Source organism: Cyprinodon tularosa, unplaced genomic scaffold (genome assembly GCF_016077235.1).
Source record: "Cyprinodon tularosa strain WSP-4 unplaced genomic scaffold, ASM1607723v1 ctg607, whole genome shotgun sequence".
In the NCBI taxonomy this organism is placed as follows: Eukaryota; Metazoa; Chordata; class Actinopteri; order Cyprinodontiformes; family Cyprinodontidae; genus Cyprinodon; species Cyprinodon tularosa.
Genome location: NW_024039349.1, coordinates 137,864 through 209,924, shown reverse-complemented (window position 1 = coordinate 209,924; position 72,061 = coordinate 137,864). Strand labels below are relative to the sequence as shown.

The 72,061-nt window shown below is 37.3% G+C and overlaps 2 protein-coding genes across 6 annotated transcripts; both read left to right on the top strand.

The window, feature by feature from the left end:
* The first annotated feature begins 5,528 nt into the window (after positions 1-5,528).
* On the top strand, positions 5,529-31,259 carry slc44a2 (solute carrier family 44 member 2). Of its 3 annotated transcripts, none has more exons than XM_038307274.1 (22): positions 5,529-5,724; positions 17,507-17,555; positions 17,635-17,708; positions 18,514-18,598; positions 20,142-20,226; positions 20,328-20,447; positions 20,558-20,618; positions 20,714-20,840; positions 21,728-21,811; positions 22,041-22,153; positions 22,237-22,368; positions 22,447-22,546; positions 22,720-22,812; positions 22,919-23,003; positions 23,139-23,401; positions 23,619-23,713; positions 24,421-24,524; positions 24,616-24,689; positions 24,782-24,852; positions 24,940-25,028; positions 26,373-26,457; positions 26,655-28,365. In XM_038307274.1, the coding sequence occupies exons 1-22, from the start codon at positions 5,688-5,690 to the stop codon at positions 27,140-27,142; spliced, it is 2,514 nt and encodes an 837-aa protein (XP_038163202.1). In that variant the 5' UTR covers positions 5,529-5,687; the 3' UTR covers positions 27,143-28,365. The 3 variants fall into 3 exon arrangements, with proteins under 3 accessions (XP_038163202.1, XP_038163204.1, XP_038163203.1); XM_038307276.1 differs by lacking the exon at positions 26,655-28,365 and adding an exon at positions 30,491-31,259 and having other exon boundaries at positions 5,530-5,724; XM_038307275.1 differs by lacking the exon at positions 5,529-5,724 and adding an exon at positions 11,676-11,900.
* Positions 31,260-43,065: 11,806 nt separating this feature from the next.
* rgl3a (ral guanine nucleotide dissociation stimulator-like 3a) lies at positions 43,066-69,758 on the top strand. Of its 3 annotated transcripts, XM_038307303.1 has the most exons (19): positions 43,068-43,190; positions 43,401-43,584; positions 44,693-44,763; positions 44,852-45,017; positions 56,681-56,970; positions 58,914-58,958; positions 59,073-59,242; positions 60,107-60,255; positions 60,341-60,652; positions 60,744-60,847; positions 60,958-61,042; positions 64,383-64,469; positions 64,562-64,594; positions 64,994-65,115; positions 65,208-65,303; positions 65,392-65,503; positions 65,599-65,859; positions 67,787-67,901; positions 68,191-69,758. In XM_038307303.1, exons 4-19 carry the CDS (start codon positions 44,904-44,906, stop codon positions 68,343-68,345), a joined length of 2,250 nt encoding a protein of 749 aa, XP_038163231.1. In that variant the 5' UTR covers positions 43,068-43,190; positions 43,401-43,584; positions 44,693-44,763; positions 44,852-44,903; the 3' UTR covers positions 68,346-69,758. The 3 variants fall into 3 exon arrangements, with proteins under 3 accessions (XP_038163230.1, XP_038163231.1, XP_038163233.1); XM_038307302.1 differs by having other exon boundaries at positions 43,066-43,190; positions 44,693-45,017; XM_038307305.1 differs by lacking the exons at positions 43,068-43,190; positions 43,401-43,584; positions 44,693-44,763; positions 44,852-45,017 and adding an exon at positions 54,957-55,199.
* Positions 69,759-72,061: the final 2,303 nt, after the last annotated feature.

Sequence of the window (72,061 nt, the reverse complement as noted above, 5' to 3'; positions counted from 1 at the left end):
AATTAGGTGACTTTTTATGTGCCCGAGGGGTCCCTGGTGATGATATTTGATTACAGTTTTTTCTGATTGCTTAAGCACATTTTTTGTAACTATTGGCTATTTTTGCAAAACTCTACACACAAATAAGAAAACCTTTCACCCAATTATCAAAACATTGCAGTTATCTTACAAAAGCGAACACAGCTAGATTAACTCTTCACACCTTTGTAAAAATGGTGTTTTCATATCAAACATTAAACACAAGCCATCATCTACAAAGCACACAATGTGCCAACTACACACTGATGGTATGAATACAAAACACATCTGGCTTTCTCTTTCTCTGTGTACAGATGTCAATTTGAGGTCATACTTTTGTCATAGTGTCATGTAAACATACAAGGATCCAAATTTCAAGTATTGCTGTTTATTCACACTCATCAAAACCAAGACAAAGTCAGAACACAAAATAGTCATTTCACAAAAAAAAAAAAAAAAAAACAATCAGCCTACATCATGTCGACTTTCTGGGCCACAAAATTTCGTCCACATCGCATGCGACATCCTCCAGTCCAAGTCACCGGGGAAATTATCTCCTTGAATGCCATATCCAGGCCTGACATGATGCCTTTTCAATATCTCCACATGCCTCCTCCATTGCCTGTAAAAGGGCTACCTGTTGATGAGGATGACGGTCATACACTTTCCAGCGCCAGACAGAGAAGAACTCCTCAATGGGATTTAAGAATGGAGAGTATGGAGGGAGGTTGAGTGCCATGAAGAATGGGTGGTCTGTAAACCAGTTGCGGACCAAAGCAGCCCTATGGAAACTAACATTGTCCCATATGATGACATATCGGGTATGCTCTGGTCTCTGAATAGTGATCATGTCATGTAAGGTGTCCAGGAATGCAATAATGTGTGCAGTGTTGTATGGGCCTATGGTTGCATGATGGTGAACAACCCCATTTTGGTTTATAGCTGCACACATGGTTATGTTACCACCACGTTGTCCTGGGACATTGATGATGGCATGGTGTCCAATAATTTTCCTGCCGGGTCTCCTGGTTTTACTGAGGTTAAAACCGGCTTCATCTACAAAAAGTAGCTCATGTCCCATGGCATCTGCTTCTAGTTCCATCACTCTCTGGACAAGACAAAACAAATGCATCAAATCAGGCCAATGCACAGCACTACAGTATGCACTTCCAAATTCAGAACCAATGACACTATAGCTTACCTGCACATAGTCATATCGCAGTTGCTTTACATGTTCTGTGTTTCTCTCGAAAGGAACTCTGTAAATTTGCTTCATTCTTATTCTGTGGCGTGCAAGTACACGACTTAGTGAAGAAATGCTTATTGCCTATTTTGAAAGATGGTGTCACTATCAATTACAGTTTTTTCTGAATGCTTAAGCGCTAATTCTTGTATTCTTGTAGCACAATTTCTAAAACTATTAATACGTATAGCAAAACCACTCACTGAGTTTGCAAAACTAAAAGCACAAACACTGCATTGCACTCAGTTTGCAATTTTGTACCACACATTTTGCAAAACTGTAGGCACAATTCACTGCACAACACTTTATTACCAAATTTCCAACACACTCCTAGTAAAATTATACACATGTATGGCTATCATTAACACTATTTTGCCAACTGTCTGGCACACTTTCACATGTGAAAACTGTTTTAGATAATTAGTTCACTTTGCAATCAGCCTAAGCACTATAAATAATAATAATTGATAATGACACCATCTTTCAAAATAGGCAATACGCATTTCTTCATGAAGTCGAGTACTTGCACGCCACAGAATAAGAATGAAACAAATTTACAGAGTTCCATCGGAGAGAAACACAGAACATGTAAAGCAACTGCGATATGACTATGTGCAGGTAAGCTATAGTGTCATTGGTTCTGAATTTGGAAGTGCATACTGTAGTGCTGTGCATGGGCCTGATGTGATGCATTTGTTTTGTCTTGTCCAGAGAGTGATGGAACTAGAAGCAGATGCAATGGGACATGAGCTACTTTTTGTAGATGAAGCGGGTTTTAACCTCAGTAAAACCAGGAGACGTGACAGGAACATTATTGGTCATAACCAATACATAACATAACCATGTGTGCAGCTATAAGCCAAAATGTTGTTGTTCACCATCATACAACCATAGGCCCATACAACACTGCACACGTTATCTCATTCCTGGACACCTTACATGACATGCTCACTGTTCAGAGACCAGAGCATACCCGATATGTCATCATATGGGACAATGTTAATTTCCATAGGGCTGCTTTGGTCTGCAACTGGTTTACAGACCACCCATTCTTCATGCAACCTATTCTCATTATGAGTGCGTATGAAATCGTACGAAAAGTTATGCACCGTAATTTCGTACGTTTTGGACGGTTTTTTTTGTCACATGCGCATCTGACGCACCATTCACAAATATAGAATATAAATTACAATTAGCCCTAACCCTGACCCTAACCCTAAGATATAAAACAGCAAGCAACGTAGTTAGAGACATGAATAAGTGCTGATTGCACTGTTTTTCCCAGTTTTCCGTCCGTCCGCGGATCTGATTTTTTTCTGTCTGCCAGCGCATGCGCACTGATGTGGTTTTTTGAGGATAAACATCCAAAACGTACAAAATAGTGTGCATAACTTTTCGTATGATTTCATACGCACTGATAATGAGAATATGTTGCTTCATGGCACTCAACCTGCCTCCATACTCTCCATTCTTAAATCCCATTGAGGAGTTCTTCTCTGCCTGGCGCTGGAAAGTGTATGACCGTCATCCTCATCAACAGGTAGCCCTTTTACAGGCAATGGAGGAGGCATGTTGAGATATTGACCAGGCATCATGTCAGGCCTGCATACAGCATTCAAGGAGATATTTTCCCCGGTGCCTTGGACTGGAGGATGTCATGCGATGTGGACGGAATTTTGTGGCCGGACCCAGAAAGACGACATGATGTAGGCTGACTGTTTTTTTGTTTTTTGTAAAATTACTATTTTGTGTTCTGAATTTGTCTTGGTTTTGATGAGTGTGAATAAACAGCAATACTTGAAATTTGGATCCTTGTATGTTTACATGACACTATGACAAAAGTATGACCTCAAATTGACATCTGTACACAGAGAAAGGGAAAGCCAGATGTGTTTTGTATTCATACCATCAGTGTGTAGTTGGCACATTGTGTGCTTAGTAGATGATGGCTTGTGTTTACTGTTTGATACGAAAACACCATTTTTACAAAGGTGTGAAGAGTTAATATAGCTGTGTTCGCTTTTGCAAGAGAACTGCAATGTTTTGATAATTGGGTGAAAGGTTTTCTTATTTGTGTGTAGAGTTTTGCAAAAATAGCCAATAGTTACAAAAAATGTGCTTAAGCAATCAGAAAAAACTGTATTATTATTTATAGTGCTTAGGCTGATTGCAAAGTGAACTAATTATCTAAAACAGTTTTCACATGTGAAAGTGTGCCAGACAGTTGAAAAAATAGTGTTAATGATAGCCATACATGTGTATAATTTTGCTAGGAGTGTGTTGGAAATTTGGTAATAGAGTGTTGTGCAGTGAATGGTGCCTACAGTTTTGCAAAATGTGTGTTACAAAATTGCAAACTTAGTGCAATGCAGTGTTTGTGCTTTTAGTTTCACAAACTCAGTGAGTGGTTTTGCTATACGTATTAATAGTTTTAGAAATTGTGCTACAAGAATCACGATTAGCGCTTAAGCATTCAGAAAAGACTGTAATGGAAGAGCAGAAGGTGATTGACACAATAGAGCTAGTTTAGTCTTTAAAACAGACATGGCTATGGCTTGATGCTAACAATGTTTGATAGCTGTCAGAATTCAGTCAGAATTCTGAGGTTAAAGTCAGAATTGTGAGATTAATGTCAGAATTGTGAGATTAATGTCAGAATTCTGAGGTTAATGTCAGAATTGTGAGATTAATGTCAGAATTGTGAGATTAATCTCAGAATTCTGAGGTTAAAGTCAGAATTCTGAGATTAATGTCAGAATTGTGAGATTAATCTCAGAATTCTGAGGTTAAAGTCAGAATTCTGAGATTAATGTCAGAATTCTGAGGTTAAATTCAGAATTCTGAGATTAAGGTCAGAATTGTGAGATTAATGTCAGAATTGTGAGATTAATCTCAGAATTCTGAGGTTAATGTCAGAATTCTGAGATTAAGGTCAGAATTGTGAGATTAATGTCAGAATTGTGAGATTAATCTCAGAATTCTGAGGTTAAAGTCAGAATTCTGAGATTAATGTCAGAATTCTGAGGTTAAAGTCAGAATTCTGAGATTAATGTCAGAATTCTGAGATTAATCTCAGAATTCTGAGATTAATGTCGGAATTCTGAGGTTAAAGTCAGAATTCTGAGATTAAGGTCAGAATTGTGAGATTAATGTCAGAATTGTGAGATTAATGTCGGAATTCTGAGGTTAAAGTCAGAATTCTGAGATTAATGTCAGAATTCTGAGGTTAAAGTCAGAATTCTGAGATTAATGTCGGAATTGTGAGATTAATCTCAGAATTCTGAGGTTAATGTCAGAATTCTGAGATTAATGTCAGAATTCTGAGATTAATGTCAGAATTCTGAGATTAATGTCGGAATTCTGAGGTTAAAGTCAGAATTCTGAGATTAATGTCAGAATTCTGAGGTTAAAGTCAGAATTCTGAGATTAATGTCAGAATTCTGAGATTAATGTCGGAATTCTGAGGTTAAAGTCAGAATTCTGAGATTAAGGTCAGAATTGTGAGATTAATGTCAGAGTTGTGAGATTAATCTCAGAATTCTGAGGTTAATGTCAGAATTCTGAGATTAATGTCAGAATTCTGAGATTAATGTCGGAATTCTGAGGTTAAAGTCAGAATTCTGAGATTAATGTCAGAATTCTGAGGTTAAAGTCAGAATTCTGAGATTAATGTCGGAATTCTGAGATTAATCTCAGAATTCTGAGGTTAATGTCAGAATTCTGAGATTAATGTCAGAATTCTGAGATTAATGTCGGAATTCTGAGGTTAAAGTCAGAATTCTGAGATTAAGGTCAGAATTGTGAGAAAAAAATCAGAATTCTGAGATTAAGGTCAGAATTCTGACTTGTTTTTCATATTATACTAAGATAAAATTTAAAAATCAGTTTGTTTTTATATTTCAGTGGCCCTCTTCCGTATTTAATTGATTTACTTATGTGAAAAAAAAAAGAAAAAAAAAAACTTAAAATAATTAAGTAACTTCATTGCGGAGTGGAGCTTTTGAATTTAAAGATAATTGACGAAAAAAAATAGTTTCATACAACGTGTTAGATAAATACTTTAATAAATGATATTTAACATGAAACATTTTGTAATTCAGTATTACTAAAGCTAAACACATAAATAGTTTTATATTTAACATTCCACAGCAGAAAGAACCAAAGGTGGAGTTTCCTCGCTCAGCGACACTCCGATTGGCTGGACAAGCTTTCAGTTACCAAACACCGCTTTCTGATTGGCTGTGTCTGCTTTCCGTTATTTGTGGAATGTGACGGGAATCCGTGGTGTTTTGGGATGGCCTCTCCCTCTCTCCCTGTAGCAGCGGCAGACGATCAATCCTTTATGCTTTTTCTTTCCAGCACATTTCCATGGTAACTGTGCTGTCTGAGATCAGATCATCTGCGAGTAGACGGACCGAGCACCAGAATGGAGCTGGAGGAGAAAAACCCAGAATCTAAATACGGTAAGAGCAGCAACGGTTGATCTATGACAGCTTTCATTGCCTCCAAGAAAACGGAAACAATGACTGCAGTGGATTGATGGTGTGGATCTGGGTGTGTAGCTGATCGGGAGACACCCTTTGCACCATTAGACACTAAAATATGTTTTTATATATGAAGTTATCATTGAAGAATAACACTTAATGCTGTAAAAAGGTTGTTTATTTATTATTTGGTCCCAATCTTCACAACCTACTAGATAAACATTAAACTCCACCTTTTGTTAATTATTGTCTTGCTTCACTGGACTGTTAATAATCATTAAATTCAATTTGAAAGTGTGAATTAATATATTATTATTAATATATAAATATCTCCTGAGCTTGAAAAATAAATGTGTGTGTGTGTGTACTACACACACACACACATACACACACACCCACATCCATTACATCCATACTATGGATTAGCATATGTTCATTTCTTTCTCAGATTCCCACATTTCCCACAAAAACCAAACAACAAATAACCCCAAGAAGTGTGCTTAAAAAAAATAGAATCATTATTTTCCCATGTTTTGAGAAACCCACCCTCTACCAGACAATTGTATGACTCACTGCTTTATTTCTTATTTATTTTCCAAAGCTTCTGCCCACGGAGACCCGTCCTGGTCTTCTTGTGTCGGAGCTGGTTTCTTGCTCATACAGTCTGAGTCATAAGATTTTAATAACCAGCCTTCTTGCTGCAAAAACCCCAAGTCAAGAGTTACAACATCAGATGATAGTCATGGAAAGCCACAATCCCGTTTCACTGGGAACACAACCCCACTGCTGTCTTTCTGCTAAATTCCACACAGAGATTTGAATATTTGAGGAACTATACTTTGTTTTGGTATTAATTAATTTTTTGCTTCATTATGGCTGAAAATGGTGAAAAGACTTTAACTCACCAATAGACACAGGGCTGGATAATGGCGTCAAAAACCCACAACATTCCTACAGTTTAAACACTTTCTGCAATCATCAGCAGAAAGTTATTACTACATTTAGTGCTTGTTTTCTTTATATTTCAGCCTATGTCAACAAATCTACATAAAATATTGCATCAGTGTATGAAGATGTTGCACTATTTTATCAGCAGTGGTAATGATTGTTTTTTCTATTTTAAAGAAAGCAATCCAGAGACAGTTTCTTATGTGTTTTATGGTATTGGTATTTTTACTCATGAGATAATCTTATCTCTATCTGTACCTACTCTAACATATTTAAAATGTGAAACAGGCACTCCTAAATTATTGCACACATTTTTAAAAGTTCATTGTAGTAATTGATTCTTTAGATGAGGCTGAGTGGAACTTTTTAAACTGGAAAATTAAACATACTACAATTTTTACATGCTAAAGATTTAACTTACCGGTAGTTCTTTTTTAACCATGTATTTTAACCCGTGGGCTGCAACATAATCCCCTGTTTCTAAGTTGGTGCTCATGTTTGAAGACAGGCTGCAGCCTGCACTATCTGGACTATGTTCAGCCTTGTCTGCTCGACACACACAGCAGACGCAAGTCAGGAGACTTCCAGTCAATATTAGTTCTGCCAATGTCTCCATATTGACACGACCACACTGCGTGGATTCCTTTTACTGAGAATATTGAGACATTTTCCTAAATGCTTCTGCGCTGGCGATTTGGATGTTTCAGATAAATGAGACAACCTGTTCTTTTTAAATTGATCCAGTCATTCATAAGTTGGAAGCATAAATTGTTAACTGGAGCATTTTTTCTGTTTCGAGGAGACTTTCTGGAGAATCTGTAATTCTTGTACAAATCTATGTAGGGAACTATCCTGAATGATTGAAAATAGTATAAAAAAAAAGGAAAATCTGTAAAGAATAAGATCATCAAAATGGAAATGTATCCCCTCCCTCCTATTCACGAACGCACAGTAGCCGAGAATCCATTAAGGCGGGCAGGAAAAGGTTCATCTGATAACCCCTCAGAGCCCATTATGGGCACACATCAGCCATGACATCATCACAGCCTGTAACAATAACACACACACATACAGTGGGATTACTCCAACCCTAACATTCACACCCCTTATGAATTATTTCAAGATTCTTTCCAATACTGACCACAGCTAAATGCCAGTTCATTCAGTGCCAGCGTTAGTCGCATAAACCTGCACAAAGATTGACGTTGTGCCTAAAGATAATAGGCTGCTTTCAAGAACGAACAAATCATCTGCATGCACTAAATTAAAATCAGTAAAACTACTGCCGTGTTTATTTTGAAACATCTATGAGCCCATCTCAGCTTGTAGATATTTGGCAGAACATCAGGTTTGAAATCTGTTTGTGTGGTTTCCAGCACAATCAGAGATCTATCTTCCTGTGTAAAAGAGCTGCCTCATCTTCAGCTCTAAGAGCTTTGTCTTTCAAATTCATTAAGCTCTTCATATGAAAGGATGATTGAAAGGTAGCCTTCGATCCTAATTCCTATCAGCTTACAGAGGGAGAGATTTCATGCCTACTGTAAAAGGCAATAAATATGTTTAAGACTATGAAAAAACAAAGGCTTAGTTACAGCAGGTGGTAACTGCACCTTATTTTTGATGAAACATTTCTATTTATATTCTTTCTTTTAAAGCAAAGAAGTCAAAAATGCTGTTCTATTTTTTATTTACTTTTAAAACATTCAAATTTTGATTCTTTTACAAATAATAAAGTTGATTCAACCTGCCAAATTAAGGATATTATGGCAATGAATTACAATGTTGGGTCAGTATAAGTCACATATGATAGCCTTAATAAAAATATTTTACCTGCTAATGATTTGACAAACTTTATTGTCATTTTGCATGCACAGTGTATACAAAACAAAATATCATTTTAAACAGCTTTCTAACAGTGAATGAGCAGCAGCTTAGCAGTGAAAATGAAAATACAAATGAAATTTCTATTTAGAAAGCGCAGCAGTGATCAGAATGTAAACAGTGTAGGGGAGACATGCTGCAAAAGGTCCTTGATGTGGAAAATAAATAGATATGGTGCAAAATGCAGTAGAAACATTGAGTGAGTTCTATTTTGAAGATTCACCATGCAGTACAAATATGATGTGTACAAGTTCAACAGTCTTATGGCAGGGGGGGAAACACTGTTCCAGAACCTGCTGGTCCTGCATTGAATGCTGCAAAGCCTCTTCCCAGAGGGCAGCAGGGAGAACAGTCCATGGTAGGGCTGTGAGGGGTCACTGATGATGTTATGGGCTCAGGACACGCAGCGCTGGGATGAAATGTCTTTTATGGAGCCCCATATTTTTTACTTAAAGTCGCAGCAATTCAAATCCTAAAACCTGTTTAAACCATGCAGCAGTCCCTTAAAGGACCCGGACATTCATTTAGATCAGCCTGAAGGAAAAACTGCACAACACCTTCAGTCCAACCGGTGGCAGTAACTAAAACAAACTGCTGCTTTTATCCTTTCCTCCCAGTCCTGCATAGATTTGCTATACCACTGTTTACTCTTTCCGCAGTTATTATTTTGGCTAATAATAACAGTTTTACAGTATTGCAGTTATAACTTTGAACTGGCTCTCCAAGCAGGTTTAAATAATTATGTAACATTTAATCTTTTTATTTACCATCCTCTGGCCTGAGTTGTTGCTTCATGATTCATTTATTAATAACTACTAAAAACGGATCAGCCTTATTGTTTTTTTTTTTTATAATAACAATAATCAGTTAAATCTCTTATTACTTATCTACATCTCGAACAGAAACACTTTTTTGTCAATTTTTACGTTTTGTATTGCAGATTTCACATTGACAGTTTTGCTGCTTCGCTATCAGGGCACTAGCTGCAGAATCCCCTAAAAAAAAAAAAAAACAGCTTTTTATTTGTTATTTTGGGATGCAGTTCAGAGAGGACCAATCTTTTGCTATTTAAAGTATAGTCCATATCTTACATAGTCTTTTTGAGTCTGCTTTTGTTAATGACTGTACAGTTTTTTTTGCATTGTTTCTTTTTATTCTTTATTTATTTTTTAAATATTTAATTTTTATTTTCTTTTTCATCCGAGCAATTGGTATGCCGAGGACAAAAAGCAACAGAAGTTATTGCAGTCAAATATAACTGAACCTTTTTTAGCCTTTTATATTTCCACACAAAACATTGAAAATGACTAGGAAGAAGATAAACATACTGAAAACCATCCATAACTGAAATCCACTATGTCTGTCAACATGCTTCATTTGCATTTGAATTTGCTGCTGGTAAATGAAGGGCATCTGGTTGGTCTAATAAAGAATAGATCCTTTTTATTAACTAGATGATGTTTACCTAAACAACCAAACTCATGAACACGTGCCTAATTAGCATTTCATAACACGTTACACATATTTAATTTTTTTTAACCCACGTTTCAGAATTGAATAGCAGTGTTTGATTTGAGTACACAAGTAGAAAGCCTTTGTGTGTCCTGACAGAATTTTTTTTTCAAATCATCAGTAATCAACATTACCTGGCTGATAAAAGTCATTCTAACCACTTAAACCAGCTAAGCTTTTCTTAGAGTTAGGTTGTTAAACTTTTAATGGTATTTAAAGAAATGTCTGTGATTTTTAGGCTCAATTGATTGCCATAAATGACCTTAAAATGTCCCTTACAATAATTCATTTAGATTTTAAATTCTGTTCTAATTTTACAAGCATTGTTTTTCTAACTGAATGTAAGGTTCGGGAGCGGCCATGTTAGAAATCAGACATTGATCTGATATTAAAGGCAGGAGCTAAAGATTAGGAAAATGGCTTGAAAGCCCTCCAACTTCAAAGAATTGGAACCTAAAGGTAATTTCTCCAAATTCTAACGGTGCAAATCTACAGCTAAACAAAAATGTAAAGATTTGATCATTGGGAATATTTTTGTAAATTAAAATATTTATTTAAATCTTGATAAAAACAGAATAATAGTTGTTTTTAAATTCAAAGATGATAGTTTTTCCACACTATTATATTATCTTTTGAGAAATAAGTTGCTTATTTCCTATCAGGAACAAACTTCTTGATTATGTTGCAGATGTTTACATATCTATTTTTGATCCGGTATAATGTATGCTGTACATAATTATTATTATTACATCTGTTTTGTACGTTGAAGTTGGTGAATTTCTTTATTTGCATGCAGGCAACATCCCAAACAACAGTCATAGCATAGATTTTGTTTTGTTGCATTACTACTAAAATCACAATCTTGAGCCCCAAAACTAAAGCTCCATATGTCCACATTATATGAGCTTCTATTTTGAAAATGTTCCAACTTGCATTTGTTGTTGTGATGAAAAATCATTTTGATGTAGATTTTTCTACTTTTCCTTTTGAAAAATGATCCATGGAGTAAATAATCCAGCAGCGCAGAAAATACTTTTTCTTCTGAATTTACTGTTATAATCAGAAATAAGATTAATAAAAGCTTATATAGATCTGCCTTTCCAAAACCATGTGACAGATGGAATCAATAGTTATTGTTTTGTTTTCCAGTCACACGATGGTGGAGGCGGTCATGTGCACCAGTGAATGTGTAGGATGGCCTTATCTCAGATGTGCTGTTCTCTGTGTAACAATAATGCTTTAGAAACAAAATTACTGCCTCAGAAATGCAGAAAAAAAGTTTAAAATTTTTTTAATGGAGCCTTAAAGTCTGCTGTAAAAGGAATGAATACTGCTTAAGGACACTAATTAAACGGAGAACAGTAAGCTGAGGAGACACCAAGAAGAGGGCGCTTCATCTAAAGCTGCTTTTCTTTAAATTGTTTCATTTGGAGTAAGTTATGGAGGGAGAGGATGTTTACATAACGAGTACTTCTCCTCCTATGTCAGCAAACCTGTCTTGATGATTCAGTAAAACAAAAAGATAAAAACTAACAATCTGTCCTATCTTCAAAACACCAATGTCAGGCAACTTCTGTTGCAAATTGCCTTCAAAGCTTCAAAGTGAGAGACTTGAGGGAAGCAGTCAAACAGTTGGTAAAGTCAGAGCAGTAAAAGAAGGAAGTGAAAAGGTCTGAGGACACAGAGCCGGTAAAGGAAGGAGACAACAACAAGCTGCTGCTAAAAAAACATCGTTGCTGAGGAGGGTCGATCGACTCTCTGTAAGACAAACTGGGAGATAAACCACAACAGAATGACCATGTATGAGAGAGCAGGTACGGTTTCTCTTCTGGACTCGTTTCAATAACATTTGAGGTTCTATTAAGAGAACCGAGAATTATTAGAAATTAGTCTTTTAGTTTCAGTCAGTTTTTATACTCTTTTTTTTTCTGTGGTCACATTTTGCCTTTGAGTAGTGAAATATCTGAGCTGCGTCTGCAGCATATGGGCAGGAAACTTTTTGGCATCCTGTGTCGCTCTCTGTTCTGGTGTAGAAGCACTTTTTTTGTGGTTCTAAGGCCGTTATATGGTGGATAGTTTACTTTGCCTCCTGCTGCTTATATTACACATGTAACAGTAACTTGTAGTTTAAATGTTGCTGGGTTATTGTTCGATTCTTACAATAATGGGACGGAATGTTTAACATGTCAAAGGGACAGCAGAAAATCTTACTGGTTTGTCAGTTTCTCTGTCGAGCTGGTTTCCTGTTAGTGGGGCTGAAGGGTGTCGTTTCTGGGCTGGTTCTGGTTCACGTTTTTCTGAAAATGACGGCTGCACTGTGATCTGAGGTCAGCGTGGGCTCGGCTGAAGTTTCTTCCCTCTGCCTCGTCTGAAGTGTTTCCATGGCGGCTGGTGATGCCCACGGGGAGCCATCCACCGTCACTGGGGAGCCATTTTGTGGGTTGTGAGGAATGACGGTCAGGCAGAAGAATCCTTTTGTTCTGAGGAGGTCTTTGTCAAAAGCAGGCCTGACTCTTTTTAACTCGTATGTGCTTTATGTGCAGCATATATTAAATGCACCACTGTAAACCTGCACAAGTTGTGATGAATATAGAGCTTGCAGCTCTACAACCTTGATTGTTTTTTAATAGATCAATCATTTCTTTAAGGTTTGTGTGGCCAAATCCTGTTTTCTGTGGATTCTCATTTTATTTTTAAGGACTACAATGATAGCACATCTAGAGAAGCAATACAGTGATTTTTGTTTCCTAGCAGCCAACATCTAGAGCAATAGCTTACTTTATAGAGGTAGCAGATTTTATTCCAATTAATACAAAAGTTTGTTGTTTTTTTTGTCCAAAATCATGTTTCTAACCAGGGCTTCTTGATCTCAAAAATGATCATGCAGTGGTAATATCAATAAATATTGTAATCAGATATGCACAATATGTACAATTACACTACACGCTCAGCATAATATAAATGTTTCATTTAGGATATTCTGGTTGCAACATTTATTTAATTAGAATAATTTAAGTGCCATGCATTTATAGTCATGATTAAAGTGATATGATCAACCAGTTAGTCTCTAACCGTTCTCTGTGGGCATTTTATTTATATTTGAAGATGTTTGAACTCTTTGCACAAAGTTGTGGGTGAACTGCAGTAAACTGTGGGTTCTTATTCTGTAACATTATCACAGTTACATATTTTATTTATATTCTTCAGCAGTGATGGCAGTGAAATTTCCTCTGCGCTCCTAATCATCTGTTGTTATAATGCTTCAAACTATCTTTGGCCCGTTTATTATCTATACTTCAATAGCTTTGACAGGTGTTGGCTTTGGTGGGGGAGGATTGTGTGGCTGCTGTGGGCTTCTTGGTGGTATCACTTTTGCAAGAACCTCTTGGTAGAGTGCAGCCAGGTGGTAGGATTTAATGAATAGCTTTTGTGTTTTCTCTATTGAGGGAGCTTTGGGTTGATGCAGTGGACGTTTTGGGAGATGATGGGGTCAGCTCACTCAGCTCCTTATATTTGTCATTGTCAATTTGTTGGTTGCAGCAAAAGAGCAAAAGTAAAACAGATCAGAAGGGTAAGCATACACTGGGAGCTCGTCTGCCTGGCTGTGTGTTTCCTGGAAGGGGCCGCCTTTTGCAGCTTCTTTTTTTGTCTCTGCTTCTCTCTCCTTGAACCCCAGTCGGCCTCGGCAGATGGCCGCTCACACTGAGCCTGGTTCTGCTGGAGGTTGCTTCCTGTTAAAAGGGAGTTTTTCCTCTCCACTGTCGCTACAAGCCTGCTTAGTGTGAGGGATTGCATTCGAGTAAATGAGTCGATGTAATCAACTGGTTTTACTTAGATAGAAAACTTTGAATCAATTTGACTGTATGATCTAGTTAACTGTAAAGTGCCTTGAGATGACATGTGTTGTGAATTGGTGCTATATAAATAAACTGAATTAAATTAAAGATGTAGGTGTTATATCGCCAGGCCTGGAAACATCTGATTTTAAAAGATGTTCTTAACCACAAAGAGATAATTTATAGAAGTGTGTACTCTGTGCTTTCTGTGTTAGTCCACTTCAAAGGTGTTGTATATTTTGTGTACAGCTACCCAGGGTGTTCATTACAAATGTTTCTTTGGCTTTACATATTGTCTGAACAATAATGGTTGGAGAAAAACTGGGGGTTTGGGGGAATACTGACTATAGTACTTTATATCCAAATACATCAGAGTGGTAGGTTTGTTTTGGTCATTGCATTTCCTGTCTTCCTTTTAAAAATAAGAAAAATAAAGGCCGCTAGAGACTAGAAATAAGCTTTTTGAAAAAGATAAAATGATGGCTCAAATATATGAATTCATTAAATATACTAGATGTTCTTTGGTAGGTTGGATTACTACCACTCAGATTTTACATCCAAAGGACAAAGAAAGAAGCTTAGAAGTTTGAAGCTTCTCACATGAACTGGTAATTTTTCATCTGTAAAGATAAATCATGTCAAAAGAAAGAGACTAAACAGGCTATTATGAAAAGGTACGTTTTTCAACTCATCCCCTTTCCAGAGCGTTACATCTGTCAACACCTTTATTTGAGAAATGCACCTTATGACCACTGTACCCAATGCCCTAGGGAACTTTTAGTGATGGTGGTGGTGATGGTGGGGGGGTTGACCTGTGACCATGAAGTAGATTAACAGCAGTGAGACAAGTTATGACAACACTGATCTCTATTTATTCACTGGATAGCTGATAGGCCGCTGGTAGTACACGTTGCTGTGAAGTCAGCATTGAACAATGATGATGTTCTCATTTTCAGAGGGGCTTAAGACTTCATCATTTTGACACACACTTGCTGTTTCATAGCATCAGTAGATTACTGTAATTTATGGTAAAAAAAAAAAGGCATATCACATTGAATATTCAGTATGAAGTCTATGAAGTCTATAAATCATGTAAAAAACATATTATACAAATCCATCACAACTAACTTGTTATGACTTGTAATGGAGGTTAGTGGCAGACAGCCTTTTTAAAACCCAGAGCGACAGAGCTATTCATAGCCGTAGTTCTGGGTGATGCCACAGTGATATTAAAGCCATCTCCAACGCTGTCATGTTGGTTTGTAGTTTTTTTTACCCACGTGCAGAATCACACGGAGAACCGGTGAGCTTTAATGTTTTATTTACAAAAAGCAACAAGAAGCTGGAAACAGAGAACTGCAGGAAGTGAGTCGAACTTTATAGTTGGTCTGAGGAGAGAAAGCAGACTGATCAGGAAGGAGTTGGTTTTTCTGATAATAATCAGTTTTATGTACTATATATTTGAGAAAATTGATATTTTATACCCATTGAGCATCAGAAAAAAATGACACTCAGAAAAGTCAATTAAATTTAAACTTTGCATCAACTTTGCATCATGAAAACAGTTTAGAATAAAACAAAGAGCTGCAAAACATTGATTACCAAGATAAAATGCATGGAAACCTCCTACCAGAACGGTCTCAAAAAGATGTTAAAAAAAAGCTTCTATACTCTGGGGCAAAAAAAAAGTATTCAGTCAACTACTTATTGTGAGAGTTTCATGCTTAGAAAGAGGAGAGGTCTGTAATTTTCATCATAGAGACATTTCAAATAAGAAAAATAAATCAAATACATCACATTGCAGGATTTTCTAAATAATTTTTTTGTAAATTATGGGGGGAAATAAACATTTGGTCAATAACAAAGTTTGAACTTAAAACAGAGTGGCATTGCCTTTGTTAGTTATGACAGAGGTCGAACATTTCCTGAAAATCTTCTTCAGAGCGGCTCAGAAAAGTCAGATTTAGACGCTCTATTATGACTCAGTGTAGGAAAACATATCAAGCTGCGATTACCGGGTTTCAAAGAAAAGACGCCTCACTTGCTTCATGTCACTACTTCAAGACAGGTTCAAATACACTGAAAAAAATAATGCAACCGCTTTTTGGTATTTACTTAATCATATTTAGTTACTTTAAAACAATTGTTTATGTCCTACCCAGCTAACATGAAACAATTGTGTAAAAGTAACTAAATATGATTAAGTAAATGCCTCACGTTGCGGTTCACATAAGCAGACCATGCAGCCGATCATGGAGTGCATTGAGAAACTATGGCAGGGTGTAGATGTGCACAGTGATTTATTGATAGAAAGCTATGATGAGTTTAAAATCTTTTATCGAAAAATAAAGGGACATACTGTTACATCACTATAAATACAGAACCGGGAGGGTGGGCCATTGCTGAAAGATTAAATGCTTAATTTGTCACTTTATTCATCATATTATTTTCAGAGAAATATCCAAATTAAATTTCATATTAAAACGCTTCCAAGTAGAGGACAGAACAGCTTCTTACATGTGTGTAAAGCCCAGAAATATTGTTTGTTTTACAAATGACCAAATACTTATTTTCTGCCATAATTTCAGGGCAGGAGGTGGGAAACAAAAGGACCTTAACTAAAATAACTTCTCTGTTGGATAATATCTCTCTCCCCATGCATGAAGCTGGTACTGAACTGGAAAGCTCCTTTAGTGACAGACTGCTGCACCTTAAATGCACCAGGGAGCGTTATCACAGATCCTTCCTCCCAGCAGCTGTAAGACTTTATAACCACCACTGTTCCTAAGAACCTCAAAAAATTGTAACATTGATGCAGATTTTTGCACAGTTTCTGTCGTAGTCGGTTAAATAACACGCTGTTGTCATTTTGCACATCTCTGGTGTTGCTGCTATTTTCACATGTCCATTACTGTAAAAATGTCCATAGCTGTATATTGATTATTTATTCTTCGGATACACAGTATTTGTATTATAAAAACACTGTACAGTATAGTATTGTATTTGTTTATTTTCTTAACTCTGTCACTTATTCTGTTATTTTCCTACACTTTCTAAGGTCCACATTATGTGACCCATTCTACTATAACCTTTTTGCTGCTGCTGTAACACCACAAGTTCCCCATGGTGGGACAATAAAGGGATTTTCTATTCTATTCTATTCTTTAATTTAAAAATACCTTTTTTTAAATTTCCCTGAATTTATTTTTCTTATTTTGTCTCTGTTAGTTGGAGAGTTACTATAATATCTTTGAATGAGCTATTTATTCATTATTGTGGAAAGTATTACTTCACCATAACATTCTAAGTATAAAAAGTGAGTTTTTTTGTTTAAACTTATTAGTTTTCTTTGAACTTTTACCTCTTAATTTCAGTCAACAGACAGCTGAGATGGTTGACCTCTAATGAGTCGTGTTCAGCTTTCATGTGGATTCTAATTTGGTGTAAAGTGTTTCACAGGTCGCCATGTGGTCAGATAGAGAGGATGCCTGAAACAACGACAGGTTTTAGTTCCCCTGTGCTCTGCTGCATGTGATGCTTTCTCGTCACATTTTATGTTTTTTTCCTTTATATTTTCATTTTAGGGGAGTCCAGGAAGTTCGATCCGAATTTCAAAGGGCCGATCCAGAACAGGTCTGTTCATTCTGTTGTTTTTGTCTCTTTAAAGAACAAAAAAGGAATACTATGTTGTTGTTGTTGTTTTTTCCCTCAGGGGTTGCACAGACATCCTCTGCTGTATTCTCTTCATTCTCGCCCTGTTTGGTTACTTTGCTGTCGGTATCCTCGGTAAGAATCTTGTTCTGTTACAGTATTTATTAAAAACCTGTAAAAATATTGGCCAAGGCTGTAGACATAAACATAAACTCATAAAGTCCTCTGTTTTTCACTGGATAAGATCACTCTATGGTAAAAGGGAAGTTAAAATCTAGAAGTGATTGTAAAGCTCAGGGTGGAGACACTAGAACTTTGACTGACCTTATCTGTGACTGCAGAGGACATTTAGTCAGCTCTTCTGTGCTTTTTAGATCCATCTCAGGTAACAGTCCTTACCTTAACACTGCCATTCAATCTTTCTCAACATAAGTGCACTATTCTTGAATTGAGCAGGTAAGTGAGACACTGCCAATGGAATAAAACAATATAAAATTTAAAATAAGAAAAAACAGTTGCAGGCTCTTGCTTCAAGTGCAAAACATTTGATTATATTATGTTAAGGGTAAGAATACTCACTATATTGGTAGATCTTATTTACATATTCAAATTAAGAAGAAATACACTTTTTTGAGAAATTTTGACCCATTTTTAGATCATAGATGGTAGGATTACATGGAAAAGCCTTGTAATCCTACCATTACACTGCTTTTAACAAGGTGGTTCCACTTGTTGATCATTAGATGATCAGTGCTTCTGATTGGCAGTGCTGAACTGATTTTTACCCTTCTGAATTCTTTGAGAGCAGATGGGCTGTTTAATTTTTTTAAATAATAATAGGTCATTTATTTATTGATCTTATCTGAAGATCACTTGTTTTATTCTTAAAGCTTGTAAATATAGGTACAAATGGAAACTAAAGTGTTGATTTTCTCTGCAGCCTGGTCTCAGGGTGACCCCAGAAAAGTAATTTATCCCACAGACAGCAGAGGGCAGTTCTGTGGGCAGGCCGGGACCCCGCTGGAGTAAGTCACCTAATCACATCAAAGCTTGCGGATGATTTTAAATAACTTCCAGATATGTAGTCTCGAAAAAGTATTCATTACATCATGACACAACTCTAACCTGTAGTGTGTTTCGCTGAGGTTTTATATTTGACCAAAACAAAGTGGAGTAAATGATAAATGCATCATATTTGCTTTGCTTTTTTGTGGCATGCATTTGTATTCATCTTGTCTGAGTCATTACTTTGTAGAATCACCTTTTTGAGGCAAGCCGCAAATCTTTGAAGTACGTCTCTACCAGCTGCAGCACATCTAGAGAACGACATGCTCTTGCTATTTATCATTGTGAAGAGTCTTTAAAGACTTTTAAAAGACTTTTTAAATAGCAGATTCTAAATCTTGCTACAGATCATTGAATGGATTTAGATTTGTATTTTGACGGGGCCATTCCAATTACAAAGGAGGATACTTTAAGTCATTTCCTGCAGGGTGGTGTCCTGTTGGAATGTAATTTTCTGACCCCACCTCCTGTCTCTATTAGCCTCTAGCAGCCTTTCTTCCAAGTTTGCCCTGTACAGTATTTACCTACATTCATCTGACTATCAGCCCTTAGCAGCTCCCCTGTGCCAGATGGAAACCACAATTTCCACAGCATGATGCTGCCAACACTATGTTTTACAGTTATGTTTGTGTGTTTGGGGGGGATTTACATTTTTAGGCCTGCAACTAATGATTAGTATGCAAACTGAATTATCTGTTGATTTATTTTTTTATTTTTTTGATGAATCGATTAATAATTGGATAGCAAAAGGTTCCTCGAAGAATACTTTTTGCCAAATTAAGCCAAGTGAAAATAAAGCTTTTCCATTAGAGGAGTTCTGGATAGAGCATATTGACAGACAATAAAGATTTTTTATCTTTAGTGCAAAAAGTTAACACTTTTTTTTTTTTTTTTTTTTTTTACAATTTTGGGTTGCTCTGTCTCCTAAAGGCATGTTTTGGAGTCTCTATCCTCCAGTTAACGATTAATCTATTATTGAATTAGTTGACGATTATTATTATCAACATTGATTGAATGCATCACTGGCAGTTAACCTGGAGACAGATGAGCTTTAAATCTCTGCTGCTCCTCCAAAGGTTGCATAGCATCCTGCTTATCTGATGGATGCTCTCTTGTCCCAGTCTGGTACTCATTATGGATTGAACTTTCTTCCTTGAGCTCTGTGATCTGTTTCAAAGAAAGATCAGAGAAGAAAGTCTTTATTTGTCTCCCATCCTGAAGCACTACTCCAGTAGAGCCAAGGTTAGGTTTTTGGTTCAAGAAAGGACAAAATATAGACATAATAAATGGCGGAGCACAGCACCCGAAGCGTTGCTGCTATCAAAGGCGCTGCCCTTGTAGTTAATATAGAAAAAAAAAAGAAAAAAATCACAGTGAATAAGAAGTGGTATTTTGAGATAAACCTGACTTTTGATCAAATATGCAGTGCTCTCTTTGGTTAGCAGTGAATTCTTGATAAAATGTCCTGACCAGATGTATGTGATTATTACTGTTGCCCTGCAGGAAGAAACCTCTCCTGTTTTACTTCAACATCCTGAAATGTGCCAGTCCTCTGGTGCTGCTGGAGTTCCAGTGCCCCACCACGCAGGTCAGGAAGTCTTGCTACATCTGTTCCCTGTTACTACCGTTCTTATAAGGCATAGTGGGTGTTTCTTGACTACCTCCTGTTTGTGTGTTGTTTGCTCCCAGTTATGTGTGGAAAAGTGTCCTGACAGGTACATGACTTTGGTGAAGGCAAAGTTAGGCAAAAAGGAAGACCATGAATACTACACTCAATACTGCAAGGAGGGAACCAACTTCACCAAGCTGGTAAATATTCAAATAAACAGGTTACTTACATCTAAGTAGTTCAGATGTATACAGTTAAACATGGAGTATCAGAGAACCTTTAACTAATGCCCATTTTTTGCATGATTCAGAGTCCCCCTGAGATCCTGAGGGACAGCCTGTGTCCTGCCATGCTGCTGCCCAGTAAAGCTTGTAAGTGGCAAGCTTTTACTTCCTGTGCCCCTGCCTCTATTAATGAGTGTTTTCTGCCAAGAGTTGAAGAAGTGATTAAAGTCCTTCCTCCACAGTCACACGGCGCTGCCTGCCGGCCCTGGGAAAGCTGAAAGGGGGGGTGGTGGTGGTGGGAAACGAGACAGCATTCTACGACGACGACAATAACAGAGTCAATGCAACAGATGTGCTGGAGGCATCAAAGTGAGTCAACCTTTCTCTAGGGAGACACAAAAAACATTGGTGACATGTGGAATTATTTCATTTTAATGTTAAAATCTTAATGCGTAATACGAGTCAATAAGACGTTTGGTGAAGTGCACCACTCACTGCTGCTGTATAAAACCCACATGAGGAAACCACCCAATAAGAAAGTGTTCTCAGGCTTACAAGCTTCTCCCTTTGTTCTTCAAGTCAATCAATGACCAAACTTTTTTATTGTTCATGTATTTAAATATTAGCTTCCTTGTTCATTTTAATTCAGTTTATTTATATAGCGCCAATTCCCAACACATTATCTCCAGACACTTTACAGAGATAGTTTACCAGATCATACAGTCAGACTGATTCAAAGTTTTCTATCTAAGGAAAACTAGCAGATTGCATCAACTCCTTAATTCAAAGGCAATCCCTCACACCAAGCATGCTTGTAGCGACAGTAGAGAAGAAAAAATGCCTTTTAACAGGAAGAAACCTCCAGCAGAAGAAGGCTCAGTATGTGAGCGGCCAAATGCCGAGGCCGACTGGGGTTCAAGGAGACAGAAACAGACATTGAGAAAGAAGCAGAGATACAAAAGGCAACTGTTAACCAGCTCCACAGGCCGCCCCGTCCAGGAAACACACAGCCAGGCAGATGAGCTCCGAGCTAAGCTCCCATGTCAAAGGAGGGATGCTGCAGGTCACTGAGCACAACAAATAGAAAAAATATGGCTCTAGATTCATATAAATTGAATTTAAGTAGAAGCGATATAAAACTGAACAAATAACGTAATATTAAAGTGGTTTATTTGCCTGATAAGGGATTAGGACACCATCCAGAGCCTCAAAGATGAATTTATAGATTTATGTCTTGTTTATTTTTGTCTTGAAAGGAAGTCGAATGTTGTTTTGGAGGCTCGTCAGGTGGCCATGAGAATCTTTGAAGACTACACCCAGTCCTGGCACTGGATATTACTGTAAGTCAGCATATCTGTACTGTTAATGTACAAAGTTAAGCATTGAGACATCAACCTCTTTCTGAAGTGATTTAGATCATATTTAACCTAAACCAGATTCAGATGTTTATTTCAGTGGGATTTGTCTGAATAATCTTTATATGATATCTGAGAGGTAAAGACAGACTTCTGATTGGTTGATTAAACTCCAGTTAATTCTATTATTCATGAATTTGTCCTCGCTCTGCAGTGGTCTGGTGATCGCCATGGTTGTCAGCTTGATTTTCATCGTCCTGCTGCGCTTCCTGGCCGCCGTCATGGTCTGGGTTATGATTGTTTTGGTCATTATCGTCATTGGATACGGTAAAACCCATAAAGTCTCAGAACAAAATCAAAAGTTGTCTTTAAAGAAGATTAATGAAACTAACAAGCTCGACCGTGCTTAGGGATCTTCCACTGCTACATGGAGTATGCCAGTCTAAAGGGAGAACCAGGCGCAGACGTCAGCATCCAGGACCTCGGCCTGCAGACAGACTTCTCTGTCTACCTGCAGATCAGACAGACCTGGCTGGCCTTCAGTAAGATATTTTCAAAGTTTATATTTTTTAGTGAGCTGCTCATTCACCATTTTAATCTGCTTTAATTGCTATTTTCAGTGATCATCCTGGCAATTGTGGAGTTCATCATCATCCTGCTGCTCATCTTTCTCAGGAAAAGAATCATGATCGCTATTGCTCTCATCAAGGAAGCCAGCAGGTCAGTTCTGACTCTTCATTTAGAGCAGATTGTATAAAAGGACTGGATCAAATCAGATTTTTTGCAGACAAAATACTGGTTTTATTACACTAAAAGGTTTATATAATGAGTTCTATGAAGAGGTGTGTCTATAAAAGGCATTCTTCAGAATAACCGAGCGTCTCTCTTGTCAGAGCTGTTGGTCATGTCATGTCAGCGATGTTCTACCCGCTGCTGACCTTCGCCCTCCTGGCTGTGGTGATCGCTTACTGGGCCGTCACCGCCGTGTATCCTTTCGTTAAGCTTCCACCAAGCCCATCCAGTTGTTCCGTCTGCGGCTGATGTAACATGATCTTTTAGATGTCACTTTATCACCTTGACGCTTCCGTCCAGATTCCTGTCTACGTCGAATGAACAGATTTACAAAGTGTTCAACAACTCGGAGTGCGCATTCTCTCGAGACACCTGCGACCCCAAGGTGACCCAAAATCTTGTATTACAATCCGATTCCTTTTTTAAAAGCGCAGCAGTGTGGCGATACCATGAACAGGTGGCCTTTTAATAGAAAAACAATCTCTGCATTGATCTGCCTCTTCTGCTTCTCCTCCCCCAGACATTCAACACATCCAATGTTTCCGTCCAGTGCCCTGATGCAGAGTGCCTGTTTGCTTTTTATGGTGGTGAGACGCTGTACCACAGATACCTCATCCTGTTTCAGTTCTATAACGTCTTCCTCTTCTTCTGGTGTGCAAACTTTGTGACGGCACTGGGCCAGGTGACGCTGTCAGGGGCTTTTGCTTCCTATTACTGGGCCTTCAAGAAGCCAGATGACATTCCTGCTTATCCCATCTTCTCTTCCCTGGGACGGGCTCTCAGGTTTGTTTAAAAATATGTTTATTTGAATCATCCTAGTTGGAAATCTAAAAAAAAAAAGAATGTTGTCATTATTATAGAAATAACGGTGACATTGTTTAGAAAAAAAACAAAGATTATCCTGTATAAATTAGGCATATGTTCAGTCAGCAGTCGTGCCTGAGGCCATGTGACATGGAAAATGGTGACTAACTGTTATATTTGGCCTCCCTCTGTGTAGATACCACACAGGCTCCCTGGCTTTTGGATCCCTGATCCTGTCTTTAGTCCAAGTCATCAGAGTCATCCTAGAGTATTTGGATCACAAGTTAAAAGGTTGGAAAACACATTATTCAAATAGTGATTATAGCATTAATTATACTGCCATAAAACAGCCATCATCAGTGTGTGAGTGAATGGGTGAATAACTGAATATAGCGTAAAGCACTTTGGTCAAGTCCTCTTTGGTAAGACTTGAAAAAAGTCTATATAAGAACAGGCCATTTAAAACTGGTTATCCACCAACGGCTGCAAACATGATGAAAGGGTTAATAAGTACACAGTGTTATACAGTCATGAATATGTAAAGATTGTGTAGTTTAGATTTTATATAACTCATAATTCTTATTTATCCATTAGCATGTCACCTACTTCTATTAGCTTAACGTTTAAAATCCTTATATCATTGACCACATTCGAAGACAACTGGCAAATGCAAATGGAAACTGTATTATTATTCTGTTTAATGCCAAGGTTATAAGTTAGATCATGTAAAGCTAAAGAGCTAAAGTATTTTCATCTGCAATCATCATCTCTGCCCAGATTTCTTCCAACTACCTAAAAAGAGAAATAGTAATATGTATTTTGCACATTTAGGTAATAATCTGTCAATGTAAATTAAACCCACGTGTGTGGACCCCTACATGATCTATTTACAGCTACCTACATTAGCTTTTTCCACTCTAACAATAACTGAACGTTTTTCCTGATAAACATGTTCCTTCATCTTAATGTTTTGTAACCTTTCCCCTTATGTCTCCCAGGTGCTCAGAATAAGTTTGCCAAATTTCTGCTGAGCTGCATGAAGTGCTGCTTCTGGTGTCTGGAGAAATGTATCAAGTTCCTGAACCGGAATGCCTACATCATGGTGAGCAGCTGAAACTCGAACACAGCTGACTGATTTCTTTCCTTTCCTAGAAGCTCACTTCTTATTCTTTTGGGGATCTTTTTTTCTCCAGATTGCAATCTATGGGAAAAATTTCTGTACCTCAGCTCGAGACGCCTTCTTCCTCCTCATGAGAAACATCATCAGGTTTGTTTTTCATTCAAAATAAACTCGTACTGAATCTAAGTGTGCAGCAGGATTCAGCTGTCAAGCTCAAAACTGTGTCCACTTTAACACAGGGTGGCTGTTTTAGATAAAGTGACTGACTTCCTGCTGTTTCTTGGGAAGCTCCTTATTGTTGGCATTGTGGGTAAGGGAGGTTTTTATTAATAGATGGAAACACTCTGGAGAGACCCACAGTTGAAGTGAACAATTTCTGCTTTTTATCTCTGTGTAGGGATTTTCTCTTTCTTCTTCTTCTCTGGAAGGATCAAAGCTGTGGAGGACGCTGCTCCAACACTCAACTACTACTGGGTGCCGATACTGGTAAGAACAGCTTTAGCTTCAGCAGAGAGGTTAGAAAAGCTTCAGGGTAAATGATTTAGCATTTTTACTTAAGAAGTCATATAAGAGATGTAAGAAAATGACAGCTTTATCTTGTATTTGATGAAAAAGTTGTTTTTAAATATATCATCTGTGTCGGAAATCAGAAATGCCTAAAAATGCCTAATAATTCCCATAGTATCAAAGTATTTCTTTCACTTATTTATACTCAATATAACTTCTTATTAACTTTAGGTAAAAACGTCACATACCTGCTGTTGAAAATTGGATAAAAAAAGAAAACTGATGTCATTATTGGATGAAAACAGATTTCAGAAAATGAATAGAAGAAAATAGCTTTTCAGCTTAAACCTACCCATATATACAATTTGAACAATGAGTAAAACATTTTAAACAACTTAACTGTTACAAACAAGTCCCTAGGTTCAGTAAAATGATGATAGAAATACCCCCATACAACCATTAGAATATATGTCTCTAACCTATATCTGATTTTTATTAAACTAAAATAAGCGTATAAAAGTTCATGCTAAAGAAATCCTTCGTTTTGATGCATTTGATGGATTGTAAAGTACTTATTTGATATTTAGTTATTCAATATTTTTGAGCTCAGGACTCAGGCGCGTTCAATATTTCCCTAAAATTAGTTTGATATCAGACCACTGATATGACAGATTTATTTATTTAAAGCGGAGATCTTCAACAGGGGGTCCATGACCCCTAGGGGGTCAACGGAGGTACTGCATGGGGACATAAAATGTCTTTAAATAAACATTAACATGAATTTAACACACTGCATAAATGGAGGCAGAAGATGTATTCCAGTCATCATTTTTTTACTCTTAAAAACTCTTAACCAGAAGAGTCAATTAGTCTAAAAAGTGCTTTACTTAAAGGTATAGTGGAGGATGTTCTTTTTCCTGGTGGATCATCAAAGTGGTCCTCCTAATTGTCAATCATTCTGGCGATATGTTTACATAAGGCCGTCCTACTTGCTTGTCCCCATTTTCACATACCGGTGGTGACATAGTGGAAAACTTGCTACCGGTAATCTTCTTTTGGAAAGTAAATATGTATGAGCGATGCAAACAGTAACTTTAAACAGAGCGTTCACATGGAGAAATGGGCTGGTGCTCTTGCACGCATTTAAGGGCGTTCTCTCTTTGTATGGGTACAGGGTTGCGAATGTGCATTTTTTTTAAAGTGGAGAGGGCGGGTCTTTTCAAAAATTTGCGGAAATCCTCTACTATACCTTTAAGAGAGAGTTATTGCAGAATTTTGTGATAGTTTTCTAAAAAAACGTCATGATCTCCCTTCTTTTCACAGACGGTAGTAGTGGGCTCATACCTGATTGCCCATGGCTTCTTCAGTGTCTACGCCATGTGTGTGGACACTCTGTTCCTGTGTTTCTGTGAGTCATTTTTCAAAAATCCTCAGCTCTATTCGATAAGCTGCTTATTTTGCCTCCTTGCTTCGGTGTTTCTCACTTTTCTCCTCTTTGTCTCCCATTAATTTCATTTTCATACATTCCTTCTGCTTTTACGTTTTCCCACATTTTTCCATTAACCCATTTTAAACCAATGCATACCCAAAAATACTGGGAAAAAGGCGAGGACTTGGAAAGGAACGACGGGTCTTCTGAGAGACCTTACTTCATGAATCCCGAGCTGCATGAAATTCTCTCCAAGTCCAGTAAGACGGAGGACGAATGCGATGGCGTTGAGCAGACGGATGCTGCTAAACAAGTGGATGAGGTGAAGGTAGAGGAGGAAACACCTCTCCAGCAGCAGGATGGAGAGGTCCAGCTAAAACAGCAGAATGTCCTGATGGAGGAAAATGATGTGAAGCAGCCTCTGGATTCCAAGACGGAGGATGAAGAGCCGAAAGAGGAGAAGAAGGAAGAACAAGTCAGTCAGGCAGGGGAAAGCGAGAAAATAGAAGAGCCAGATGTGAAGGAAGCTGCAGAAAAACAGGAGGTAAAAGCAGAGAAACCGGCTGCAGCTGTGGAAGCTGAGGGGGAGAAGACTAGTGAGGAGAAAACAGAGGAAAAAAAGGAGTCAAAGGATGATAATCCTCCATCTACACCACAAGAGTAGATGCTACAAAGCAAGCGAGGTCCACATCCACCTCATAAAGCATAAAGAATGAAAGTTTTGTCCGTCAGCTTTGTCATATGGACCCGTTAAGCTAAAACCCTGTTCGGCTTTTCTGTGTGAGAGAACGAACATTCCAGCTGAAGATGGCGGCTCAGAGTGAATGCTGAAGCAGGTCAAAAGCCCAGTGCATCTCTGTAGCTTGGAAAACACACACACACACACACACTCCTTTGTGTTGGTTTTGAGCAGTGTTGATTTTCTATTGTGAAGGTCTGTAAAACATAGTGCGTGCTGAACCTGTGCCTGATTACTTTTGGTGTTCGTCGTCTCAGTCCTATTGAGTGGAAGCACTGCAGAACCAGTAACCATGTTTACAGCCAGAACAAAAACATCACAATCAATGGTGAATCACTTTCACAGTTTACAGAATACCAGCTGATGCCAAAATCTTTCGCATTATTTGATACACCAGGAGTACTGAACCTTTTGTTGTTTATGCATCAGTGTATGTTCAATATGTGTCTTTTGGCTTATTGAGTCTCTCGTTATGATGGGATTCCATATAATGTACCGCCACCTACTTGCCTTGGTATTTCGGAGTGGCGTTAAGTGCTGTGATTGTTCAGCCATGATGCAGATATCATGACCTCTGAACTCTCTGGACCCTTAAACCTCCCACCTGTTTACAGACTCCTTTGGCCTTGCTCTGTCCCCTTCCGCCAAACTCCTCTGTCTGTCTAAAGTGCTGCATGATATTAACACGGCCTTCTGAATGCTTGCAACTAATGTCTTAGGTTTCTGGAAGCTTTTGTACTTCTTGCCTGTAAGCTGGTTTTGTTCTTTTTTGTTTATTTTTGTTTTTAATTACCTACTGAAATGTTTGATGACATTCCAAATTTACTGGGTGTAATCCCTGATTCCAAGTGGTTGTATTTAATCGTCGTTCTGCCATGTAAACATGTGACTGCCGAGTTGGTTTCATGTTTATGGAAACAGGTGAGTTTTTTTCAAACAGAGAGAGCAAAAGGGGCATCTTGACAATTTTATAGAAGTCAGTTTGTTCGTTGTTTTTGACTTGTGACACCCCACCCCTTAACCTGAACAGAATATAAGTCTATACATTTTGGACTTTGTGTGGATCATAATTTTTTTAAAGGTCCTTTAAAATCTCAAAAGACATGCCTGAAATAGGGCGACTAAATAAACAGCTATTTGAAACTAAATGCCCGTTACTGTAATTTAATTTGTCATCAACAAAGTCAACACTTTGTATTGGTTAGTCCACAATCAATTAAAAATGTCTTAACAATTAGATCATTAGGACCTATAGTGACTCATTTGGACCCTTTCTTTTCCTGGGTCAAATGATAATGGTTCATACAAATTAATTTCATTCTAAAAGCAATATATTGATTTGTAGCCATCCACAACCTCCTGGCTGGGTGGCTGACCAGTCTGTTTAGCATTATTAGTAGAGTTCATTTAAAATTGTTCTCAGTGGCCAAGCAACAAAGTTTGAGCTCATGATTACCACTATCTACAAAGTTTGGTGGTGGCAGCATCATGCTGAGGGTCTTCCTCATCTATTTTTTCAACACACATAAACAGCTAGATTACTACGACACATGATTGCTCTAACAACACAATGATCCCAGGCTAGGACACATCAGAAAGGACTTTGGGATGGCTTGACTAAGATTGTGAAAAGGCCTTGCCAAAGCTACATTTTCTATATATATATATATATATATATATATATATATATATATATATATATATATATATATATATATATATATATATATATATATATATATATATAGACTGTAGTTAAAAAGTGAGTCTGAGAGGAAACAGCCCAATTTAAATGAACTCTGCTATCCACTCTGCCAGAAAGATTGGTAAAGTATCCGGTCAGAATTTTACCAGAAGCTTGTTAGTGTAGTTCAGGTCCTGCTTGCAAGGGGTAATTGAACTGAATATTCGCTGGTGGTGTATGTAAACTTTCGAGCCTTTTTGTGTAATATACAATCTCTGTGTTAATCAAATAAAAGCCAGATAAATTCTAACGTGTGCTCCCTTGTTACTTCCCAGCCACCTGATTGGATACACCCTACTAGTGCTGGGTTAAACCATGCGTTGCCTTCTGTGTTGCCTCTGTAGGTCATCTCATATAGCTTTAACAAGGTGGCAGAAATAGTCCTCGGAGAATTTGGTATAGATCACCCCAGTGGTTTAGTAAAAAAAAAATGAAACTTCAATATGCATGGTATAGTTTTTGCATGTCAGGTATGTCGATTATTGACTTTGACCAAGGCACCTTTTAGTAGAACTGCAGTCAGTCCCTGGACTGGCAACGCTATCACTGCCCCTACATAGTTAGGGACAAATGCAGAGGACAAATTTCCCACTGGGATCAGCTTCATAGTCAGGGTAGGACAATTCTTTGATTTTATTTATTTTGCTCAGGCTACTCGTAAGCCCACAGCCTACCAAATGTTGAAAGGGCAATATTATTACCATTACTGTTAACATATGTTAGAAATTTTACGCATTCACTAATAAAATGTCACAGGGGGTGGTATGGGAGGGGTGGTCGTTTAAGAAGGGGGATTATAAAAAAAAAAAAAAGAAATTTAAGAAGGGGGATGCCGTTTCCCCTCATCCCCCCTCAACCTGAGTACTGGATCACCCTCATAGTGCCACGTAGTACCTGCATGTATGTTGGCTTGATCTTTGTTCAGGTGCCGTTAAAACCCAATGGAGCAACCCATGTTTGCTCCATTGGATTTAGATCTGGGGACTGAAGCTCAAAGAGGTGCACTGACTTCATTGAAACCAGTTTGAGACCATTGAAGCTTTGTGACATCATGTGTTATTCTGCAAAAATCTGCTATGGTAAGATTGGTACTTTTTCAACAAATTGATGTGGTAAGAACACTCTGGTAGGCTGTGGGGTTTAAATAATGCTTGGTATCTGTAGATTCTTACCCTACAACTGGATTTCACTGCAAAAACTATGACCACTCAGTCTAGAAAATGTACCTGGCGCTGTGTTCTGCTGCTGTAGCTTCTTTCAAAGTTTGCTGGGCTGTGAATTCAATCTATGTCTTCTGGAACCTACAACTGTGCCCTATGCAAAGTCAAACAAATACACTCTCCTTCAGCATCCTGATACTCAGCAAGCTGCTTTTGCCACGTTTAGATTGCCTGTTTGCATCGAGTTAAACTAAATACTTGGAACACATCAGTGGCAGCCCAAAATAACTTTATATGTTAACTTCTCACAGAAACTGCAACATAAGGGTCAAGAAATTATTGTTGAATTTCTATTTCTTTGTGTAACAGTGGAGGATCTGGAACGCAACGATGGATCTGCTGAGAGGCCGTACTTCATGTCCCAGAATCTTCTCAGTCTCATGAAGAAGTCCAATGACTCGCCCAAATCTGTTGATTAAATCATATAGCAGGGCTTTTTTGGGGGGTAAACAGATAAATTAAGGCGCCGTTTCCTTTTATTTTTGTACAGTATTTTTTGTGTATATATGAATCATTTTATCATGAATTCATACTGTTAATGAGACATTGCCCAACAGGGGCAATAAGTACAGAAGCTTGGGATATAATTTTTTTTGCTAATTTAGGACAACAGATTGCTGAATGGCCTTGTTTTATATCTCACGTTTTATGTTTTATTTGAACCGTTCTGTTAATTTCATTACAACATTCAGTGAGCATGGATACCTTTATAGGTCAAAGAAACTCTTTTTGCAAGTTCAACAAAATAAAATGCACTATTTAAGGTTAATTCGCTTTATCGGTACAATAGCCCTTAAGAGATTATAAATTGCCGAAGTGCTTTAAACTTTTTTTTACGGCCATTGCTTTTTTACTGCTAATTTTAATGACTAACTTGCTATGCAAATTTTTTATTGTAATAACTTTAACTTTGTAAAAGCTTTACAGTTCCTGTTATTATGTTATTAAATATTTGTCTTTTCATCTTAATTTTGGTAAAGAAAAGAAAAGCTCTTTGTTTCTAAGACAAAAAAAAATTCTTTACTCCTATACGTTGTTTTCTGGCTCATGGTATATATTTTTAAGGAAAAGCAAAAAAGGAACCCAAAACAAACTATATTGTTTTTTTTTGTTTTTTTTGTTTTTTTTAAAGAATAATGTAAATTAACAAGTGTACAGATAAGAAAGTTTTCATTAATGGTTTTGAAATTGAAAAAAAAAAGTGTATAAATAAATGATCATGAGTTATTTATCTTATATGATGTCTCTGAAAAAAGTTTTTTATTAAATACTATTTGGCCAATATAACGTAGATTACTGCTGAAAAAGAATGTTCTCTAAGGATAATGAGAATCTAGTTTGAAATCAAAAAGAATGAAACAGCTAACTTATGATCTCCATGAGATGATATCCAAATAGATATTAACAGACATGATAATTTGAGGCCTCTGTGCTTCCCTCAAAGGTGATGAATTGTTCATTTATTTACAATTTACTGCACTATATTGTGTCTTTCAGCCTTTTCTCTTAACTTGGATTCTAGATTTGGGTGAATTGACAGGACATTCACTAATTTGCCTGAAATTATGTTTTAAAATTTAGAATAATTAGAATTTAAACTCCTCTGTAATAGAAAACATGCATTTAAAAAAAACAACTAAAATGATGGTCACAGGAAGCTGAAGAAGCCCTACAAGGTTACAGACTGGAATGCACTATGTCAGCTCCACGGAGAGGACATCAATGCAATGCAAGTGTATGGCTGACTACACATAATTCTGTGTAGATAATACCATCCCTACCAGAACAGTGAAATGCTCCCCAGTATTAAACTTTGGATTATCAGTGATCTGGAGGAACCACTAAGGAAGAAAAAAAGAGCATTCAGGGAGGGAGAAAGGGATTTATTGAGGTTAATACAGAAGCAGCTTAAGGTTAAGATAAGAGAAAGCTAAACAGTGTACAGGAAGCAAACTTAAGTACCGTAGAACAATTTCAGAGATGTGTGGCAGAGATGGGGGATGTGGAGTCAACAAGCCAGTAAAGTTATATATATGGTCGAACAATCAAACTCTTTTTGCTGTCATATTTTTCATAATCATGAGTTTAACCTTAAAAAGCCTAAAAACAATCAAACTAAGAAAATACACCTTGAACTCATCTCATTTCTATTAAACCATAAACTTCTTGTCTGGTTGAAAAAATAAACAGCCAGTGGTATAAATAATCTTGGCTCATTCTAACAGTGCTTGGCTGTGAACACAAGGGGGTAACCACATCTTTTGTTGCTCACGCTAATGAAAAGAGAACCATGTTTTGGTGGATGTCTTGCATGTATTTCTTTCTCTTTTCAAATATGCAGTATGTTAATGCTTTCAAATCGAACTATAAAGCTGAAGAAGCCTTCATGGAATCACCCGAATCATCCAACAGCTTGTGTAAATGTGACCTATGAAAACATTTAAAAAGAAAAGGTGATTTATGTCTACAGAGTACAATGATTTGGTGGATGACATTTCTGTAGGGCAGGCTTCTACATGTTCTTTCATGTGAGGTTTTAAACCAGCAAGTACTCATGTGAGAGCCTTTACCATTCTCCGCCTGGGGATGGTGCAATACTGCTAGGGATGGGGTTTGAGTCTGGTGAAGCTGAGGAAGGACGATAGCAATAACAAACACCACTGTGAAACATACTGCTGTTTACCCTGTAACCTTGATTTATTTAAGTCACATTGCACTGAGCCGAAAAGAAATAATGAACTCAAAGGGAGGGCCTCATATGCCAGATGACACATATTAATTACTTAAGTGATAGACAGACTTTATTCCGGACTCATGGTCCAATAAATATATAAAATACGACTAAAACAATGCAAGTAAAAAAAGACAAAAAACACCAATTATCAATTAGATAGGAGCTTTAAGGAGACAGGAATACCAGTGTCTCAACAGCTTAGACTGGTATTGGATTGCACTACGTGTGCTTTTAGTAAGTTACAACATAATATCATTGCCAGATGCATTCATCCTACAGATAAAACTATACATAAACTTTCGTAGAAAAAGCATGTAAGGTATTGTGTCTTGCTGTGACAAACATCTCACTTGTGCGAGTCCATTTTAATTATTTAGACCCTTAAGATAGAAAAAATAATAATAAAGCACATTCTTTCCATGATATACATTAGGAAAAAAAGACAGACCCTGATCTATAATAACTGCATTGTAATGTTTATTGCTAAAGCTGGAATAGATAAGTATGAAATCTACCTCTATGCTTTGAAAATAACTAATCAATGGAGGCGATGAGGTGAACTTTTGAATCAAAGCTTACATAGAGCAGACATCCAGCATTTTAATTATTTTAAAATTAAAGAAAAGTGCTCAATTATACCTTCATGCAAGTAATGTTGGCCTAGTGGTTAGAGCAGTGCGCTTGTGCAAGTATCCGGTTTGATCCCCACCGCTGGCGCTCTGGCTCCCTGAGCAAGACCCTTACTTGCTTAACTGGGGCCCTGAGCAAGACCCACAGGGGTCTGTTGTCGCTAACCCACAGTAAGTAACAGCAAAATTAACTTGGTGAGATAAATAAAGTTCAATTTCTATCACGGAAAAATTGGAATTGACTGGAAATTAATAACATTGTTATAACTGTTATATTCCAATAAATAAGGAATGATTTGTTCAGTCAGTTCAGTTTGTAGTAAAAGTGTGAGGGAGAAAGACTTGGGGCACTCTGCTTCCAAAGGGCTTTCTTCAGGAGGATGATAAAAAGGACAAAATCAATCAAGAGTGCTGTTGCTTGGTTTTCAACCTCTAATCACGTTGGCTTTGCCTGTTAGGGATCAAATAAACCTTTCAGGGCTTCGGGTGTCTTAATAAGTAGGATCTCTGCTGTGCTTGTTCTGATCATTACACAACCAGGAATCAGTCATTTAAATATTGAAAGAGAACAAATAAGACTCTCAATAGGACTTTTTCAATGAAGTATCTATTATTTAAAAACAAAACAGTTTCTTGGATATATCAGCAACAGATTCTTTACAGTCTGTGTGTTTCAATAAAGGACAACTTCACTCTGCACATGTCTGCATTCATTAAAAGTTGCAAAGTTTGACACGACAGATGTTGACTTTTGTTTTAAAAATTGATTTAAGGAAAAGCCAGTATTCCAGGGGAAAACCTAAAAGAAAAAATTGGTATAAGCTGGGAGATTAGCTGTGTCCTTGAAGGTGCTCCATAGTTCATCAGCCTCTTGGACCTTTGGCTCCAAGTCAACCGTGTGAACTCAGAGAGAATTGGGTGATAGCTACGGATAATCTGCTTTGCCTGAGAAGTGGCAGGGACAGCCATTCAGGACTTCTAACCCAAAGTTTTTACCTTGGGTATTTTGTATTTTGCTATTTCAGCTTTCCCTATTCAACCCAGGATAGTTTCTCAAAACCTATCATCATGTTACCACTAGGCTGTTGAACTAAAGAGCTGAAAATCAGTTTCCCTACTCTCCCATGGAGGGGTTCCTGAACGTGTTGCTGATGGCTCCTACCATTTACTGAAGTATATCAATAAATATTCTCGAACTCCCCCTCCTGCGTTTTTTTAAATGGCTTAAACATAAAGTCAACTTTGCTTCTCATTTGTTTATGAATTCTTTAGATTGGGGCATAATGTGTCATGTTCAGAAATCCTGTCAGACATATATTGTTTCTTAAATCTAGAGGTGAAGCATTAATTGTGCCTGGATGTGGCTTTTAATTCAAGCCAGTTTTGTCACTAATCAGATTTAAATCATGATAATAAGGGTTTTGTTTTTGTTTTTTACAAAGGGCCAAATAGGTTTTATATGTTATGTTTTTTATTTTTTTTTCCAAATGAATGAGATCATAATTTAAACAATGCTTTTTTTGTATTTCCTCTAACATCTTTTATCTAACATCAAAAAATCTTTGATATGAACCAGCTTAGTGCGAGGAAAAAAAGCAGAAAGGGAATCCATGGAGAGTAACAAAATACTTCCACAGGAGAAATGTACCTGCAGGACAGTGAAGTTAATAATTTGTTCTTTTATCTGCATTTCATATTCTGTAAAACTCTAATAACCATAACAACGGATTGCTTATGTGCTGCTCTAGAGGGCAACAGTGTGTTCAAAATAAGAGTTGGTTACTAGTTAATAGTACACAAAGGGGAAATACTACCACAGTTGTAGGCTACAGTACTCTCTGATCCAGTTTGTTGATTAAAATAACTCATAGTTACCACAGTAACACAATATACTGCTAATACTGCCTACACACCCTGGGCAGCTTTATCAGCACTACAATAAAGTAGACACTGATATGTGCATAGGATGGTTGAACTCCTGCCCCTAAAACTTACACAAATATATTTTGAAAGCCAACCAAACACTTCATTACCCTTTCTAACTACACTCTAGAGGGATTTCTGAATTCTAGAGACCATTGTTTGATTATACTACCTGCTCTTGAAATGTATCATTTTATTATTCTATTTTGTTATTAAGATTTTGTGTGTAAAAAAAATGTAACTTCAGGGTAGATATTTTTATGCACTGTATAAAATATTATATAATAATAATTCATTAAAAAAAATTTTGAATTCTATAAATCAATGTTTTCTGCAAAAAAGCAATGATTAACTGCTCGGCAGCATTCTATACCCAGCAATTGTAGTATCCTGGCAAGAAATGTCTGTCTGGTAAAGAATCTGGTTGTTATTCAAAATTGTAAAGGTAAAATTTTTTTGCAGCATAAAACTCACTAAAAATTTTTTAAGTGTTAGTCGACTACAACCGACTAAAACTATCACATATAGTAATGACTAAAATGTGACTAAGACTAATAATATTTTTCGTCTTTAAGACTAAGACTAAATCTAAAATTACTTATAAAAACACTATATGTCCTGGAGTTTTTCGCCCAGTGTCAGCTGGAATTACAGAAAAAGGAAATAATCTGGCTTCTATTTTGGATCAAAGACGATGAGGTAAGATGCAGTTTTTGGCACCAGGAAAAAATAATTTCCATTTACAGTAATAACATGTATGGCCATTATCAGCTTCGTTTAAGAAAGACATCTAGGAGGAAAATCAGATAACCCGATGCCTCTGTCATCAGGTTATCTGATCAGAGCTGCTGACGGTGACTCATAATTTCACCCAACTTTTCTATTCCTTCAGATGCTTTAGTATCTATTTTAGGTGAGCTAGAAGGTTCTTAGTGATTCATTTCTCAAGGTCACAGTTAAAGGGAAAAAGGTTTCAGATGAGGCTGAAAAACAGAACTGTGTTGCCTGGACTGTTTTTTTTTTTTTTTTTTTTGTATTTGCAGTTATAGTCAACAGAGATTTTATACACTTTATAAAATGCTGATCAGCTCTAGCCATGGGGGACACACAGAGCAGGAAGTAGTCCATTTTCTGGAAATGGTCATTCAGGAAGCTTAGACTTGTTGTCATTGCCAGTTGCCATGGTAATATCAATTTTAATTTCTCCCCAGGCTAAAGGTCATTTCATCTGATGGTTGTAGGTCTGGTTATTTAATGACTAGATGTTGTAAATACTTGCTCACTTGCTAGCTGAGGGATAGATCCACCAAGTGCCACCAGAACAGAGGATAGCATTCCATCATTTTATAATTCTAATTTGTCCCTGTTTTCATCTCCAACAGAGCTGGACTAGTCTTCATTTATTTAATATTACCTTCATTGTTACATCCTCTTTTTTATCCTCTTGCTCTGGGTTTGGATCCATCGCTAAACATGACCTAGAGTTGTGCTTCATGGTGGTCCGTCTGAGCTCCTTTTAAAAATCTACCTTATGCATAAACATTAACTGACTAGATCATAAAATACTGGAATGTATGTTACCTCCACAGTAAATCAGTGTCTCTTAAAGGTATAGAGGATGATCTTTTATTTCCGGGTGGATCATCTAAATAATTGGTACCCCTAATTGTCACTCATTCTAGTTATATGCTTACATAAGGCGGTCCTACAGTACGTGCTCGTCCCCAGTTAGATATCTTTATATTTGTGGTGAGCTACGGTTTCAGACAGTAAACACTGAAACTCAACCTTTCTCACCCCAGTTCTTTGAAAATGGCAGAGGGTCGTAAGAGAAAAAGTGTCTATGAAGTGTATGAGAAGAAAAGAAAGGCATCAGAAGAGGCAGATATATTCAACAATGCTTTCCACGGAAAGCACTCCTCACTACCCGATAGCTGTGACTAATACCAAAGATGGTGCAGGCACCATGCAGTGGAGGAGGAGGAGTTACGTGACCAACGGAGAGCAAAAAGTAGTGATCATCTGTCAGAACGGTAAGTTAACTGAGTTCGCTATAAAGTCCATTATATAGTCCCCCGCTCTATATAGAGATTGATGTATTTAGGGGTGAGGGTGGACGTTCGGACACAGTAAGCATGTATGAGCTATGAGAACAGCAACTTTTAAACAGAGCGTGCACGAGCAGAAATGGGCTCCACATGCTGTCGCAAGTGTTTAATAGACGTTCCAGTACAGGGTTGTGCTTTTTTTTTTAAGAGGAGAGGGCGGGTTTTTTCAAACATTTGCGAAAATAATCCACAATATCTTAAATGATTTAAGTTATTTTTATTTGAAAAGAATAAAAAGCAATGTTAAAGAAAAGCTAAAAAGAAATGTCAAAAGACTTTTGAGCTACATTTAGCTTTTTCTTATTTTCTTTTTCTGAACAGGTCTTTAACCAAGGTTGAAGACATGTTGAGTTGTAATCATCCTCTCAGACCCACACATGAACACAAAGCTGACATCATGTCACGAGAGGCCCTGAAGCGCCAGGCTCAAGCACAAGAAGACCGGTTGGTAAAACAGTCTCTGACACAAAGAAACAGAACCAGCTGTTAGAGTGGATAAAATAATGAATAAAGACAAAGCAATGGTTTTAGAATTTGAAGTTTTGTTAACGAAAATAATACCTTGCAAAAATATTTGTCTCCCAGGAACCTTGCTGCATTGCTTTTCTGTTTTATGTGACAGATTAACAGGTTTGAAAACTTAAATGAACTAAATCCTGAAAACCAAGGAAGAGAGCAGACAAGTCGGGGATATATTGAGAGGTTTAAAGCAGGGTTACGGTGTATAAAACGTCTCAGGCTATGAATATCTAAAAGATCTCTGAAACTGAAATTACCATTTAGCATCTGGAAATGCTCAATGCTTGTAAAGACAGTTAAAAATACTGTGATTTTTGCAGCAAAATGTGGATCTACACGCTATTGACTCCATAGAACTGAACTGATCTCATTGTTTTAAGACTTTTTTTTAAATGAAACTTTTTTTTTTTTTTTTTTAACAGTGTCCTGTCTGGCAATGTGGCACTTTGAATAATTGTCTTGATGCCAATAAGAGCCCATCAGATTTTACTTTTACAAGTGGAGCGCTATTGCCATAGTGTTCCGCTTGTTTCATGCATATAAATTGCTTTATTATAATTATGCAGGGAGTTTTACAGATTATATGGACACTGCAATGTAAGTAGAACAGAAGAGGAAAAAACTGAAAAGAAAGGAGAAAATATGAAAGAAAGAGGAGATAAAAGGGAGATAATGATAAAACATTTTCAGTCTGCTTCATCACCTGCAAAGAGATGTAAGAAGAAAAGCACAACCAACAGACATGGTACGAGACATACAATAAAGTAATCACCTGAAGTATAAGTAGTATTATTTAATCTGCCATGTACTCTGTGTTAACTGAAGATAAGAATATGGGCTTTCTGTATGGAAGTGAACCTCTCAGTACCTGGAACCGAGAACCTGTAGTTGAATGAAACTTTTAAAAATGTGTGTTAATTCATGGTTTTAAAAATCAAAGGGAAAAAAAGCATGTAGGAATGACTTCTTTGCCAGGTACGGTAAGTAGAATAATTAAATATGTTAAATATGTTTTCTACAAGGAATAAAAAAATGGAAAATCTATTAATTTGGACGTGTTACAACATCACCTAATGTTATCTGTTGTCAGATGATCCCCGTGAACTGATCCATGAGACTATTCTCGTGTCAGTTCTATTTTGACAACAGTCGGGTGGTGCTGTGGGTGTTGTTCTAACTCAGGTACCTCCAACTATTCTAAGGTAACATTTCAGCCTAGGAGCCGATAAAAGACAATTAGATGATTATTCTAACTTTTCATTGCTTTAACAATGAATAGTTTTGGGTTTCAGAGAGAATTAAATAACTGCTCCCTTAAGGTTTCTGTCATTATTTTTGCTTCTACTTATCGAAACCGGGTTATTGTTAATGCTGTAGGCTTCATGTTGCAAATATTATGCTGTGTTGCCATGAAACACAACTCCTATGACATATTCAGACTTCATATTTCAATAAGATGGGTCAGAACCTTCTAAAGTTTAGGGCATATGGTTACAAGTACGTTCTACCTTTAAAAGATCCAGGCAACACAAGAGCTGTCTCTGTAATGTTAGCATTGTTCTGAAGCCTGTTTTAAAGAACTCCTGTATTGTTAGTAGTCAGCTCTGGAACGTCAGCTGGTTACCTTTGTTCTTTGAACTCATAACTTTGAAATGTTTGACCTGAGTCACATACATTTCCTTTTTTTAGTTGCAAAGCAAACATCTTTCACCCAGATCAAGCAACAGCTGCAGTGCAGGGATTGGGCGACCGCACTGAAGATATTTGGACGTAGCCAAAAAAAGGTTTGATCCGTGTAGTTTGACAGGTGCCTGGTTTTCTTGGTTTCCCTGTATGTGTCCTTCAGTGGCGCAAAGAAGGAGAGAATAAAAGCAGCTGTGCCGTAACGTTTGCTCCAGAGGGACTCATGTTCAGCTCCTTCTTTTTTAACGTTATTTTATGCACAGATTTAATTTCATTCTTCTTTTGTGTGGGTCCTCTTTATAGTCCTGCATTCATCAGGCAGATAAAGAGGTAATCTGAGCTCTTAAACCATTAAATTCTATTTGTTTGTTTAATCTGGTGAACTATAGAATGCCTTGAGACGACAAGTGTTATGAATTGGCGCAATAAAAATAAATTGAATTCAGTTGAAAAGTAGAATGTTAGATGAAGGAAATGTAAGTATTTGGTTGTTAACAAAATACATGAATTTTCTTTATCAAAAATAATGATAAGAATTTAACTTTATTGATCTCACATCGGAGAAATTTACCTCTGCATTTAACCCATCCTCTTGGGGAGCAGTGGGCTGTCGTTGTGCAGCGTCCAGGGAGCAGTGTGGGGTGAAGGGTCTTGCTCAGGGTCCCAGAGTGGCAGTCTGTAGGAGTGGAGCACAAACTCATGACCTCAGGATTCCAAGCTCTATGCACTAACTATTAGGCCGCCACTCCCTAACATATATAGATGTTGCTGTGTCACATATATTCGTATTCCCAAACTTTTTCAGTCGGGTTTCTTCAGTCTATATTAGAACTACATTTATAGTCTTCTAGCCTGTGCACATATATATAAATATATATACGGTAATAATTTTTAATATCTATAATGTTTTGGTCCTAATAAACATTCTTAATTTCAAAGAAACTGCATTTGAGTGTAGACCAGCAGTAGCTTTCTACCCACCTAAAACGTAACAGCGGTACATTTAATAAAACTTTCCATCAAGCATGATGACATAACATGGCACTAAAGGGTAAGTTGGTTGTACTAATTAATAATATTCATAATAATATGGTCGATTCTTAGTGTGAAATTGAGCTTGATTACACATCATGTTGCTTGTAAAATAACAATTTACTCCTTTTAATTCCTTTTGGCAATTTGGAAAATTTTCTTTTACTCATCTCTGCAGAATATATGGAGTGGAGACAACTACTGGGTCACACAACTGACTCAAAAAAAATGAAATAAAATTCTTTAAAAAATCTGAGCACCAATTATCTGTTTCAGTTTTATATTATTTGTAAGCTGCCCAATGTACAAGCCTGCCTGGCCAATCATCTCATCTGTTATGTTGAATGCTTTGCTGCAGGTCAAACTTTTAATAACCCACATGTCACAATTGTAGCATTACATTAAATTTATTAAACATAGCAACAGCAGTCTAACAAGATTGTTACACCAAAAAAAAAAAAAAAAAATCAAATAGTGCTAGATTTTTTTTCTTTGTGTCCAAGTTAATGTTTTGGTCTGCTGGATGCACTGTCTACCATTTTGGTAATGGTAAGCCCTGATGGCAGCTGTTCACATTCACATGTGCGTGCATGTAATCCCTCCTGGGCGCAGGGGCGGAGCTAGATGGGGGGCCAGGGGTGGCCATGGCCACCCTTAGCTAATCATTGGCCACCCCTGTGGCCACCCCTACCAATTGTCCCTCTAATACAGATGGTGACAGCAGTAATACTCACAAGTGGAATGTTCTAACTTATTTAACATTTACATTTCTTGACAACAAAAACACTGTGGTTAATTATGCACATCAATATACTAACATTAAAGATGATAAATACAGAAATCATGCTCTTATTGAAACGAGATTTTGCCTTACGGGATAAAGAGAAAATTATGTCTCTGCAAGTCATCTATGAGCCTTCTGTGAAATCAGAGATAAATAACTATCTAAATAATAGGTAATCCATTTAATGTAGATATTAGTACATGTAAATATGAATTTTATTCAGAACGACTGCTGATAAAAGTAGGAAAGTAATGACAATGAATAAGATGTTCGCCCCAGAACTCAAACCTGATAGAATTTTGTCCACTACACCCTTAATTTAGACAGCATGGATGTTTAAATATATGTGTCTATGTTTTAGCAAAGGCTGTGGGAAATTATAGTCCTACAGCACCCATATAGTGTACATTGGTTATTCCCTGCCCGCCCTTATTAAATTTTTCTATGCCTCTGCCCACGCCTCTGCCCAGGTGGCCCAGCAATTTAAACAACAGAGTTAGTGTGACATCTTACCATGCTTTATCTGAATAAAAACATTTTGCTCTTAACAAAAATATTTTTAAGTTTGTTTTTTTTAATCTAAAATAATACATTTTTACTTGTCGCTCCATTAAATTACAAAAAAAAAAGATTTCTGATTAGCTGCTTAACTACTCAGATGCACCTGTTAACCCTAAGATCGATGGTGGAAGGATCACACCTTTGGAGGAGCAGAGGCGCAGCCAGAAATTTTTTATAAGGGTGGCCAGGCAATAACCAATGTACACTGATGGGTGGCCGATAGTGGATAGGCACCAGAACCTCACGGTCAATCTACACTGTTTCAACAGGAACAAGCAAAACGTCCATATTTCTAAATAAAGACTAACTATAATTTCCTACAGCCTTTGCTAACAAATACAGTCATATATTTAAATATCTTTCTAGATAAAAGGTATATTGGATAAAATTCTTTCAGGTTTCTGGAGTGAACATCTTTTCCATCGTCATTTCTTACCTACTTTTATCCATACCATTCTGTATTAAATTGATATTTACAAGTACTAATATCTACATAAATTGATAATTTAATAGTTTTTTTTTATTAAAATAGTTATTTACAGTATCTATGATTTTACTGAAGACTCAGTTGACTTGCAGAGACATCTAATTTTCTCTTTACAGCATATAACACAAAATCTAAATCTGAAAGAGTAGAAATTCTGTACTTATCATCTCTAATGTTGGTATATTGATGTGCATAATTAACCACAGTGTTTTCGTTGTGAAGTACTTGAGAGAGAAAAATGGTAGGGGTGGCTAATGATTGGCTAAGGGTGGCCATGGCCACCCCTGGCCCCCCATCTAGCTCCGCCCCTGCATCCTTGGTGTGTTTTTTTTTCTTGAAACTGGCCCTTCAGGATGTGTGTGGCCTGTCATGCTGTTTCTTCAGGGAAATGTCCCCGACCTTCCTGTTACGTGGTGTTTGTGCTTAACTGAAATGGCATGTAAACTGGTTTGTAAACATGTTTGAGCTGTCAGTGCGGGTTTCGGCGTAAAAGCTCCGACTCTCATTGGTTGGTGGGTCCAGTCGGCCATAGCCACACCTGTGCGCCAGGTAAGACATTCAGAACCCAGAGTAAAACCTCCCTAATTAGTTTGCGTATAGTATGTATGTATGTATGTATAGACGCGTATTTTCACGCGTGGCCGGAGTGGAAATGAGGGCAGCAGGTTCATGTATTGTTGTGATGAACAGAGCGGTGAGCTGGAATGATCAGATTTTCTAGGGTGCAATTATCAAACTCTGCAATTGAACACATTACAGAGAGGACTGCAGCTGAACAAGGAGGAGGCCTTTAGGACACACTCATGCGCAGGACATCATCCTCCCACTGAGTCAGAGAACAATCAGTCTACAGAGATAAATGCCAGATTCTCCTCCTTCCAGCCTCACTCTGCTCTCTGTCAATGCTGTGACTGGACAAACAGGATAAAAACCAAACAAAAAGGTAAGTAACTGCATGTTTTCTGTGTTTTCATCTATTTTATGCTCATATTAACTCAGAGGATGTTTCTTTAGATTGGATTTTTTATTTCATTTGGATGTTGAAAAAGTGCTTAATGATTTTCATTATATCTGGTATGGAAATAGATTCATATTACTTTTGCTGACAGCTATAGTACTCAGCAGCAATGACTGCACACACTAAATAACCACAATAACCACTTCTGTTTTTAACTGTGCTTTTTGAATGAATTAGAGAACAGTAAATATTTAATGTGTATGTTTGTTAAACAAATGAGGATTTCAGAGATCTGTTAGTGTATATGTGTGTGTGTGTATATATATATATATATATATATATATATATATATATATGAGTCATTAATTTCTGTTAACTTAGAATGACTTACAAGTTATGAAAATAAAAAAGTCCACATTATGTAAAAGTTCCAAAGTTTTTTTTGGAAAAGGAGCTGGTTATTCACAGAGTACTGATAGAAGGTTTGGTGAAAGGATAATCCCTTGACATACCAGTGATGATGAGGATAACTGCAGCTTTTCTTGTCTTAAATCCCTCCTTAGGGAAGACACAACCAACCACTGCCTTGCTCAAAGACAAGAAAGGTCTTAGTGGTTGAAATACCTTTTTGGATGTAAAAGTACATTTTGCTTTTTTTGCCCAAAAATCTCAATAGAAGTTTTTTCTTTGTTTTCTTTTTTTGACGTGTAGAACTCCTTGAATGACACCCTTTTGATTGATTTCTATTTAGTTTAGAATCCCATTTAGGTTTAAGTAAAGAATTAAACGAGCACTTTAATTTCTTCTAACTAAAACTAATACCTAAAGGTTTAGCAACATCATACTCCTCCTGTGTTGCATAAATACATTTCTAGACAAGCTAACCAGAAGATTTCATTATAATCAAACTCTTAATGGTTGCAATGATTCTGTTTTTAAACTGAATGAAATAGAGAAGCTTTTTGTAATCTTAATTTATACAGATGTTTGCTGTCAGTGCTAACTAAATAAGTTATATTCTGTATAAAGCTTACATCATTTGTATCTGAAAGGACTCTACCATTTATAATTTGGTGTTTTTCATTACCCACAGATTTAAATATTAATCCAACGGCTGAAACAAGAAGAGTGCCAGCTCCCTCCCAAACGCAGATGAGACAGCAGGTGTGGGAGATCTCCAATGAGAGGTGTGTGGGCCTGTGAGCGTGACCGACTCAGAGCGGGAAATGAGGACCACTCTTCCTTTGTGCAGAGGCGATGATGAAGCCGGTGGTCACCAGCGAAGCTTCAGCAGGGTGGGCTGGATGAAGAGGCTACTATGGCTCAGATCCAGTCAGTGTGGGGGCGTCCACATGGACACGGAGCCCGGAGTGTGGCTGAGGAGCTTCCAGTTGCTGGATACAGATGGACAACATGAGGTAACGATGGATTAAGGTTGCCTTCATATTCTAAAAGAAAGTCTTGGAAAAATACCCGATTTTGTTGTGTAATTTTTAAATATCCAAACATAAGTTGTTTCTTCGCTAAAAATGCTAAGCATGGGCAATATTACAATAAAAAACACAATATTAACACATCTTCAGTTCTAACCATCACATTTATTAGATTTTTTTTTCTTTAGACTGTCCAACATTAATGTCACTTTCTTATGGGCTATTTTATCTGATTATTTAAGCTTTTTTGATTTGTTCCTGTCTTTAAGGATGTAGAACAAAGGTCAGTTTGTGGACATAGCGCTGGAATAACTCATATATTGAGTGTTAAACTTCTTATTTGGGAGGATCAGTCCCTGATCTCTACCCTTGTGGAGATGCTAAGGGGGTTCTGGGAGTTCAGGGGTGGGGTCTACTTTTGTGTTGTGGTTGGTTGTTTCTGGAGTACGAGGTGCTGGCAGGGCTTTAAATGCTAACCAGGGTCTGTCTGTATTAAATAAAGGAGCAATGTCTATAGCACATTGCAACATTGAGTCTTGCAGATGTTGGGGTCCTGTTGAAGGAACGACCTTCAGCACTGCAATGGTGAGGTCAAGGGTGAAAAATATGGATCACTCCCACTAGATCAGAGGTCAATCTGTGCCTTGCACAAAGGTTATAAGGTCTTGTTTGTCCTTTTTTTTTTTTGGAATAAAGGCGGCTAAACAGTGAACCACAGCTGACGTCATGGATCATGACTGAAAGAATAAATCTCAGATTTAAAAGGAATAGATCTCAGATTTACAGAGAACTCAAGCGTATCATTGTCCTTAGACAGCAGGACAGAGTTTGGGTATCTGATCAGGATGCTTCCTTTTGGAGGTTTTCCAGGGACACTTTTTTTAGGGAGGCACACAGGCAGGACCCAGACTTGACCAAAGAGACCATATCCTCAGTGACCAGAAAGCATCTTGGGATCCCCTAGAATAAACTGGGGATCTGGGGGTATGCTTTGGTAACCCAGTTCGCTATGTTGGATTTTATTTTTTATAAGTCAATACCATAAAAAGTCATGGTATATGTTGATAACACTAAAGGCAAAGGATAGCAAAAATATGGCAGAGACATTTTTTTTTCCTTTTGTCAATTTCTACTCAAAGGGTATACATTTTTTATGTCTAATTTACTTTAAAATTAAACATTACCTTATACCTCTATCATTGTTCCTAAATATTGCCCTTCAGTTTACTCTCTAGCTATTTTTTCTATGTTCTACAATGATATCACAATCATTAGAGATGCATAACCACATTACCTTAAACTCAATGCTGATTAAATTATAGGAAATTACTTCAAATTCTTTTCCAGATGGCAGGTAAAACAAAGACATATGAATTGATGTGTGGTTGTACAAGAACATTTTGTTCCAAAATAATTAGGAAGAAATACAACCAAAGCTGTAAAATGATGTAATGTTGAAGGGTTGAAACAATCAGCACTACTCTTTTTTTTTTTTTTTTGTATGATTATGGATAATTACAATAATTATTATTTTTTTTTAATCATTATTTTAAGATTAATGCAGTGTGAAATACATTTTTGTGATATTTACACTAATCAGTACGGAAGGCTATAATTACAAAGGCTGGATAATAATGCATTTCCCCCTTGGTCTGGTCATGGAACATCCAGTATTGCATAATTGCCTATTTTTGTTGCTGCGAAAAAGGCAAGGAAGTAAAAATCTGAAGATATTCCAGGAAGTTCTTTGATATCTATTTTTTCCTACATTATTTTAGGTGAGAGAAATCTGATTGGTTTTCAGCAATGCTTCACCCAATGCTTAACATTTATATTCCAACCAGAATACAAACTTGGGATACTACTTTACAGTATTTGAGCGTATTAGGTCAAGCTCTTGATGAGGTCAGACCTAACAGGAACAAATGAATGCCGGTAACTTTTAATATTGCACTATATTACCATGAGACTCTGAGCAGATTGTAACCCTGGTGACATTGGTGGTTTCAGGCACTAAGGATAGCCTTAGCCTGAGCTTTACACTGATCCCTGATCAGTTTTGCTGCACTTCATTACAATGCTGTATAGTCTGCTTCTCTTCCTTTTCTAAGTGAAGCAAATCAACAAACATAAAAAGGTTTTCCTTAAAATCTGTAACAACATTTAGATTTAGTCTCTGATTGAGGCATCCTCTCATAGACCTTAGTACAAGCTGTATCCATTTATCTTTACAGGTCAAGCAGCTATAAATAGTTGTACTGAGGTATTTGTAATGTACAACCTCTACCTGTCCCTGGATAAGAGCCCGAGCGCAGGGTGGGGACCTCTTTATAAAATCAATTAAAAGTTTGTTATTTTGTTTTCTTTATAAGTAAATGTTTGGAATGAGTGCTCACACATATCATAGTGACGTCTTTCCCCAGTCATGCTCCCATTTCTTGGCCTGCCACCCCATCAACCGTTCATGTGTCTAATTTGTACTAATTGATGTCCTCCCACCACTCTTTTGTCTGGCCTTTTTGAATCTTAGTGAGGCTTAGGGGAACCCGAGAGACAGAAACTCATTAGACAAACAAAACTCTCATTATTCATCTTTTTGACTTAATGAGCGACAGAACCCTGACCCCGTTTAAATCCTCACTGAAGCTTTACAGGCATTTGCTTTTATCTCAAGTATGTCAACACATCTATGACGTAAGTGTTTATGATATCATAAAAGGCACTAAATTTAAAGGTTTTCCCATGATGCCATCCCTGGTGTGTCAGAGGAGTATTTTTAGAATCAGAGCAGACCTGTTTTACGTGATAGCTTAGCCTGAACACTTAAGGTTGTTGGCAGGAATGTAAACAGGTGTCTCCTGAGCACCTTTGCTTTTTAAAGAAAGTTTAACTTCTCACCTGGCTAACTTTGACTGTAGTCATCTATAGTTCAAATTATTATTATTTTCGGAATCAAGTATATTGCCAAGTAGGTTTGCACTTACAAGAAATTTGTTTAGATCTTTTTGTCTGTCTGTCTATCTAATAAAATATACAATATACTATATAGAGTATATAGTTATATACTTTATACACAGTACAGTGTGCGTTAATGTAACTTAATGCTACGTTGGTGTAGCTTCTAGGTCCTGAACTAGGGAGGGTGAGAGGCAGTGCCATGGGGTCTCTGGGCCTTGTTGATAAGGCTGTTAGCGGATGGGAGGAAACTGTTCTTACATCTTACTGTTCTTTCTACTTCTTTCAAAGAAGAATATTTCTCCTGGCATAATTAATACTTTAGTACCTGGAACAAGTTTAAAGCTCCAGATACAGTTCGGAGTTGGACAGAACAGAACTTTGGTGCAAAAATAAAATTTTTGCATTTCAGCCTGATCACTCGATTTCAGAGTACTGTCTTGTTGAATGTTGATGGTTTGTTTTTTGCAACTTTTAATACATTTATACAGAGATATCAAAATGAATCATGTTTATTAATCAAGTAGAAGTATAAATTCTACAGTTTAAAAATACTTTTGTAGAAGTTAGAGGAGCAACTTAAGTTTTTACTCAAGTAAAAGTGTAAAAGTACAATTTTTAAAACTACTTAAAGTGTAAAAGTAATGCAGGAAGAATGTTAAGGACGGATGCTTTAAACTTTATACCTGTTATTGCTCTACCCTCTTAAAGGAACATTGTTCTACAGTTCTGGATTATAACTTCCTTATACTTAATTTTCATAGTTTTATAACTAATGTTAACAGTGTGAAATTTAACTCTGCATCATCTTGAAAAACAATTTATTTTAGTATGTAGCAAACAACAAGTTAAAGACAAATACATTATCTGCATGAAAATAACTATTTTGTTGTTTGTTTGTTTTTTTACCAACAGGCCATAACGTAAATTAGCTAGTATCAAACAAAACTAACAGATCTATTTTTAAAAATGTATGGAGTAGAAGGTAGAGATCAGTGCAATATAAGGAGTAGAAGCAAAATTTTGTCTAAAAAAATAATTAAAGTATAAATAGCCAAAATTAAGTAACAAAAGATCAAAGTATTTGTAATTTTTTACTTGACACCTCTACATTTATATAGCTATTAACAAACTAATAGTTCTCTATGAAACGGTACTAATGAAGGAAAATATTGAAAGGTTTTTACGGCATGTTCAGTTGTAACTGCGGCTGTAAATCTATCACACCCTCTCACTGCAGTATTTTTATATTTGTGTGCATAATTTATAAGCAACTGATGATGTAACGGCATCATAGAAACCATTTAATGCTTTCAACATGTAAACAGAGTTGATCCTCACACTTCCCATTTTTAGTGAAAGTTTAAATATTTCTTTCTGTTTAAATATATATGCTGTTTTACAGGAAACTGGAAATAAACTTTGCAACAGCAGCAAAACAAAACAAAAAGAAGCTTTGCCTGTGACCTACAGGCATCCTGTTAGCTGATGTTAGCATAAGCATTTTCACTATTACTTATTCGTTGTTGTTTTTTTGGTAAATGAATAAAAACTGCAGAAGTATAGGATAAAATACACTCACACAAGTTAAATGAAGTCGAACCTCGTTTTGCATTTATATCCTTATTGTAACACTTGGCAATTCCCATGATATCAAAATGCTATTTATGGAATTGCTGATCACATTTGGATTAATCACTGCTAATTGTAACAAACATTACTTGAATGTGATCATGTCTTTAAAGAGCTTTTAACATTTTTAAGATCAGTTTTTCTCCTTAGGCCTTTATTCAGAGCAATCAGGTGGGAAATATCAGCATGAGAAGAAAATACATGCATCAAAGTTCCTGAGGTTAGTTAGGAGTTTGTAAATTTCCCCACAAAAGGAGCCTGACTGGAGAAGAGGAGGAAATCTACTAGCTTAGCATGAAGCTAAGTCCATTATAAAGGCCCAGAGTCAGAATACTGTGACCTGCAGACTGGCACCAGGGTCACGTTACGCATGACTTCATGCAGGTGCTGTTTTCCTCTGTAAGGTCATTGCTGATGTCTTTCCTGTCGGACATGATTTTAGCACACGTGTGAGTTATTAAAAAAAAAACTTGGTCTAGGACATGTTGGTACTTCTGCTTTCCTGTTTGTCAATCCCATTAGCTTAGGGCTTCCAAACCCTCAGGGCCCCACATAGATAATTCAAATATAGCCAATGCCATGGATATAGACAGTTTGTATCTGTAAAATAAGAATGAAAAAACTGTTAAATTTAATTTGGTTGCTTCAACTTAAATAACTTAAATAATTTTTTACGATTAAGATTTGGAAAAAAATGGCAAATTTACTGAAGTGCAAATAATAATCTGTAGAATGGTTGTTGTATGTGTATCTGACACTTCTAGTTGAATTATTATTTGTTTTCTCTGTGTGTGTTTGTTCACAAATACATTTTTCTTTTAAGCAAAATCAATTATAACTGTCCCAGATTTAGTTAGTTTTGGGGTAGTTTCCCAAATCAGTTCTACTTGGGTAAGCCTGGCCAGGTTTTAGTTTTTATTATTATTTGATTTTTAATTTAATGATTTTAAGTTAAAGTATTTTTCCTAAGTTTATATTAAATAAATTAATGAAGCTTAAGATTTTTCTTCATAAAACTTAATGTTTTTCTTTATTGTTTTTATAAATTTTCCCTGTCGTTTTTTTTTATCCCCATAGAACATACTATTTAACTGTTTTTTGCATCTACTTAATTATATTTAGTTACTTTAACCCAATGTTTTCATGATAGCAGGGATGGATATAATACAATTGTGTTAAAGTAACTAAATAAGATTTAGTAGATGCAAAAATGGTTGTATTGTTTTTTTTTTAGTATATTCAGATCAGCATGATTTTTAAAACCTTATAGTATACATGTAATAAAAACTCTCCACTTGGCTCATGTTTGTTGGTTGAATACACTGATCTCTATTTATTCTCCGGACATCCGATTGACCGAAAACCTGAAGTCACTTGCCGCCATCTTGGTACTCCCTGCTCTCACAGGTCACACCATAAACATGCCGACATGTGTAGCATTTGGCTGAAGCCAAATTTTACTCATATATATAAATATATTTTTAATATCCAAGTACAGTATTATTATGCTCCATTAACACAGTGGTTTTGTTGTGATGGATTTTTATAATATGTTTTATTACCTGATTTATAGACTTCATGGACTATGCAATGTGATGGTGCCTGGGGTTTTTTTTATACCTTAAATGGGAAGTGTGTGTCAAAGTGATGAATTTATCACCACTGAAAATGAGCAAATTATTGTTGTTAATACTGAAGCGCACGTTTTGTTTAAATTCCAACTGGTTATAACTAGGAAGTATCAATAGGGCAGCTGGTGACCTCATAGCAATGTGAACTACCAGCTGCCTATGAATAGAGATCAGTGGTTGGATATGGCATGGTGGTGTTAGTTGAATAAGTAATGATTTAATCTTTTTTGCTTCATTTTTTGTGAAACTGAGCTTTAAAGAATCATGTAAGTTTTCACTGAAAAAATTAATATTGTTAAAATATACTTTTTTAATTTGACCCTTTGTGATTAAAACATGGTTTGATGAGCTGACTGATTTAGTAGTTCAGTGCTGATGCATCTATAAGCCTGTAGCCTATTTTCCAGGAGTTACTTCGGGACGTCAAATGCTTTAAATGTGTCCGACCTGTCAAATGTCAAAGCATTATACAAGATGGGTTTTATGGATACTGTGAAATGGCAACTCCATGTAGGGTAAAAAAAGAAAATAATAACAATACTAGTTAAGTTTGAGCGACGAGTATGAGCAGACAAGTGCTGCAATTCTGGGTTTTGGCCACAGGTTGCATCTTTAAACAGCAGAGGCGTAGCCAGAGATTTTTTATAAATGTGGCCAAGCAATAACCAATGTACACTGAGGGGTGGCCAATAGTGGATAGGCACCAGAACCTCATGGTCAATCTACACTGTTCCAACTGGAACAAGCACAACATCCACATTTCTAAATAAAGACTAACTATAATTTCCTACAGCCTTTGCTAACAAATAGAGTCATATATTCAAACATCCGTCTAGATAAAAGGTATATTGGAAAAAATTCTTTCAGGTTTGAGTTATGGAGCGAACACGAACATCTTCATTACTTACCTACATTTATCAATATCATTCTGCAATAAATTGATATTTTCAAGTACTAATATCTACATAAATTGATGATTTAATAGGTTTTTATTAAAATAGTTATTTACAGTATTTCACTGAAGACTCTTAGATGACTTGCAGAGACACATAATTTTCTCTTTACGGCATATAACACAAAATCTAGTTCTTAAAAGAGCATGAATTCTGTATTTATCATCTTTTATGTTGGTATATTGATGTGCATAATTAACCACAGTGTTTTTGTTGTCAAGTAATTAATATATATAAAATTAAGCTGTTTTGAATATTCTACTTGAGAGCAGGGCCGTGCAGAGACCACTAAAGGGGCAGGTGCTCAAAAAAAAAAAAGGGCACATTTTATCGCATTTTAGGACAGAATATTAACAAAGTCACATAGCTTTCAGAGTTTAATGAACAATGATAAATTACAAAATTGTGAGACATACAATCAAAGCTAAGAGAAATCTCTACATAGAACATAGAACTATGCATATGTAAAATCTTTTATTACTAATTTCTTTCTGCAGGTCTATTTTCTTATAGGAAAGTATTACAATATTCAAACCTGCAATTTAGCCAAAGATGTAAATCAGAGCTGGACCACCAGACATATTTTGTCTTTACAGAATTAAACTGTTAAAAATGCATACAAGGGCACAATGCAACCTTTTAGTGTACTGTAATCTATAAAAAGAATGTCTGCCTGGTTTGCTGTACTGACAGTGGAGATGGAGACGGTCCATTCAGAAAAGCAGAGCTGCTGCATCAAACTTTAACGTGGAACTGCAGAAAAAAAAAGAACAAAACAAACATTTTATTAATGCATGTCACCATGAGAAAAGCCTACTCTGTTTGTGTCTTAGTGTATTTTGTAAGTACCTATATACATTTTCTTCAATCTTTCCCCTTCGTTTTTTCTTGTCAGTTTCTCTTTTCTTTTTTTTTCCTCATTATCTCATCTTTTCTGTGTTGAGTGAAGGTCAATGTCTTATTTATTTCAGTCTCTTGCCTTTCTTTTCCCCCAAACTAAATCCAAGATTATGATCCAAAAACTTATTTTCCGTCATGGTGATTGTACTGTTTAAAAACAAATTTTCCAACTTTTAAGCATTTTTGCTATTTTTGTTCTCTTTTGTTCACAGCAGCAGTTTTCTGTTAGCCATGTCTTTAAAAATGTTAATAACCTCACTGTGAATGATTGGCACATCCTTCTCGATTGCCAACAAAAGAAGGTCTGACAACCGATCCTCCTTGCATAAGCTGCGCAGTTTTGTTTTCACCAGCTTCATACATTATATCTATCATATATCTATCATAGTAGTTCTGGATGAGTTCTCCTTTAAGATACATTTACCTAACGCTAGAATAAATGAAATGTACATCATGCAGCAAAGGAAATTAGAAAATCAGACATATATCCGTTATGGAGATGATAGGTTTTTGACGGGCGATGTGCCCCTACTGCATAAGTAATACTGAAGAATGTCCTATTATCATTAACGACACAGGGAAGCTTTTTAGTTATCTTGCTTTGCTAGCAAAGTCATTAGCTAGCAGCTAGCTCATAGCACAAGAACAACAGCCTAATGTCTGTATGATAAAAATACTGAATCGATAGATAAGAACAGCTTTTCCTCACCTGGCTGTCTCCTCCCGCTCAGTAGTTCTTCAGAGAAAGGCGCGCCGCATCCTATACTTTCCTCCGTTTAAACCGCTACTCTTTGCTAAAGTAGAGAAATTATACAACGTTTAAAGTTTTCCATTGTCTGACAAGTAGGAAGCCTACTCCAGTATTTTCACCAAAAATTATGTTTTTTTAATTCACAAAAAAACTGTTCTGTAATCATTACAGAACAGTTTTTTGTGAATTAAAAAACATAATTTTCAATGTAAAAGACTAAAAGCACAGAGTAAACAGTGTTTTAGATCAAACAATACTGCATCATCCATGGGGCTGATTTGGTTTCACTTACATGTCTATTCAGGTTGACATTGGAGAGGCGGCGCAGACTGAAGACAGCCATCCGTCCGATCATGGTTGATCTTGCTTAGGGCCAAATGAGCAGCGGCCACAGTTTAATGTGGAATGTTCGCTACATTTAGCTCCGCAGTTAGGCGCCTTATCTGACTGTGCGAGAGGCAAGTGCATCATCACCGGCAAAAGGTCAAGGGTAACAATGTGACCGGAGGGCTTATTGTATTGTTTTTCTTGCCAAAAAAAGATAATAATAATAATAATTTCAGTACATGTGTCAAATAAAAAAAAAGAAAAAAGAAAAAAAAAAAGGGCACATTGGGATCATGGAGCAAAAGGGGCAGGTGCTCAAGCCCCCTTAGCCCCCCCCTCTGCACGTGCCTGCTTGAGAGGCAAAAATGGTATGGGCGGCCACAGGATGGGCCAATGATTGGCTAAGGGTGGCCACGGCCACCCCTGGCCCCTCATCTAGCTCCGTCCCTGTTAAATAGTTGTATGTGTTGAGTGGATTTTGTACTCTTATAGTTAGTATTTTTATGACACCTTAGTGTGTATTGTTGGTCCCACCAGACTGCACCAAACAGCACTCGGCTTCATTTCTGTGTCTGTCTGTGTTTTGCCAATATAGTGCTGGTAATATATGTCCTACAACTAGATGATAGCCCTACAGATCAGCTTCATTTTAAAACTGATCACTTCATTTGTCCTCTTTTAGCATCCTCCGGATCATTCTCACTTGGCCCCGCCCACACCTGTTCAGTAGCCCCGCCCACATCATTCCCCCCCTGTAGTTCCTGTCGCTTCCACACCGCCCTGTTCCTCAGAGCCTCTCTGTGTTTCTAAACGCTCTGCTCCGCGCTGCTGCCTAGATTTATCGGTTCGTTGTGAATAATGGACGCTTCACATTTACAGCAAAGTCGGGTCCACATGTGGAGGAAGCTGCTTTTTTCCTAACTACGCGTTTTTTTATATTGTAACTCAGAAACCAAACTAAAAAGGATTAATTTCGCTCCATCGTCTGGGAAACATGGGGAAATGGCAGTTATCCATGGTATGTTAGTTTAACTATTGCTTTATTTTAACATCATCAAAGCATTTGTTTGTTGTCTTTTGTGACTTCTTGCGCAGGTTGCTTCATCATTTACTGCAGTGGCTCATAAATCAGTGCAGCAGCCTGTTTAACGCTCTGATCCCTGAGATCTCTGTGGTTCTCTGTTACATGTGTGCCAAAATAGAACTGCATGCTGCAACATGGTACCAGGCTGTGCTCATCAGGAAAGTAAAAACTATTGAAAAAAATAACTGCATCTGACAGTGATCATTATGCCTTATTTAGTGTTAGAAGCCTTTTGTAAATCTAAGATATTTGCAAATGCAAATATACGTTATTAATTATTTATAAACTTAAGAAAAAAGGAAAACAATTTTTACTACAGTAGACATAGGAATGAATCTCTCTCTCTCTCTCTTTTTTTTTTAACAGTGTCCTGTCTGGCGATGTGGCAATAAGAATAATTGTCTTGATGCCAAAAAGAGCCCAAAAAATGTTACTTTCACAAGTGGAGCAGTACGGCTATTGCCATAGTGTTCCGCTTGTTTCATGCATATAAATTGCTTTATTATAATTATGCAGGGAGTTTTACAAAATAAAAAAATATATAAAATGAGGAATGAATCTCTTTCCAGAGAATTTCATGTTTTTTTTGTTTTGTTTTTTTTGTATTTTATTTGCTTAAACAACATAAAGCAGAGCATTGTAGGGTTGCTGTACTCCTAGAAGGCGATCCTTCAGCTCAAGTCTTTAAAAATCTCTAAACAGGGATGTCAGAGTCTCATCAAGTTTGTTTCCTCAGTTGGAGTCAAACAAACATTGCTGGAGAAGGAAGACTTGAGGTTATAGAAAGACAGGAAAGACATAGATTTCCATCTATTTATCAGCCAATCCCATAGCATAATTCTGCCACCACCATGCTTTGTTGATGGTATAATATATTGAGTTTATGTAAAAAAAAAAATATCAATTTAAAACAACAAAAATACACACTTTTTGATTGTAAATCTTTGATTTAATAATAGTTTCGATAAGTGGGCAAAAGTTATGCTTGGCAGCCTTCTCATAGCCTTTGTCAGTGATATTTACCTTCTCTTTACAGTATCGTGTGAGAATAAGCATCCAAGGGAAAAATGCTCGTTAAACTATGTTATTATGCAAATTCTGTCATATGTTGGGGAACCCAAACAGTTGCGTCAATGAATACTTTTAACCTGATGGCACTGGTTTATTATGCTAGTTTACTCCAACACGGTATGTGAAGGCTGCGTCACAGAATGTCGAGAATGAGAACCATCTGAGTCCAGTTTCACCTGAACTTAATTTAAGTACAGTTTAAAGCATCCTTACGTGTAGAGAAATGTTTGGTTATTTTATATATAGTGCAAATGTTGTTTTAAAGTTTGTGATTTTTGTTTCTGGTTTTCTTTCTGGAATCAGCCAAGCTGTTCTGGCTTAAACTAGTTTTGTTTTCCCTGCAGGAACCGGTGCAGGAATGGGGGGAGGAAGAGGAGGACGGGGCCATTTTTGGTATCACCCTACGACGGGAGGCTGCCCTGTCGGGCTCGGGCTCCCCTGATTTCTCGCCGGCCTTTGGCGGCGTCCAGTACCACACTGTGAAGGTTCGCAGGCTAAAGGCCGCCACCCTGGAGCGGCTGGTCTCCCACCTGTTGGACGCAGAACGCCGGGAGCCCGACTTCATTCACGTGTTCCTGTCCACATACAGGGCCTTCACCTCCGCTAGCTCCTTCATAGAACTGCTGTTTCAGAGGTGAGTGCGAGTGCTTTTACCCAACTGGGACGATTGTTAACAGAAATCATGAGGGCCCAGTCAGCTGCTGGCTCTGCCACCATATGAGCTCATTGTTGTTGCTGGATTTAGAATGATCTGTTTAACAGAAAACATTCAGTCTGCATGAGGAAATCTATATGTCCGCATGTCCTTCTGCCATTGTGTCCAACCCTGTCCTCCCTTCCCTGTCTCACAGTCCTCCATTATTTTCCAGTTTTTCCGAGTCTCCATTATCTATCAGCCTTAAAGTCTTGATTACATAAGTTGATTATGTTTTATTGTTTAAAATATATTTAAATTTGCAGGAAAATCTCTTTATTTGGAAAAAGAGAAGTCAGTCATTCACTTTATTTTAGCACCTCCTGTTATCTAAACCTACTACGCAGATATGCATGCTCTAATATTTGCATTTAAACTTTTCTGACATTGATTTATTTTTCCAGCATGTCCTACTTTTAAGGAAAGCCGTCACTGGCATCAGATGTGAGTTCAGCATATGCGTCAGAAGGGTTTATGACGGCCCAGATGTGCCAGTCTGTTCTCTTAACAGATGGCAGTTTCACAGCTTCCTCGCTTCTCATCAGCTGTTCTCAGAACAGATCTTTGATGACGAGGGGCTGGTTTCTATGGCTGCGTTTGTTGTCATAAGCTAAACAAAGCCAGCCTGAGCTTTGTTGCACGGGCCTGCTTCACGACCACACCCTCCACGCCCAGCAGTGTACCTGCTTTGATTTCACCCAGGAAATACCTGCAGGCATATTTTAGAAAGAATGCTTCATGCTTGGATACAGCATGTTCTGAAGCCTCTCAGAAAGGCCCTGACCTTTGCTGCTGAGGCCTCAGACAGCTGCCTGCGTTAATTAGAGCGCTGATGTATTTTATTTTCCGTCAAACAGCCGCCCTCATGGGAGCTGTGTTGGTGGCGGCAGGTTTCCTGCAAGCTTCGGTGGAAGAGGTCAGGGCAAAAACTGGAAACGGTGTTATCCCAACAGCATTTTATGCAGGATGTGCCATTTGTATCGCTCTCATCATATGATACAACTGCCCTGCAGGTGTTAAGCCATTGAAAAGGTTACATACACTCCTCTCAGGCACGAAAGTTAGGGCTCGGGTTTCATATGAACAGATTTTTAGGGCAGTGAACTGGTATCACGAAAAATAACTTCCTTTGACTCAATGACTATGAATTTAGTTAGAAAAGCTGCTTTTAAAAACAAAGAGCACGCACTCAGGACTCCTCATAATGTGCTTGACTTTGGGTGCAGAGGTTTTTAGTTTCAGGTGCAAAAATGTTAAATTATCTTCACAGATCACTTGGTTTTATTAGAGACTTCTAGTATTATTATTTTTTTCAATTGAGAGATGATTGCAAACAGATATCTGCAATGGTTTTGATCCATCTGTCTGTCAAATAATATTAAATATATTTACAACTCTGCTCAAGGATTGGAAATCCCGTCAGTTTTTTTTAGGAGAACTTGAATAAATACTATAACTATGCTAGAAGCTTATTATTGAAGCTTATCGATGTCTCCCAGGGTGAGCGTTGCTTCATTTCTCCTGCTAGTTGTAGATAGCTTTAGAACCATATCAAAGCCATAAACATCAAGACCTTGTTGTAAAACTGCAACCGAGTTCCTGTGAAGCAGACACAACACAGCCCTTCTTTTGTTTTACTGCTTGTGTGTTTTACAATGGGGTAGTTAGTCCCAGAGGAAGGCAGGCGTGTCTCTCTTTACGCTCTGTACCAAGGCCTCCATCTCACTGTGAGAGGAAAAGTGTTGCAGGACATTTCCAGGGGATGAACAGTTGGGACGTCCAGCTGCAGGGGTGTCTGTTATTTTCAGGAAGATTTCTGTCACCACTTAATGTTTTGATTTATTGTTCAGATGATAAGTAGTGCTATTTCCCTTTTCCTTTAGAGATGAATCCCTCTCCAACCTGGATAATGCTGTCAGCCTGCACAGGTGAGCTTGGTCCCAGCTGTGGTAGAAGTTCATGCTTTGCACATCTGCACAACAAGCAATTATGATCATCTTCTCAGCTTTATGCATTTACTAACTTCCCCTGCTGCTCCGTAGTCCTGCGCTCCCGGTGGTCCGGCTTTGGCTTGAGGAATACAGCAGCGACTTCCAGGAACCTCCTCAGTACCCGGCCCTCCGCCTCCTGTGTTCCCACCTACGCCGTCGCCTTTGCTTCAGGCGTTTGTTTCAGACTGCTGAAGCTTTGCTTAAAAGACTCCAGGCACAAGGTACAGGAGGAGTGATTGAAGTCCTCTTTAGGTTGAATGTTTGCTGTTTTTAGTAATTTAAAATTCTTTTTAAACTGGCCAGTTTTCACCATATTTAAAGCGTTAAATTAGGAAATGACAGCATATGCAATTGTTAAGTTCAGTGTATGGAATAAGTGATTGATACATTTGGAAGATTGAAAACATGAATGCAGTTTTTGCATCATATCAGCTCTTATGTTAAGTCATGGTAAGAAGTGGTTGCAGCTGTATCTGTTAAAGTCTATTTTGTTTTATTTTGTCACTTACAGTGACAATTTTTATTGTATTTTACTGCATTTTGCCCTAATATTAGATTTTTAGGGTTGGTATGCTGCTTGAAGGTTATCTCCCCCTCAGTCTCTCAGGTTACTTTAAGGGTACACGTTATGTAACTTCCTCTCATCTTCCCATCACCTATAAATCCCTTTTTCCTTCCTGCTAAATAGAGGCCCCAGAGCATAGCGCTGTCATCACCAGGTTTCACCGTGGTGTGGGGTGGTTAATAGAATGTGCTTTGCAGCCTTTCTTCACATAAACAGGTTTTCATGTCGAATTAATCGGTCTAATGTGGTTTGAATCAGTTTTCCCACATGTTTGTGTCTCCATATAAGACTTTTGTGAAACTTTTTAAGGGAATTTTTTATTTATGACTCCTAAAGTGAAAGGGAAGTGAATACAATTGCATTATTTGTTTCACTTTAGTCATTTGTCCAACTTTGTTTTGATCTAGAACACAAATTTCTAATAAATAAAGTTTAGTTTGTATGGTAAAGAAAAAGGGAGAGAGATGACGTGGAAGAAATAACTCTCTGTCCTCAAACCATCTATCTTATGTTTTGACAGATTCCAGCCGCTCTGTGTCCGAAAACCAAATGGAATCACAGCAGTGCAGTCCTCAGAGTGATGAAGAACTGACTTCTAAACAAGACAAACCAAACTTTATGGACTTCCCTGCTGTAGACGTAGCAGAGCAGCTCACCAGACTGGATGCTGTAGGTCACTTTTGCACTTTTATGAGAGTTTAAATGTTGGATTCATCTCTTTATAACTTCTCTTATTTACCCAACTATCCTGCAGGAACTATTTGTGAAGGTGGAGCCCTTCCACTGCCTAGGCTGCATCTGGTCCCAGCGTGACAAGAAGCAAAACCGGAATCTGGCGCCGACGGTCCGAGCCACCATTTCCCAGTTTAACGCCGTCACCAACTGTGTAATCACTTCCCTCCTCTGCCCGTCCTCACCAGGCCCATCCCTTTCCTCCCCCTTCTCATCCCCATCTTCAACCTCTACCTTCCTGTACCCGTCTTCGACCCCCGGCTCCCCTCACTGCTCACGTTTTGGCCCGGTTCACAGGGCGCGCATCATCGAGTGGTGGATCACCGTCGCACAGGTCAGCATCCAAACAAATCTGCACCATGAAATAGAATTTTATTTTTTTTTATCTTGACCTGCAGGCTAAACAGCACTGTGTTTGTCCACAGGAGTGCAGGCGGTTAAAGAACTTCTCCTCTTTGAAAGCCATCCTCTCTGCTCTGCAGTCCAACGCTGTTTATCGACTCAAAAAGACGTGGGCTGCTGTCAGCAGGTGTGCTTTCACTCTCAGAAAGTCTAGGATCATGACTCTTAAAAATGTAGAATTAGAAAATAATCCGCAAATTAAAAGAAAAGCACAATTTCAATAAATATTTCTTTCAGGGAAAGTATGACTGTCTTTGATCACCTGTGTGAGACGTTTCCTGATGAGAACTGTGTCCTCACCAACAGAGAGGTTCTGGTTGAGGTAAATATTATTTTTCCACCTTCATTACTGTTAGATACGTACAACATTGAAGCAGTAAATATTAAGTTGAGGCAATGATTAAAAACAAAAACCTTGCATATTGTTTAAATTAATCTATTTTCCCTTTAGCTGTGTGGGTGAATAACAGCAGAAAGATGATTATGATGATGAACACGGAAAAGTCTAACTGTAATAACCCTTCATAAACACCTCTTATGAAGTAAATGTGCAACCAACTGGAGCAGAAAGTCCCAAATCTGACATTATAAAGGGAAATGAGGCCTTACCAAGATGGTAGTTTATTGCACAACCCCCTCAGCTGATTATTTTTTGGCTGACACCTTTAGTTGAGCTTTTCATTTTCTGCCCCATTTCTCTGAAATGGTGGAAAAACAAATGGCCATCTCTAGTAATTATAAAAGGTAGAGAAGCAGTGATTACAATGATGTTGCCAATTTCCGGACTCTGTTTTTTTTTTAATATAAAATATTAATCAGATGTGCAAAAATCAGATGATTATCTGATTTTTGGCTGATACTGTTTTTTTTTGTTTGTTTTTTAAAACAAATATATAATAATATAAATATAACAGTGAAAAGACTTAACTGTAGTCTTCCCACTGCAAGTAAAAATTATTCATTTCTCAAAAAGAATCAAGATAAAGCCTAATGTTTGAGAGGTGTCACCACAGAACAGGGTTTTCCAAAGGTTTTAAAACCGTTTGAGTTGATATTTCAACCGTCTTTAGGATCTTATATTTAGCCTTCCTTTTATCTGTTAAAACTTTTACTCTCTCTCTTGTCTCTGCAGTCTCAATGAAATTCAGACATGCTGCCATGTGTTGTACAACATTTTCCTTTCAAATAGCTTCCTACACCTCTGATTTAATAAAAAAAACACTAGCTGCCTTTTTATGAAATGTCTATGCAAAATTTGTCAAAAGTCTGCTAATGCCAAGAAAAATCATTTTCCTCACTGCTTTGCTTTTACTTGCTTTTTATATGCTTTTATTAAATAGGAAATGCATTTACAACTAAAAAGCAACTGGAGAGCGCAGATCATTTTCCCCGACATATTGTGACGTCCACAACATAACGTATCCTGTAAACAGACGGACAAACTCTGCCTTCTAAAAGCATAACTTCCCTTGCAGAGGCAATTACACATGAATTATTTTAGTTCACAAGGCATGTTCATTATAGAACATGCATGGTCATCATCCTCCCCTTACTTTCTCTCATCATCTTCTTTTTGTTTGCCAATAGTAACGCCTGGTTAATGTGACTCCTGTAATGCAACAAAAATAAGATAATTTTGCCAATACGTGGTAGCAAAATAACTGCAATTCCAATAAGTAACCACCAATTTGATGGTCACTAGAAAAGGTACTGATACTGAAAATGCTAATCAGTTAATCCAACTTTGCATTTCATTCTCTCAGTTAAGACATCTGCACCGAAAAGTGTTTGCAGCATAATCTGCTATCTGATTCAGTTCACCACTTCTTTGTTTGTGTCTATTTTTTCTAATAACATAACTATGCGTTATCTAAAACTGTAGAGAAATAAAAAATACTGCCACAGCTTCTCAGCTGTTTTACCCCTTCAGAATAAGAGCTCATTTGTTCTTATCATCAAATATTTATTACAGGCATTATTAAGTCCAGACCGTGGAGTATTTGTATGAGCCTTTCCTTCTGTCCCATTTCACTCTGAAAGTATAGGCTGTGAAGATAAAATAAATCTATATTCTGATTGTTGAATAAAACTGTAAACACAATGCTGTGTTTATTTAAAAAAAAAGTCATTGTTCTTTTGCAGCTCCTTTTTTTTTCTGCAGGGCAGCATCTTGTCAACCAGGCCTTTACTTATTATTTATTTTCATTTTCTTTTTATTCAATAGTCTTCCTCTTCCAAATTAAATAATTTCAAATTTCTTTAATTTTATGTCGGAACACTGAACTTTTATCGCTCTAATGACGAGTGTGTCTTTTCATTAGGTTTGCTCATTTTGTCTTTCTATACAACTGAATTTTTCCAACCAGCTCATGATATTTAATAATGAAAACTTTGAGATCCATCAATGTTAGTTGAAGGAATCCTGTTAAAAGGCAAAAGAAACTTCCAGTAAAACCAGTCCCAGCTGGTCTGGGTGAGAGGAGAGGAACAAAAGAGTATCGAGAAACAGCATTGTGTCAACAAGTGTGCAACAGGAAGGAATTGGGTGAAACTTTCTGGCTTGAGGAGTTTCATGCACAATCTCCGTGCAGACAATGCCTTAGAAGGCAGAGTTGTTAATGTTAACATTGTAGACCTCTTGTTGCATGCATGTATCAGCCCACATACATGTTTTCTTTATATGCACAACTTTGCATGGGTAAACAGACATTTCTGAGAATTTGCTGTTTTCTTCCGCACAACAGGACCTTTTACTTGTAGGCTACACAGCTGGACAATGCACCTCTTATTCCTATAGATGCTTTACATTACTAATCTAGATTTCCTGTTAGCAGCAGCAGATATAAATGTGTAATCAGTGACTCTACATTCTGGTAGTCTAGTTTTTGCGAATAATAACAAACAAAAACTTAGTGTCCTCTGCAACCAGACAATGGATAAAGCTAAACTCCACCCTTCCTACACCCGCAGCTCGCTGCTGAGCCCTGAAGGGAAATAATTATATAACATATCCACTTGTTGTTGCCTCTTTTTAATACCCGCAGTTTGATTCACAAGTTCTGACACGAGTCTTGTCCTTTTCTCTCTGCAAGATGGTAGACACTATGGAAGCAGCAGCATGTAAAACTGAAGAATGGCTCAGTCTGGACTAAACGGTTATAGGAAATCCAGCAATTTGCTTTGAAATCATCTGTCGCTTCCCTAGTTTCAGTTTTGACCACTAAGATAGAATAAATGTTTCTGCTGCTAAAGAAATGTGAAGCATTAGCCTTTAATTCTCCCCCTGAATCATCAGTTCCAGTTCCCTTAAGCTTATTGGGTTATTTAAAGTTCCCTCTTCTTCTTCGTTAGGCTGAAAAGGGGGAAATCTTTTTGCCCTTCTTCTCTGTTGTTCACACCTTTTATGCAAAGAATTATAAAACCAGTAAAAAGTGCTTTCCACATTTAATATTTTACTTGGTGCAGTTTGTTCAGTTTGAAGAATTGTATTTAAATCCATATTCAATCTTTCTTAAATGGAGAAAATTTGACTTTTCATTTTTAGGTAATGAATTAGAGCACAGTTAATGTTTAGATTTAGTTTGAAATGAGATTTGGTAAAGAAAAGGAAAGACTTTTTACTCTTATGTGCATATCACATGTTATTGTTATTTTTTCCCCAGAGCTTGAGCTGTGGTATCGTGCCGTACCTGGGAACGTACCTGACGGTCCTCACCATGTTGGACACAGCCCTGACTGACACTGTGGAGGTCGGCTCTTCATCTTTTTCTCCTGAATTATTCTTTTTGTTCAGGGCTGTTTCATCCTAGTATAAACTTCTTTTTTTTTTCATTATTTACAGGGTTGCCTCATCAACTTTGAGAAACGTAGACGGGTATGTACTGCCACCTTGTTGCGCTTTATAAGAACAACTGCTTTTTAGTATAATGTAAAGCTGTGGTTCTGTTCCAGTCCTTCTGGGCCAGTGTCCTGCATGTTTTAGATTTTTATTTTCTTTGATTCAACACTCCTATTGTAAATGAATAGGTGTTTAACAGAGATTCTCAAAATTTCTAATTACTGAGAAGATATTTAAGTATTTGCCTCAGATGTGTTGGAGCACATTTTAATCTAAAACCTGCAGGACACCGCGGGACTGTCCCAGAATCTCCTAACTTTGATTCTGCAAGCGTTTGCTGTTTTTCTGATAAAACATGTATAGGAAACCTTTGTAAATCATTTGATGTTTTCTTTCATTAATCTGTTTTTTTATATTTTTCTTATGTCCCATTAGGAGTATGAGATCCTCTCACAGATTAAACAGCTGCAGGGTTTCTGCTCCCATTATCGTCTCTCTGTAAACTCTTGCATCACAGCCTGGCTCCAGGCTCAAACTCTGCTCACAGACCAGGAGAGGTAAAGCCAACTGAATAAACCTGTAGAGATGAACGGTTTCACCAAACTCTGCAATTTCTCATATGATCTATAATGTTTTTATTATCTCATAGCTATGAGCTGTCTCGTGAACTGGAGCCTCCTGTTGATCCTTGCCCCAACTCTCCCAACTCCAGGAGTGGGCGTCTACTGGCTACTAAGCTCGCCTCGTAAGTTTAAAAGATCATCATTCAAAAGTGAGTTTAGCACCTAGCTGCCAAAATGTTGTCTGAATTATGTATTTATCTGCATGTGCAGGTTGCGAACATCCCACTCTGACCAGATTAGTGTTTCATCATCTGGTTCCAGTGGTTCAGACCTGGAGGACCTCTCCATCCCTCAGCCTTCCCCCTTCAGGCTCAAACTCAAGGTAAAGAAATGAGCTACCTGTCAGGTTTTTTTTTTTGATACGTGGAGTCAGATTGTGTATAGAAATTTGTGTTTTCTTCTCTCCCTTCCCCCCAGTCTCTCCCAGGTTCTCTTCACAATGTGGCGGAGGACTTCTCTATGTCCTCCTCATCCTCACCGAGCCTCTCTGGCTCATCCTGCAGCTCCTCGCACCCGGACCTTAGCTCGCCTTCTCTGACGCTAAGCCCCGATTCATCGCAATCCACCTGTTCTCCTCAGGGGACACTCCCCCTCTACAACAAACAGATCGCAGACTCCTGTATCATCAGGGTCACGGTGGAGTGTGTCAGCAATGGAAACATATACAAGAGCATTCTGGTATGTTGTCTACACTACTGACGATCCACTGACACAGTCGAGATGAAAGCTGTTTTACAGGGAGGATAGAGAGCTGCTCACGTGGTTTTGCTCTTCATTCAAAAAATTATTATTCTAAATGATTTTTGAAAGAGGTGTCTTTGCTTTTGTTTATTTTGTCATGGCTCTAATTATAAGCACTTCTGAATTCAAGGGTTGTTTAAAAACTAAATAGATCAAATCATTGAAATCAGTGGCGGCTGGTGGAGTTTTCTCCAGGCGGGGCTATAAATTCAAAATAGACCTATACCACAAACCAAACAAACGTATACCAGTCTATCACACCAGTGTATTTATATGAATGCAGCAACAAAAAACACTTTATGAAAACGAAACATGATTTCATATACAGGATTACTGTTTGTACATAAATTTTGCACTTCTGAGGCTTTGTGAAGGGAAATCTGTGTTTTTCGTGGTCCAATATTGTGTCACAAAACTAAAAAAACTGACTAGTTACTAATAATGAAGCTTTAGCCAACTTTTTTTTTTTTTTTTTTACATGTAAAAGCTATTTATTTTTCTGAGAATGTGTTTATTTAAGAGCAACTATTCAAATTAACAAACATCTAGAAAAAGTACAGTATATTATATTATTTCCCATGTGAATCCCAGATTGTTCATGCTTCTATGCCTTTTATACTAAGTGCTTTAAATCAGTCCTACCTGTCTTTATCCATGCTGGGTCAGATCCTGGCATTTGAAAAAGGAGGCAGGGAAAGCAGGTTAAAGCGTTAGCCTCGCTACATGCAGTTAGCCAAGCCTTCTAACCAGGTCCTGGAAATAGACGTTTCTTGCGCCACTTTTTTCTTTCTCTCTCACTCCAATGCGTCTCTTACTCCCGTGACTTGACCTGTCAATCACCCGCATAATGTCTGCTCTGTGGCGGGAGGTGGAGAGCAAATACACTTCCTGTCATCTCAGGTCACCGATTAGCTGCACCCCGAGCTCTCCTAAACTTTAGTTTATTGCAGAGGAGCTACTGCGCATGTACAACTTTTAACGAGAAACAATTTTGCGCCCTAGGGCGGAAATACTTCACCAATCTGACGAAAAATGAAATGACGCTTTACTCATTAAAGATATATCTTGCACATGTAAAAATATATATTGATACATTTCGAAATATTTTAAATGTTAATTTAGAATTTAATTATTAAAAAAATATATATTTTATTATTCTCAGGGTCTTTGGGTTGGCTGGAGCAGCCGCATAGCGCCCACTATTGGCCAGCCACCACTGATTGAAATATATATATATTTTTTCCTATATTTTTGTTATTAACCCATGTTTGCCAAAAAGAAAAATCCCAGTTTTCATTGCTGTAATTTTCTGGTAGTTTCTGCTTAAATGAATAAGGAATGACTAATTATTTATTAGGGGTGTCCCAATCCAATATTAATACGGGTATCAGTCCGAAATGAGCCTAAAGACTAATACTGGATTATATCGGCTGGCATCTAATATTTAATAATATTAAATAATACTAGATAATACCTTTTGTTGTTGACTTTTGTTCCCTGTTTTAGTGATATTACTTGATCAAGCCTTTTCTAACATTCTATCTTATAAGGAAAAGTAATGAAAGCTGTTATGATTGGTCTTAAAATCATATCAGGCCAAAATCAGTGTCTGCCTATTCTCAAAGTATCGAAAAAGAAAAAAGTTGTATCTGGACACCCCTTTTATTCATGATGAATTTAAGGTTATAATTATTGTCTTTTGCATTTTTACTATTTCCATTAAAGAAGTGTTCACAGAAGGAAAATAACATTTTAATTGACTATTTATTCAATTTTAATTACAAGTCAGCTATCATAACAATCAAGTTCCTATATGGATAATATATAAGGATTCTTTATTCAATAATATCTGTTTCCTCTGCAGCTGACTAGCCAGGACCACACCCCGCAGGTCATTCAGAGAGCTCTGGAGAAGCACAACATGGAGGACTTCAGGAGCAGCGACTTTGGTCTTTACCAGTTACTTAACCATGGAAGAGGTAAATATCTCTATTTCACTGCCAGTCCAGTCAGTCTGAATATTTCACAGTGACCCAGAGGCCATTTCTGTTTAGTTGGTTTTTAATGTCAGAGTATTAACAAATTCTACCCTTCTAAGATGTTCAACTTTTACAGTGTTAAGTTAATTGCTATTAAATATTTTAAAACCGTAGATTTGTTTTCATCATTTATTTTTATCATTGCTGCCAAAAAAAAAATATATATATAAAACCCAGCCTCCAACGAATGCACTGAGCGGCACCTCATGGTTGTTTTGGTCTTCCTCAGAGCTTCACATACCTGACAACGCCAATGTATTCTACGCTATGTGCACTTCGGCCAACTACGACTTTGTCCTGCGGCAGCGCTGGAGGAGCCACGGGAGACAGTTTGGCTCCTTCTCCAGCCCTGGGGCCCGGCCCAGGGGCCGCCATATCAAATAAACAGCGAGCTTCTGCACAGGATAAAAAGTCGCCAGCAAAACTGCATCAAAATACCTGGACTGAAGAATAACTTGGAGGTATTCTTACTGAAAGAGGAGCTGCTCTGCCAAGGCATGATGTTATCAGCATCCTGGACTGTAAAAGGGCGCCCCCTGGAGGAAATGATCAGCAGTCACTGCCAGGGTTTCTGTCCAGGGCTGAGTTTGACCTATCGGTGGAAACTGCTAAGGGCTGCAGTGTGGCTACACAAGGATTTTGCTCTCAACATTGAAAAAAGTAATGAGAGCTGCTGACATTTACTGACAGTTAAGAAACAAGAGCATGTTGGAGGACATTAAAACACTCCTTGGTTCCCATCCTGTTGTCTTCAAACACACAAACATTGTCCTTATAATCACTTAAGAATATGCACATGTATTCATGTTAAAAATTGTAATATTATATAAAAACTAAATGTTATTTTAACTGCTTAAATTATTTAATGCACTTCAGTATTCACCTGTCTGGTGGTATAACAAGGAATGTTGGTATTTGAGCCTGTATCTTTATTCCTTGAAATTGTTTGTTCAAGGTCTCAGTGATGATTGCTGACAGGATCTAACCACTGAGTGGAAAGACTGTTCTCCTGCTGCAGGATAGTGTCTTCTCATTATTAGTTACTCTGTGCTTTTAAAATGCTTTCTGCAAAACCACAGTTATGAAGGATTTCCAAATTGATTTGTAGAAGTATGCAAATGTGTCCCAGCCTGTCCACAAAGTGCGCTTTGGGTCTAGACGGCAGCTATTTATCGACTGCCTGTATGTCTGTTGTTCAGTATTGGATCAGCTAACGGAGCCCTGGATTACATGATGGAGAGGTTTTATTGACTAAATGTTCAAGACTGTAGTAAAACTTTGATTTAACTCAGTTCTCATTAGCTTAATCCAAGGTTGTTGTTGTTTTTTTCACTTTTAAAGGAAAATAATGTTTAAATGCACTGTTGTGGTTAAATGAAGGAACATCCTGCATATTTCAAGTTACATAAGAAGCTACTGGTCATTTGAAGGATGCACAGTTTGACCACAACCTGCTTCCCTGTGATTGCTCTGAAGGACAGTTCTGTTTGTAACCTGAGGAATGTTTGCATCGCCGGCTTCAGTTTGAAAAACTGCTGCAGTCTGAAGAAATCGGATGAATCTTTGAGAACTTGATAAGATGAAACCTGCAGTGAAGAACAAATCTCAATAGAACTTCTGCTGTTTGTTCTTCCATCTGTCATGCAGTATTATCATTATGCATTTGACTTACACATAATGTCACTTTATAAACGTTTGTTTTTATTGTTTTTTTAAGAGGTGTTTTATTTTTGTTTAAGCGCATAATGTATATATTTAGTATTAATTATTCACTAATAAAGCAAGACTACAACTTTACACTTTGTCTTTTCCTTTTAATGTTTGACTGAAGCTCATTTAGGTCCATTTATTATTCAATTTAGTTTATTTTTATAGCGCCAATTCACAACACAAGTTATCTCAAGGCACTTTACAGCTCAGCCAGATCATACAGTCAAATTGATTCAAAGTTGTCTATCTATGGGAAACCAGTTTATTGCATCGACTCAAATGCAATCCCTCACACTAAGCATGCTTGTAGCGACAGTGGAGAGGAAATTCTCCCTTTTAACAGGAAGAAACCTCCAGCAGAACCAGGCTCAGTGTGAGCAGCCATCTGCTGAGGCAGACTGGGGTTCAGGGAGACAGAAGCAGAGATACAAAAAGCAACTGTAAATGGCGGCCCTATCCAGGAAACCTACAGCTAGGCATACGAGCTCTGAGCCAGCTCCCTTGTCAGAGGATGAAAGGAGCACATCCAGCCAGTCACATTCAGAGAAACAGGACTACATTGGAAATTATTTAGTTAAGTTTTCTTAAGTAGGAGTTTTCTATCAGTGGCTGCTCTCCTCTCTGTCTTGTTCATCTCATAATGTTCAGTTTCTCAGGGTTAAGCCACATACTTTGTTTTCATTGACGTTCCTCTGCAGCCTTTAGGAGACACCTGCATGTTTTGGGTCAAAACTGAACTGGGATGTAATGTTGATGAAGTTCAAGTTCATCATTGGACCATAAAGCCTCCTTCTACAGGCTTTTATGAGGGGCATGATTGTTGCATGTGGAAACAAACCTGCTCTTGCCTAAAAATCCTGCAGCTCGATTGGTTTCATTTTATTCTTATTTATTTCTGAGAAGCATCCAGTTTTGGTATTATTTCTATTTTCCCATACATTCTTTAATCATTGACTCTCTATCAATGCTAAGGAACTTGTTCTCTTCTCCTGACTGATATATTTGTTCCATTAGATCTGTTTTCCTTTGCAGCCCCTCTGCAACATATTGCTTTACCAATAGGAAAATCCTACGCTGCGAAATAGTCTTCACTGTAATTGATGCCCAGTGCATACAAAAGCAAAATAAAAGCTGGAATTAATTTGATCAACACTTCAAGTTATTATTTTTTTGACTTGGAATGAGTGAGCTAGATGTCACATCTGCAATAGGTATGTTGTATAGGCCCTTCAATAAAATGTGTTGGCCGAACTAAACAAAATTCAGCAAATATAATAATACAATAAAAAATGATTTATAGATATAGACAGAATAAAATCTAATAGATAAGATTTTATTCTGTGAAATTGGAAGAAACATAAAAATAAATCTGCTTATCAGCAGCGTTGGCTCAAAGCATCATGTCAGTGAATTCTGCTCCGGGGAGATTTTATGTTCTGAAATATATTTTCATCTACCAACTAAAGCGGTCAATTTCTAACAATTAAATCCAGCTCACATGTCTCTTGGTCCAATGTTTGCTGATATTTCTGCATTTTGTAAAGGACCCTAAAAAGCTAAAATCTCTAGCCTATAGCTCTGGGGTAATGTTTTTCATTTTGATTACATTTTCTATCAGGATACACAACATATCAGCACAAACATCGGTATCGGCAGACCTAAGTAATTCTTTAACACATCGATGTGATCAATTAAACCATGACAGAATTAACAACTGGTGTTAATTTCCAGCTATTTGCATTTTTGTCTCAGGATGTAAAGATGAGCAGATTGGTTATGTGTTTTTTATTTTTATTTTGTCAAAGTGATGCAGAGCAGGATTGTGGGTGCTTAACTAAAGCAGAGAACCAACATCATTTTTGTGGTCATTTTATTTATTTGTGTTTTACGAATATCAGTTATTGGTGCAAATGGCTCCATTCTGAATAATGTTTTCCTTCTGATTCTTTCCTAAGAGAAATATATGGCAAGTTTTTAAATAAGATTATCCAAAAAATGTGTTACAAAACCCTAAAAAAATTAATAATAATAAATACAGTTTGGTAGTCCTCTAATTTGTTAATCTGTATGGTTTGGTTGTACCTTACCACTAGATAGAGCTAGATACAACACAATCTAATGGTTTGTTCCCTCATATGAAGCTTTACATTCTTGGTACAAATGTTTTCCTATTCTCTCTATATAGGCCTATATATTTTGTAAAAATGTGTTTAAAATGCTTTTTTAAATGTTTTTAAAGAATGCATGCATCTTAAAAAGCGTGTAGAGTCAAACCCTGGAAAAGAAAAGTAAGGTCCACATATAAAAAATCTAAAAGACAAAGAAGTGTGAAGCCTATGCAGGCTTATGTTTCTGATCGACAGGAAGGCCCAGCAGCACACTGTGAGGTG

Bases quoted from the DNA above. Each gene is read 5' to 3' on its own strand.
- slc44a2 (XM_038307274.1), top strand. From the start codon at position 5,688: ATGGAGCTGGAGGAGAAAAACCCAGAATCTAAATACG. The intron at 20,227-20,327 runs GTCAGGAAGTCT...GTTTGCTCCCAG, and splicing joins TCCAGTGCCCCACCACGCAG to TTATGTGTGGAAAAGTGTCC. The intron at 20,448-20,557 runs GTAAATATTCAA...TGCATGATTCAG, and splicing joins GAACCAACTTCACCAAGCTG to AGTCCCCCTGAGATCCTGAG.
- rgl3a (XM_038307302.1), top strand. From the start codon at position 44,826: ATGAGGACCACTCTTCCTTTGTGCAGAGGCGATGATGAAGCCGGTGGT. The intron at 65,860-67,786 runs GTATGTTGTCTA...TTTCCTCTGCAG, and splicing joins ACATATACAAGAGCATTCTG to CTGACTAGCCAGGACCACAC. The intron at 67,902-68,190 runs GTAAATATCTCT...GGTCTTCCTCAG, and splicing joins GTTACTTAACCATGGAAGAG to AGCTTCACATACCTGACAAC.